The 58,070-nt window shown below is 37.6% G+C and overlaps 1 protein-coding gene across 2 annotated transcripts; it reads right to left on the bottom strand.

Moving 5' to 3' along the window:
• Positions 1 to 7,449: 7,449 nt before the first annotated feature.
• On the bottom strand, positions 7,450 to 54,310 carry TES (testin LIM domain protein). 2 transcript variants are annotated; one of them, XM_019814600.3, is made up of 8 exons: positions 54,110 to 54,252; positions 53,623 to 53,815; positions 29,391 to 29,476; positions 17,496 to 17,748; positions 16,274 to 16,609; positions 14,797 to 15,012; positions 14,220 to 14,378; positions 7,450 to 8,741 (listed from the first exon to the last, which is right to left on the bottom strand). In XM_019814600.3, exons 3-8 carry the CDS (start codon positions 29,474 to 29,476, stop codon positions 8,553 to 8,555), a joined length of 1,239 nt encoding a protein of 412 aa, XP_019670159.1. In that variant the 5' UTR covers positions 53,623 to 53,815; positions 54,110 to 54,252; the 3' UTR covers positions 7,450 to 8,552.
• Positions 54,311 to 58,070: the final 3,760 nt, after the last annotated feature.

Genomic DNA, 58,070 nt, shown 5'->3' with positions numbered 1-58,070 from the left:
CCTTAGGCTGACAACTTCCTGCCTGTACCCTTATAATGAATAATCCTTTGGAAAAATTTGGAAAAGCCAAAAAAATATGCTAATCAGAAAGACACTTTCTGCAAAGAATTTGAAGCAGGTCAAAAGGAGAACTCATATAATTAAGTTCTCTGGAAAAATCACAGAGGTATTTAAGTCTCTGTGTAGGGTCATATTTTGCTCAAAATATCCTGGAAGTCAAAATAAATAGAAGAGATAGTTATTTATGTCACTCTCAATTTCAGAAATGAGGAAACGCATACCTGTCTTTGGATAGTAACGCTCTGGTAGCACTGTTAGGAAGAAAATTTCCTCTACTTTACTGTGTTCTTTGGCTGATAAGTTGAATTAAGACAGATTAACAGGAGAAAAACATATTTAATTACAAATGTGTGGGAGCCCCATAAGAATAGGAGACCCCACAGGCAGCCAGGCAATTGAGCCTCATATACCATCCAGAGCTAAGGAGAAGGGGGTAGGGAGTCTGAGACTTCCAAGAGGAGGAAGACAATTTACAGGAAGATGGGAAAAACAAGTATTTGGTAAACAAATGTTTGCCATACCATACAAAGACAATGGGACACAGAGAGGAATTTGATCTCCAGACCAGGCTGAGCTTCCCCCAGCTTAACCACACCTAGCACATATTCTTTGTAGTTATCTCTGGTGATAGTCTTTCCCTGGACCAGGCACTCTGTCTAAATTCTTTTAGGCAGATAAGGGAAAAGGAAAGCTTTTCCCAAGTCTTTGGACCTTGATTAACTTCAGCTCAAAATAATCCACATGCCAAATTGGCAAACTCATTCTGAAGCCCTTCAGCACTAAGCTTTAATAGTAATTTCTTAGGCAGTGGGGTATAAATGATTCATGTGGGAGAGTCCACAGCCTTCTCTCAATCCACTGAGACTATCAAAGAGGATCCCAGTTCTCAGATATTAAGATAAAGGCAAATATTTGGATTCTTAGAACAATTGTGATTTCACTATAGCTACTATGCATGCCCTTATTGTCTAATATTTTTAATGGCTTTGACCTATTTGTATATTTTCTGATCTTGAATCTATTTTCCCCCATTTGGCCACATTTAATTTTATGTATTAGAATTCTTTACTTCCATTCTCTCTAGAACATAAAGCACCATGAGAACAGGGACTTTGTCTTGTTCACTACTTTGTTCCCAGTGCCTGCAGGCATTCCAGGCCTATAACAGATATTCAATAAATATTTATTGACTGTGTGAGTAGTGAGTGAATGAATGAGTGATTCAATGGAGACAAGTGGAGATGGAAGAGTGCAAGAGAAAAGAAGTTGGGTAAGACTGAAGTTTGGTGGCCTTGTGAAGAGAACAGCTAGAGGTGTGATGAAACAGTTTGGAGAGAAGAGGGAATTTTAATAAGTATTGCTGAAGGTAATGTGTTTTGATCTTTGTATCATTATTTTTTAAAAGCTAAAGTAACTATTTTTTCCACTTCCCTTCCCCCATGGTCTTCTCAAGTTCTACATATGAAACCATATGATATCTGTCTTTCTCTGACTATCTTATTCCACTTAGCATAATAGACTCCAATTCCATCCATGTTGCTGCAAAAGAGTTGAGGGGGTGGTGAAGGGGGAAGAGAAAAAGGGTGATGGGCATTGACGAGGGCACTTGTTGGGATGAGCACTGAGTGTTGTATGTAAGCAATGAATCATGGGAATTGACTCCCAAAACCAAGAGCACACTGTATACATGTATACATTGTTTTTTATCCAACTTGACAATAAATTATATTTAAAAAATAAATAAATAAAGTTGAGCTCATATGGACATGCATATACATAAAAAATAAATGAAAACTAAAGTAAAAAAATTTTTTTAACTTACTGAGATATACTTCTTCTACTGATCTATTTAAAAACAAAAATTTGACTGGAGCACCTGGGTAGCTCAGTCAGTTAAGTGTCTGACTCTTGGTTTCAGCTCAGATCATGATCTTGCATTTTGTCAATTCAAACTGTGCATTGGGCTCTGGACTGACAGTGCAGAACCTCCTTGGGATTCTTCTCTCTCTCCCCCTCTCTCTGCTCCTTCCCCACTCACTCTCTCAGTCTCTCTCGAAATGAATAAGCTTAAAAAAATTTTTTTTAAATAAAAAAATTGATCAGATGAATTCCATCTCAACTAGTAAAACTCTTGCCTGGTTTTCCTGGCTTTTTCAGATGTCAATTCATTTTGTTATTCACCATTTTGGAAGCATATATCATGTGTTGAGTGTTCTATTGGATTCCAGGGAAACAACATAAATAATATATTCCTACACTCAATTAGGGCAATGATATAAGTAATCTAGTAGTATAGATCAAAACCTTTGTGGCAGCAGGGGATGGGTCTCAAACTTAGTAGGATGTGAAAGTGTCATGGATCAGCTTCTTAGAGGTAGCTGCCTTTGCAGTCTTGGATGTATGAAAGAAGTTGCTAACTTCAAAAAGCTGTAAGCATCTGGGTATGACTAGATAACAATGAATATGTATGAATAGTTGGAAAAAGAGGCTGGATCACTGTTAGATTTTTAAGTAAGAGAATAGAAATTCCATCTTTGTATTGCACTGGGGCAGAGTAATAGAGAACAGATCAGGACAGTGTTTCTCAAATTGTGGACCCAGATATCAGCATCAGCATCACTTGGGAATTTTTTAGGAATGCAGAAATCAGACCCCACTCAAGACCTACTGAATCAGAAACTCTGGGGAGTGGTGTCTGGTAGTCTGTATTGAACAAGTCCTTCAGGTTATTTTGCTGCATACTAAAGTTTGAGAAGCACTCAGTGAGCATGAGGTTGAGAGGGTGAGACTATAGGCAGAAAGGCCTAATAGGAACTTAGAATATCCCTGGTGAGGAACAGTGAGGTCATCAACCATAGTGTTGGGTATGGTATTGGAGAGGCAGGCGTAGACAGATTCAAACATATGTTTCAGATGGTCAGATAAGTCAGCATTGTAGGGAGATCAAGGAATAAGATATAGATTGAGAGACAGACTTTAATGGAGGAAGTAACAATGACCTGTGACTTGAAATGGATCAGAAAGATAGAATGAGATGGAGAGGGGAACAAGTCAAGCAAGATCTAGTAACCAGTCACTTCAATGACTGCACAGTGTCTCTTGTTGTGACTCCACATCACCTCTGTCCATTTAAGTGGCATCCTGCCTAAGAAAGATATCCCCAAATGATGCACTTGTCTCATCTCACAAGCCAACAGAAACCCCAAGCCTCAGAACTAAACAGCTTCCCAGCAACCCCATACCCTACAGCTAAAGAATCTGAACTCTAAATAATAATTTGCCACAATGTTGAGTTGCTTGCCAACACAATAGCCATTACCCTTCTTCCTATATCAGCAAATTAATATTGTTCTGGGTGGTCATATTCTCAGCCCTTAGGGTATGAATTATAATTGACAAGTCAACCATAACGATGGCTTTCCTTTTTCTCTGAGGTGACCTTGTTCTAGCCAATGAAATGGGAGGGTAGCTAAGTCTGCTGGGGGCTCCTGGGAAAGACTTTACTCCCTGTTAAGACAGTAAAATACCCTTTTGCCCCTCCTCTGCTTTGTACTTTGGGTACTGTTGTGTGAGGGAGAGGTGCTTGAATGAAAGGACAAACGAGAGTGTAAGGCAACACATACAGGATGGCAGAGCAGAGAGATTAGCGAGAGCTTGTTCTGAGCCAAATTTGGACTAGCCTATGTTTTGTCTTTAAGCCACTCTTAGCTGTGTTTTTAGTTACTTACAGCCAAATGCATTCCTAATTGATGACTCATTCTTCACTAGCAAACTACCGGAACTAACCTCGGTATGCCTCTCAGCTCTGTTTACCCCAGACATCTAGATTTTTTGGCCTCATTTGGAAATCTGATATCCATTCTGCCTTTTAAATTTTAATCTGGCCCTATCCCTTCTCACTCTCTAACTTTACCTCTGTGTCTTCCGCATGCAGCTTCTGTGAACTGCAGACTCTCTGCACCCTCAACTGCTTCATCTCCTTATTCCAACAGATAGCCAATTATCCCTAAGGTCTCTGTTTCTTCCATAGTATTCTCTAGTAGAGGCCAATTATTTTTGCTCTCATATAGGCATTCCACAGTGCTTGCAGTGTCCATGTCTTCCTCATTCTCCATTGGCATTGCCACTAATTCCTTTTTTTTTCCTAAAAAAATCACAGCTCTTTAAAGTATATGTAGTAGATGGCTTTGGACTTTACCACCTATTTCTACCCTCAGTTGTCATCTTCTATCAAATTCCAGGATACCTCTAATATTTTTTGATAACTGTGGCCTCTGGCTCATTCTTCTCTCAACCATTTTCCCTATTGTTATTTTTGGTAACTTCAGCATATTGATATGTGGGCTTATTATTTCCTAGACTCCTCGAATTCAATGATTTGTCCTCTATCCTACTCAGCTATAACTATGAGGAGGAGAGGGACAATCAATGGGACTTGGCCAGAAGTTCTCTAGACTCCTAAACCCAGCCCTCCTTTGAACTATATCATGATGCCTTCACAGTCAGTCAGTATTTATGGGGGCATAAACTCTGACATCTCTGCATTCAGTAATGGCTAACTCCAAGAAAGATAACTGGGTGTAAGTTGTTTTGTTATTGTCTGAAGGTCAAGATATTCTGGGGGGAAGTATCATTGAAGAAAAATCAATAGCAGCCTTCATAAATGTCAGAATAAAATGCCATTCAAAACTTGTATAAAAGGTTAATGATATCTTATTTTGAGTGTTTCAAAATACATGATCAGATTAAATAGAAGCTACAATGTCATGTTTTTCCCCATGAAAAGACAAAGTAATTAGCTAAAGCTATTTAAATATCCTGATAAATATATGAAAAAGTTGTCATTGAACATTTAAATCAGGAGAGGTCAGGAAAGGGCAGAGTAAGAATCTGTGGTAAAATGCTATTTTATGGAGACATTGAGGGAGTCGTAAGTTTTCAGAGGAATTAAGCGAATACCCAGGAGACAAGTTCAGATATGCCAGGGCATCTTGAGACAAAGGCTTAATACCGATCTTGGGTTATGGTGTCTCTTTGGTAACCATGGTGAAGCTGGATGAGCTTAAATACTGTGTGTTGGAAATTCCTCGAGAATGAGTCAATAGTGAATCTCTTGTGGGTAAAATTGGGCTGAAATATTTCAAAGTCAGATTTGGAAATCTATGCTCAAAGACTTCAGAAATATCAGCTAGAGTTGGTTAAAGGACAAACCTCACAGGCCCTTATTAAAAAAAAAAAAGATATTCTACAACAAATAGGCTAGTGTGTCTCTTGAGCAACTTGTATTTCTTAATGGGATCAAATAACTGAAATCCACTGATTTCTCAAAATTATCACTGAATCCATGTGTTATAAGCACATTTCTGCTTAGAGATGAACAGGATATGTGCAGATTCTGTGAATGAGTTCATGATTAATCATTCTAAAGAGTCATATTCTTCCAATAAGGGTGATAAATGTATTGCCTCAGTTTTCTTCAGCAACTGATGTATCATAATCTTCTGAACTTCCTGGGTCAGGAAAGAAACTCTTCTGTTCTCAAGTACTCACTGCTGAGTAGGGAATAAGAGAATCAGAAGTCACCATTTTACCTTTTAATATCCAAGATGGTGGCTTCAGCAGATGGGAAAAAAACATTTCTCTTACTCTCTGTGGTGCCTTCATCATGGTTCATATTCTGGTGCCTTCTCTTTCCCAGTCTAGTCCTTCCAGGGTGTCTGTCTGCTGCTGTGTAGACATAGTTGTTAAATGCCTGCTATACTGAGTACAAAATGATAAGATAGATCTCTATTAGAACTTAAATGGAATTTGGATGATAAAGATTTCCATTTATTGACCCATGAGAAATTAGTAGATCCAAAGCTTATTCTTCAATATCTACTTTTTAAGAAAAACAATGCAGGGATCCAGATAAAAACATTTATTACTTCCCTATCTTTTTTCTATTGCAAGGGGAGGATTTAACTTTGGTCCCTATACCAAGTAAACCATTGTTTAGAATTGAAGAAAATGCAAAATATAAAATGATGGTAGTGAGGGAGGGATCTCACTTTAAATGCTAAAGGAAATACTAGAAGAAAAATAAATCTTAGAAAATCTAGTAACAATCTTAGTCTTTTGTTAAGTATTTATACCACAAAGTATTGAAGAGACTTTGTTTTTCCAAAAAAAAAAAAAAAAAAAAGCAAAACCCAAACTGATTAACAATTAAAAATGGCACTCATTCTCTTGTATTACATTTCATTATAGTTCATTCTCTTGTATTACAAGACCAAACTAAAAATTAAGTCAGGGTAAAGAGTAAAAACCAGTGGCTCTGTATTTCTCAGGTAAAGAAGTTTATTCTTTTAGGTAATGCCTAATATACATGCACTAACCATACATGATTAGTGAATGATGGATTTGGTCAAATTTCTTGTATGGAAATTTCTTTTAGGCTATGGGCAGACATGTAAAGTGTAGCCATGTTAATATGCAGGGGAGTTGCTTCAATTTATTCCCATATAGCCATGCCTGGGAAAGTTAACTTATTCAACTTTGTGACAAAAAAATGGTATGGAAAATGTATTTTTTTCATTTGAGATAAAGGTAAAAAGAGCAAGCATAAAGTGATATTTATAGACAATGATGGACATTTGTGATACAACCATTTAAAATTGTATGTAGGATTAGATTATTCCTTTAGATAAGGTGAAATGTGTTCAAGCCCCAAAAGATACTTTTTCATGACTGGGGAAGGCATAGTGCAGAATAATGTATAAATGTATATATCTGTATATTAGTGATAGTGTGTGAGTGGTGGGACGGGGTATGGAATTTAAGAAAAGCGCCATCAGCCAGACAATCATGAGATGGGAAAAAAAAAATCCAAAGCGAATTATTTTGAGTATGTGCCAGAGAAAACCACTACTCCCACTATGATAGAAATACTTTAGACTGGAAAAAAAAAATCTCATGATCCACTAATACCAGAAAGAATTAATCCCCCACTATTCCACACTTGCTTCCTTTTTCACATTAGGTTGCCATAAAGAATTGTTAGAAAACCAAAAAACAATTCAAGTATAAGACTAATATTTATGGGATTCATCTTCAAAGAAGACAGCTTAACTTCAGTGAAACTTCAGTGAAAATGACTTTCCTTTTCTGAAACAGAAAACTCTTGCATGAATTGAAAACCAACTTAAATGCCTTGATTTATTTAAAACTTTCCCTTCTCCATCATGAAAAGCCTAGTTTCTGTCTTGTCAGAAACAGCCTTTATTTTTCTATGAGGTTTTATCCATGGAGACAACGCCCCCTGCTGTGACAAGTGCTTAATTGCAAAAGTATTTTCCTTTTTTTTTTTTTTTGCTCTCAGAAAGGCTATTAAGACTAAAGGTACCATTGTTGAAGTGAAAATGACTTTATTTTGAATATACATATCATTCATTCAGTTTCATTTTTATATTGCATAGCCTTGTATGGAAGTATATAGGGAAAAATAAACAGAAATATCTAGGCATGGAAGTATACAGTCAAAGAAGACATTCAATACATATCCTTGAACAGGCTTAGTAGCGTTGTAGGACAGTATCCATTAGAAAAGAATGGGTTCATGCAAAAAATCTATCCAAACAATGGTAGGCAAGTGCAATCAGTACAAGTTATAGTTTTTTGGGTACAAAAAGTATACATGTTCTTTGGATTGAAAACATAATATAAATGAATGGCTTGGCTTTTATGTCTAAGCCAAAAATCATCTATAGAAGATGTGTGGATGTCACATGTGACAATATTGTGCTTAAGGCCACAGACAGAGGTCACCAGCTGACAAAGAGAATGCTGAGAGGTAGGGCAAGTAAAAAAAGAAGAAAAAAAAAGAAAAGAAAAGAAAGAAAAATAAAAAGGAAAATAAATGCAATAAAACCACCTCTGCCTAAATTAGAAAATAGCAAAGGCATTAAAATGATAACAGCTCTCCATACTATGCTGCATTTCTATTTTCTGTCAAAACAATTCACTGTGAATCACTACAAAGTTCAGTGAATAAGATAAGGCAACAAATGTAAAGCCTTGGCATTAGGGCAAGTTTAATTTCCTTTCATTTTACACAGGAGGGGGGAAAAGAATACAGAACTAGAAAATGCGCATCTTTCCATTCAACAACACTATTTTTTAAATGTTCATATATACTGTGTTTGGCACAAGAGGGATAGGCACATGAAGATTAATTAAATCTCAAGCTTCCACCTCCAAGATTTTACATATGGAAAGCTAAGCAAAGATAACAGTTCTTTACTGTCTTAAAAATCAAATGCTTAAGCAGGTTTTAAAAATTGAGATGAAAAATATGATAAGGAAAAACAGCAAAGAAAGATACTGAACAAAATCTCCTGGTTTCCTTTACAGTTCCTTTTTTTTTTCCGTTTATTTTTTCCAAATTGCATTTTACAGCAGAAATGCAGACCACTTAGGATAGCTATGGCTCAATATTGCTTGGTTCTTTCCTCTTAAGACATCATCTTCTTACACTCCACTGAACAGAAAACCATCCCTTCTACTGGCATGAACTTCTGCCCAATGAGACACTTGCTGCAGCAGGAACACAAAAAGCACTCTGTGGACGCATGCCAGCTGAAGTTGTTATAGGTCACTCGCTGCACTTCAGGATCAATGGCATTGTGGCATCCTTGACAAACCTGTTAAGTCAATTACACAAATAAGAGAAGAGGATGAGAGATCAAACTGTGATGGTAACATTGTCATGTAGGAACAAACAACACATTTCTTTCAGATGGTAAATTTAACTGAGAATGGCCACCTCAAGAATATACAGCTGAGAGTGACATTCTGGTTAACCTTTTTAGCCAACTTAATTGGGGTCTAAATGTAGAGCACTGTGAGGAATAACAGGTGAAGGCCAAAAGGTGATTTGATGCTTGTAAGATATCCCATGATGTTTGAAGCAGAAAGTCTCGATGGCAAGTTTCAAAGCAGTTTCCTTTCAGCGTATTCTACTAGACTGCATCTTAGTAATTATAAAAAAAAGTCTTACGATTTTTCCTATAATACCAAATGCTGGTGAAGATGTGGAACAACAGGAACTCTCATTCATTACTGGTGGGAATGCGAAATGTATAGCTACTCTGGGAGATAGTTTAACAGTTTCTTAGAAAACTAAACCTACTTTTATCATAAAATCTAAAATTGTGCTCCTTGGTATTTACCTAAAGGAGTTGAAAACTTAGACCCACAAAAACCTGCACATGGATGTTTATAGGATCTTTGTTCATAATTGCCAAAATTTGAAGCAACCAAGATTTCTTTTGGTAGGTGAAGGGATAAATACACTGTGGTACATCCAGACAATGGACTATTAACCAGTGCTGAAAAGATATGAGGTATCAAACCATGAAAAACATGGAGGAATAAATGCATATTGCTGAGTGAAAGAAGCCAATCTAAAAAAGCAACATACTGTATGATTCCACCTGTATGACATTTGGCAAAGGTAAAACTATGGAGAAAATAAGAAGATTGTGGTTGCCAGGGGTGGGATAGGGAGGTGGGAGACAAGAACAGGTAGAGCACAGAGGACTTTTAGGTCAGTGAAAACATTCTCGATGATATTATAATGATGGATGTGTGTCATTCGCCTGTTCTACACATTTGTCCAAGCCCACAGAATATACAACACCAGGAATGAACCCTGAGGTAAACTACGGACTTTGGGTGATTATGATATGTAAATGTAGATTCATCCTTGGTAAAAAATGTAGCATTCAGGTGAGTGATGTTGATAATGACTGATGTTATATATGTTTGAGCACAGGGGTTACACAGGAAGTTGCTGGGTCTTCCTCTCACTTATGTTTTAAAACTAAAACTGCTCTTAAAAAAATAGTCTTAAAAAAGATTTTTCCTCACTCTTTAAAGCTTTGAAGTAGTAATTTCACTAGCTTTACCTCTGACACATGAGATTATTAACACCACTAATTTCTAGACAGTATGAAATGAAAATCACGTTCAAGGTAATTAAGGACTCAATTAAAAATACTGACAGTGTTTGAGAATAATTAGTTTGTACTAAAAATATAACTTGTAGTTAACTGGTTTCTGTTCTAAGTCATAATTTATGTATAATCTAATATTGTAAAACATTAATACTTACATTCTTTGTACCATTCAGTGTATGTGTTATGTACAAATAAATATATGGCATACATGCACATTCACACCCAGACACATACATAATTTTCTCCTTTAGCTGAGCATGTATATGAAGAAAATACATGAACAACCCTCAGTATTATAGGAGAAAACAAAACTACCCTATTAAGACCTCCAAAACACTAGACAGACCATAGGCCTTCTTGTTTATGCATGTTCTGAATGAATGTGACCATCTAAAGGTTTTGTTTTAAGTATTTTTATAACAAGTGAAGAAAGGAACGAATTGTCCTGCCTTACATAAAAATGTCTAATCTTCCACATCTTTGGTTTCTTAATGTCTGTCAGGAATCACTGAGAGCTGAAGGTAGGTCATTTAACCTGACCCTCCTTACTTAGGAGACCTTAAAATGTGGCTACTGTTCAGTAGGGAAACTGGTTTAGGGTATGATGTGAGACCTTGTTACAAATATCCACTTTGAACATGCAATATACTTTCCATACTTTATAGAGCTACACGGCTTCTAATTACAGAGACTATAGCTGCTTAATTCACAGGTTATGTCAACCTAGTGTTTCCTGAGAAGCGAGGGAGAGATTCTCTCTCCATGGTCAATACACTCTTCCTGAATACAACAAAAATGAGTGTTTTAATTACAAATGCACTCTTAATTTGTAGCTGTACCAGGCAAGCAGTTGCTTTTGCAAATATTCCTATCTTGTAGCTTTCTATTTAGAATGTAGTTCTATGTAGTTTTTATGTTTCATATTAATTTTTCAATATTTTAAACACGCTTGTATAAAACAGAAGCATGTCACACTAAATTTTTTTTAATCCCTTGCTTTTAGACCAAGACATACCTTTATTTCATTCCTCTAATAATACTTGTGGATCTTTTTATAATCTTTTAAAACTCATGTTGATTTTAGAATTTTTTTATATTTATTTATTTTGAAAGAGAGAGAGAGAGAGAGAGAGAGAGAGAGAGAGAGAGAGAGAGCGTGAGTCGGGAAGGGACAGAGAGAAAGGGAGAGAGAGAATCCCAAGAAGGCTTAGCATCATCAGAGCAGAACTTGATGTGGGGCTCGATCCCATGAACTGTGAGATCATGAACTGAGCTGAAACCAAGAGTTGGACGCTGAACCCAACTGAGCCACCCAGACGCCCCTTTCATTTGTGATTTTCAAAAAGAGATAACTACTATTCAATTATATGTAAAATTGACGCAATTGTTTAGATTAAAAAAAATGAACTATACACTGAATGGTATAAGAATTTAGGGTTAGTGGTTTCGTATAATTTAGTTTTGCTAATAATTTGTCATTCATCCCGAAGTCTGACATTTAGTCCCAGCTAAGGTCTACTGCTCCTAATTTTTCATAAATCTGAAAGTTGCCTAGGCCTCATTGAGGGTCTGGGGATTATGGAAACAATCAGGGGATAATGTGCTTTTCACTTTCTGCTTTGCATTTGATTTTTCTGGGTTCTTAAACCTCTGATATTTCAATTAGTTCTTATATCCTTAAATTTCTCCTACTTCTTTTAGTTTATTTATACACAATGTGAAAAAGCCAATGACACTGCTTGTAATGAGCTCTCTGGCGGGAGGTTCCTGTGAGATCTCAGAGATGTGAATTCAGGGGGTGGCCATTTGAGACCAGAATTCCAGAGACCATGCAGAGACAAACTAGGTGTATTTCCCATTACTCTCTTTCCAAGTTAATTTTTATCTCAGAAATGCCCTGTTTTGAGTTCAGCTCTTGCCTTCAGGTTTATACATAATTTGTTTGTTTGTTTGAAGATTAAAAGATCTTAGCAGACTGATGCTCTGAACTAGATAATCTTCAAAATTTTACACCATTTAGTATGTGGCATGGGTAGCTCTTTTTGCCATGTGCTGGCTTGTTCAGGCAATGGAGAGAAATGTTCATTTTACTTTTAGACAAAGGGCAGCAGTGCATCTTACTGAGAAAGTAAACTTTCTAAAAGAAATCACACCATATTGTAAAGCTAAATAATTTAGACTCTCTCTCTTTTAATAATATCTGTGGTTATTCCTCTCTGTTGGTTAGTCACAATATAATGAAGAGAAACTTCTAGCAGTTAAATAATGCAGCTTCATCTATTTAAAGCTTTATTCAGTAAATATTTATTGAGTATCTACTATGCTGTTCTAGTGTTGGAAGTACAAAACAAAGCAAACAAAATTTCTGCCCCCATGGGGTCTGCATCCTAGTCTTTGAGACCAAGGTCACACACCCCTACAATAAAATACATATTATGGTAACCCTTTCTTTTCCTTTAGAGAAACTGTAGGAACAAAATTCAGAGAAGCAGTTTTTAGCTAAATTATGTACCAGGCCACATGGTGATTCATTATCTTTTCCCCAAGTACAATGAGGGTCCCTGTTGATCCCAAAGATAATGAGAAATACTAGAACACAAATCAGTCACTCAAACATTTCCTAAGGGCAGACATTAAGGACATGGAAATAAACAGGCAAGCTCTATCCACCAGCTACTTATAGTCTAGGGGAGGAGACAGATGGGTGGTATTACTTACATACAGATGTGACTCATGGGAACACAGAGAGGCATTGTGGCCAGAGAAAAGGGGTGGAGCTTGGGGCAACAAATCAAGAAAGGTGTTCTAAAAAAAGTTAAGCCTACATCAATTCTGGGGGAATATACAAGCATGTCAGGTAAAATAGGGAATAGGAAGGAGGGTGGATCAGACAAAGGAATTAGTGTGAATAGAAGACCAAGAACAGTGTATAAACTAGAAAATGAGTAACTTTGTGTTAGATAACTAGTAGAAGAGGCTGGGCAGGCAAGAAAGGGCTAGATCTGTTAAGAAAAGGCTTGATGATTATGTTTGCATTTCAGAAAGATTATCTTCCATCATAACAGAAGGTGGCTTTGCACAAGGTGAAGAATGGAAGTGGGGAGACCAAATTTGAGGTCACTACAATAATCCGAATGACAAAAAATAAAGGTCTGATGTTGAGTAGTTGTAACTGTGAGGATCTGAGATTTACTGATAAGGCAGAATTGACAGAAAATGATGGACTATACTTGGGAATGTATAAAGGTTGAAAATTTTGGCACTGGCATCAAAACTAGTTACTTTATTTTCCGTAGTATCACACTCCTGGAATGATATAAATATTTCATTCTATTCTTTTATGCTTTACTTGATAGCTCATGGGAGTCTTTAGCTAGTACATATTTTCCTGCTTATAAAGAAGTAAATGTCTATCATTTTAATACCGCTGGATTAAAGGGTTTACCATATATGGTCAATTTTCTTTATATACTCTTTGTCTAAATTACTTATCTCTTGGCCATTATGCAATAGCAGCTCTGTGTAAGCAGGGTAGAGCTAAGAAAAAATATATATTTATTTTTTATGTATTTTTATATTATATTTTATAAATATATTTATATTTTAAGTCTATTTATCATTAAAAATTTGAATGTTTGGCTGATGCAAATAAATCTAAACATACAGGTCAAATTTTGTTATACTAAATCAATTTGCAATGAGGGTTTAAGAACTAGGCATTGTACAATCTCCAGGTTAAAAATAAAAAATGAAGCCTTAGTGGGGGGCTTTAGGAACATGAACAGAAATCATAAACACTCAAATACAGCTAAGGAATATGAACAGCCCCTAAAAATATTAATGTAAATGACTCTGATCTATATGATGAGAATCAATCAATCTCATTCCCATTAAAGAACTATTTTTTAGTGGGGATTTGATTACTAAGTAGTGCTTATAATCTACAGAATATACTGTACAGATAGAAATCTTGAGGTAGCTCACAGTGAATGTATGTATTGTTTTTGAATTACCTGAAATTTAACACCCTGTGGTAGGGATTACATGTTTCCTATTTAAGGGAATAACCGTCTGTTTCTCATTTGTGAGAGGGTCAAATAAAGGCATAATGTAAAGTCCTAAAGCAGGTCAAGGCGACCATATGCCTAGAATGCTCCTTACCACAGCATGATTCTTCACATAGCAGGGCTTACACACGGGCTTGTCATTGACCATCACGTATATTTCCCCAGCTAGGATGTTGTCACAGTCAAAGCAGCAGAAGTGTTTCAAATGCCAATTTTGGTTTTCTGCCTGGGTGTACTCATTGCTGAATATTAACTGAAAAGAGGGCAAAAATAAGATGAATCATATATTTTCCTTTTTGGTACAAACGACAATGCCAGGTTCTTTAGATCAATACAGGTTTTAGATCCACAGATAATATCAAACTACTTTCCTGGGCTCAAAGTCTAAAAATAACCTAAAGCTTACACTCGGCTTATTATTTAGTTTAGCACAAATCAATCTTTTTTGTTTCTAGACGGTCTTTCATTAGTCAACACAATTAACACGGTCACTCAGAATGACTGAAGTTAAAAGATTTTCTTTTCCACTCATCTCCTCTGCATGTAAATAAAGCAACTGATGCTTGGTTAGTTCATGTCACCTTTCTGCTAAGGATGGCCTTGTTAGATGGTAAGGGGACTCTATGGAGGTACAAGAAGTAGCCTGCCTGCGGTGGCCGCAGAGAACATACCTCATCACAGCCAGCACATCGTGGTTTCTCACTGTCACAGTAATGTCTGCCACAGTATAGCTTCCCATTCTTCCAGAAATAAATCATGTCGACCAGGAGTTCCTGGCAGGCACTGCAGACGAAACAAGCCGGGTGCCACAGTTTATCATAGCCGGCTCTTTCAGCGTAGATGGCTGGGTCACCCTCCTTCATACTCAGTTTGCAGCAGTAGCAGGACTGAAAGGGAAGCCATCCAAAACAATCTGGTCATCGTAACCTGGGCATTTCTCATCATCAGTTTACCAGGAATTCGGAGAAAAGCTTTACAAGAGAGATGATTTCTACTAACGTTAGTAATTTGTCCATGGAGACAACCAGGTGTTCTTACTTCCAGGAAGTGGGCTCCCTTGGCTTCCTCCAGTCCCTTCAAACCTAATTTTTGTGCCCTGCTGGTAACAGAGCACTGTTTCCTTAATTAAAGTCACTTACAGAAAAGGGCTAACAGTAATTTTCACCACAATTTTTAAGGGGTTCTCTCAAAATGATTACCTTAGAGCTTATTATTATCTTTTCTTGCTAAGCCTTATTGGTTGGATCTATGGGAAATATATTACAGTAAGTTTGGCTCTTACTCTTTGTTCATCTGTATCATAATTCTCTTCTACTTTCAAGGCATAAAAAAAAGACTTCAATTTCTCTAAGAGATTTTTTAAAAATATGATTGACTATATAGTTGACCCTTGGACAACACAGGGGTTAGGGGTGCTGACTCCCCAACGCAGTAAAAAAATCCATGAATAACTTTCTTTTCCACATATAAATTTTGACTTCCTCAAAACTTAACTACAAATAGTCTACTGTTGACTGGAAGCCTTACCAATAACATAAATGGTCCATTAACACATATTTTGTATGTTATATGTATTATGTAATGTATTCTTACAATAAACTAAACTCGAAAAAAGAAATTATTAAGAAAATCCTATGGAAGAGAAAATACATTTATAGTACTGTATTGTATTAATTAAAAAAATCTGTGATAAGTGGACATGCACAGTTCAAACCCATTTTTCAGGGTCAACTGTATACTCACATAAATTTAAATTTGAATTTTAGGCATGTTCTCACAAACAAAACTGAGTTAACCAAGGCATATATTATTCTTGTTTGTAGGAAGAGATAAACAATTAACACCAAAATTATGTTTAGAAATAGATTCTATATTAGTATGTCATATTCCAGGATGACACCAATGCTAACTACCATGTACACATACAACTCCCAATTATCCTTGGCAACAGATAATCAGAAAACCTCGCTTTAGACAGAGGTTTCCAACATGATGATTTGCTAAAATAAACCTAAACTGAATTTTAATTTATTTCCTTCACCTACCCTTTTGGAAAACAGAAGAATGGCTCCTCAAAAAAATGTTCAAAGAAAGGGAAATAACCAGTAAATACACCAATTGAGCCAATGGTGTGACCTCTCTACTTACATACTGAGTTCTTTTGTGTTCGGCCGATTTGCCCTCCATGGCCCCCACTGCTGCCGTGGTGCTTCTGTCCCCTCCAGGGAGGAGCATTCTGTTGGGGCCTTGCGTGTCCATCTCACGGGGAAGTTTGACATCTCCTACTCCCAGAGCCTCACTCTTATATTTCTTCACAAACTGTTCCATCTCCTTCACCTCTTTGGGAGACAACTCATGGCACTTTGAAGGGTCTTGATCGTGTGCAGGGAGCTGCTTTGCCAGCTGCTTCTTTCGGTACTGTGCCCCCTCTGAGCCTGCCACGGGCTGCTTCTCCTTCGGCAGCATCTGCATGTATTGCCTGGCCTGAGCCACAACGAGACCAGTGTTAACTGGGAGATGGTCTGGCCATTAGACAAGCAATATTTTATAATACACATCAGAAGCGAGTTATTTAAGAAAGAAAAGTGTTTTATCCATTTGTAACAGTCTTCGTAATATAAATATGTTGAGATGAAAACACATTCAAAAAAGGTACAGCAAATAGATTTAGTTCAGTAAAAATAAACACATTTTTCTCCATGATATGAAAGCTTTTTTTCAGCTTATAAAAGATTTTGCTTACTAATGTCTACTTGAGCTAAATATACAAATGTATATTTGCAAGAGAACATCAATTTTTAGAAGGCACGTTTAGATGTTTAGAGTGGCCTGTATAGATCAACAGTGTTTTCACCATTATAAAAAATATTATCACAAGGTTCACTTGAATGATTTTAACTAATCTTCTTAAAAGACTTCCAAATGTCATATTTAGTTGTTATTAACAGTAAAGGGAGTTTGACACAAAATTGCCCTTTTCTGGCCTTACATAGGAAAATATACTGTTTAACATTGTTTCATTCTAAAAAAAATGACAGAAAATTCTATTCTTTACATATTCTTCGCTATCTTAAGAGAAATCTTCTCAAGAGTAAGCTAGAAGTTACTAGATTTATACAAAACATCTGTTTTCATCTAATTATTAAGAATGTCAGACCATTCGCTCAAAAAGATTAACATATCTAAGTAGTCAAGAAATTCTATGAAGTATCTAATCTTAGTTTTAAAAAACCAATAGCAGTTGGAAGTCAAAGTAACAAGAACTCCAGAAAAATAATGGACTTGGGGTTGATTAGCTCACTAAAGGACTGCCCTAAATAAGTAGCCTCAGAACTTTAACAAAGAGATGGCCCTTCCCCTTATTATTTACCAATGCCTGATTCTGGACGGGAGGAGCCCACTCGTAGGTAACTGTATTGATGGAGACGTTCTTCTTGGCAGCAACTGGATTGGTCAGTATCATAACATTGCGTTTATACATGGGAATTCCATCTGTTTTTAGCTTGGCAATCAGGGTGGTATATTTGGTGTCTTCAAAAAGTTTTCCCACTTTTCGATCCTCTTCATTGCTCAAGAGGACGTCATGCTCTTCTTGGCCACACTTGCAGTTACGACATATTTTTCTATAAGTTTGGAGATAAGTAAGCAATAACTAATTATACCTAATCAATAAGTAAATATACTCAAATATTTATAGTTTATAAAATACTTTTATATGCATTCCATATAATGGTACAGAAAGGCAAGCCACTGGGTGGGGATTCTAAGTACCTATCCATAAATTTAAGCAAGGAAACATAAAAATGTACCTTCACTTTATAAAACCTTAAAAAGTTAGGTTTTGATTAAGTGTATGCTCAAGGGGGCATGTCTGAACATTCCTCATTTTCTTAAATAGATAAGTAAATAAAATCACCAAAACACTATCATAGAAAGAGGTTTCATATTTTATTGCATGGTAACATTTATTTCATAGTCATTACCCAAGTTTTTTGTTTTTTGTTTTTGTTTTTTTTTTTAAGTGAGAGGGAGGCTGATATAACTTTTCTGATTAAGGACTATTATCCTAGATTTAGCTTTAGCTTTCCTCATTTCCTTTCCTGTCCCCTTTCTATTTCCTTTCCTCTCCTTTTTCATTTCCTGTTTCCTTTTTCCTTTCTCTTTCTTTCCTTTCCTTTCTTTTACTTCTTCAAACACTCAGTGACCACTTACTATGTGCTTTCTTATGTATAAAAAAAAGATAAATGAAAGTCTCTGGACTTTTCAAGAAATGAAATGAAAGATACCACTAAATGAAAGACACCGCTCCCCTTCCCCAATTGGTCTAGCAGGTAATCATTCTTTAATGCAACATATATGAGTGTCCATGTGCTAAACAATGTACTTTATTGATATGCCCTATTACTGCATTTGTGATAGGAAAGAAAAGTATAAGGCACTTTGAGAGGGTATAATTTTGACTTGGAACTGGTGAGAAAAGGACTCCATAAAAACAATATTCCATAAGAAAGTAATATATTTAGGTTGAGGTCTGAAGGATGTATAAAACAAGCATGAAATATGTTTGTGTGTGTGTGTGTGTGTGTGTGTGTGTGTGTGTGTGTGTGTGTGTATTTGAGATGGGGTAAAGAAAGAAGAAGAAAAGCCTCCATATATTGAGTAGAAAGAGTATTTGTGGTGGTCCTGAATTAGGAAAGAGCTTGTGCCCTTAGGTCCCATGGTCTGAGAGGGCTGGTATGATTGCAGTGAGGTAAATAAATGGGGAGTGACAAGGTTGGAGAGGTAGGCAGGCATGAGATCATGCAGGGACTTGTAGGATACATTAAAGAATTTGGCTTTCACTATAAGAATAAGCAGGAGGCACTGAAGGCTTTTAGGTAATGGATAACACAATTAGATCTATCATTTTCAAAAACTGTAATACTTATAATATGGAGAATGGATTAGGGGTAGACATAATTGGAAGTAGGGAAACCAATTAACATGTCAGTGGTGCATCCGGTTTGCAATGGCATGGTTCTAAGTAACAGGGACTACTTCACAAGTGGAATTTATATCTTGGATGGTTATTGTTGTAGTCTACATAAGATGTGTTATAGCTTGGACTAGAGTATTTAACAGTGCAGATTAAAAAAAAAAGTAACAGATTTAAGATCTCCTTGAATGTAAAACTGACTAAACTTTGTGGTTCATTTGGATGTAGTGATGGCAAAGGGAAGGCCCAGTCTGTCAAAAAATGAACCCAGGTTTCCAAGATGAGTAAGCTGGTAGAATAAATGTAACTTATTTAAGACAATAAATGTAAAAGAAGAATAGATCTTAGGTATTAGGGGAAGGTTGATGAAAGTCCTCCAAAATTCAACTACTGAAAAGTTTGAAATGCCTATGAAACAGTATAAAGGTATCAAGTAGATTGTAGGATATAGAGATCTAGTGTTAAAAACTGTAGCCTGGTAGAAAATATAAATTTGGGAGTCAGGGTATGACACATTTGCATATTAGTTGAATAGATCACTTTCATCTCCTGGGCAAGAATAGAGGGAAAAGGTAGAGGACTGGAGGAAGGAAGGAGTCTGGCAAAGAAGCAGAAGCTGGAGAAGGTGACAGAGGAAAACAGTGAAGTAGAGAGACTTTGTGGTGTTAAAAACCTAAGCTGGAAGTAAATATAGGGCAAAAAGAATATATAAATCAGAGGGAGGAGGTGAGAGTTTTAAAAGCCATTCAAATATTCTTACATTGTTCAGGAAGATATTGAAGATGTAGATTAACATGAGATGTTGTTAAAGCATGTGTTTTAAACTATCTAGAAAACTAAAGAAGGAGGGGCGCCTGGGTGGCTCAGTCGGTTAAGCGTCCGACTTCGGCTCAGGTCATGATCTCGCGGTCCATGAGTTCGAGCCCCGCGTCGGGCTCTGTGCTGACAGCTCAGAGCCTGGAGCCTGTTTCAGATTCTGTGTCTCCCTCTTTCTCTGACCCTCCCCCGTTCATGCTCTGTCTCTCTCTGTCTCAAAAATAAATAAACGTTAAAAAAAATTAAAAAAAAGAAAACTAAAGAAGGAAATACTACATATAATTTCAAACATATAGAGAAAATGGAATGACAATATAAAACTCAATTAAACAGAAGGCAGTAAGAGAGGAGGAAAAAAGAAACTTAGGACATTAGGACATTTAGAAAGCACAAATTAAGATGGTTGATATAATCCAAATATACCAAAAGTCACAATAAACAGACTCAATTCTCCAGTTAAAAGACAAAGGATTTCAGTCTGGATAATACAACAAAATCAAACTATACACAACTCGGAAGAAACACTTAAAATTTAAGGACACAGAAAGGATGAAAGTGTAAAGACGTAAAAAGATACATCAGGCAAATACCAACAAAAAGTAAGTTAAGCACCTATATTAAAATCATGCACTTTGGACTTTAATGCTTTCATTTAATCTGTAGTAAAGAGTGTGCCTACATAGTGACAGAAGTTTAAAATCACCTCTATGATGTAACGATTCTAAAATTAATATAGTCTAATAACCTAAATTCAAATTATATAAGCAAGACACCAAAACTTTAAGAAATAGACAAACTTATTATAGTAATGCTAAAAAATTAGAAATAAGCCTGATCAAGCAGACACATAAAAAATATCTTATCCAGTGACTGGGGAACACATTCTTTTGGGGAACATTTGAAACACTTCAGAAAGCTGAACACATACTGTGCCATAGACAAAGTCTCAAATGCCCAGGAGGGGGCGCCTGCGTGGCTCAGTCAGTTGAGTTTCTGACGTCAGCTCAGGTCATGATGTCATGGTTCATGAGTTCAAGCCCCATATCAGACTCTGTGCTGAGAGCTCAGAGCCTGAAGCCTGCTTCAGATTCTGCGTCTCCCTCTCTCTCTGCCCCTCCCCCAATCACGCTCTGTTTCTCTCTCAAAAATAAACATTTAAAAAATAAAAAAATAAAAAAAATAAATGCCCAAGGAATCACCATCAACCACATTATCTGAACAGAATATAATTATGCTAGACATCAACAGCAAAAAAGTAACTAGAAAGTAATTTTGGGGTGCCTGGGTGGCTCAGTTAAGCATCCGACTTCAGCTCAGGACACGATCTTATGGTTCGTGGGTTTGACCCCCACATTAGGCTCTGTGCTGACAGCATGGGGCCTGCTTGGGATTCTCTGTCTCCCTCCCTCTCTGCCCCTCCCCTGATCTCTCTCTCTTTCTCTTTTTGTCTCTCTCTCAAAATAAACTTAAAAAAAAGAAAATACTTTTAAAAGACTCCTAAAAAATTTAATATTGAAAGAATCACACACAATAGAAATGAAAAGAAATAGCATTTTTGGGAAAAAAGAAAACAAAACTATTACTTCTTGAAATGTAGAACACAACTAAAGGGGTGCTTAGGAGAAAAGGGACAGCTAACATACTCAAGTTAGAAAGAAGAGAGAATAAAATTAATTAACTCAGGAAGTTAAAAAAAAATTAGAAAAAATAAGCCTAAAGTACATGGAAGGAAAATAAAGATAACAGCAGAAACTAATAAAGCAAATGTTTGCTTCTTGTAAGATGCAGGAAAAAAAACATTCAATACATTTCAACATCCCTTCTGATTATATTTTGTTTATTCATTTTAGCTATAGAAGGAAACTAGACAGGATTTTAGAAAGGGTTTCTGGAAAAAAGCTCAAACTCAGCACACATCATTAGTGCATTCATTTTAGGATGTGAAGCGAGGAAGCAACCTTGCCATCACTTCATTCACATAGTCCTGTGGGTACTAATCACAGAAGTAAGAAAAATCAAAGAAATAGAAGTTATAAGGATTCATCAGAAAGGAAAAGTTAAACTGTTGTTAATCACAGATGCAATGATTGATCATACAAATGTATTAACATCAGTAAGAGTTTAAGAAGCATTCTGGATTTAAAATAAATAAAATTGGATTTCTCTACACCAAAAAAACTAGGAAAAACAACTAAATATTTATTAGATTGATCTCTTTACTAGATAACAAATTATTAAATAATTACAGATTTTTGTGTCCTGTTTTCCTAAGGTGAGGTGTCCAAACCAAAAATATCAGATCTGACATGTGCAGTCCCAGAAAGAGATTGAGACAGAGAGGGACAGAGTCAGAGATATGAAGGCTAGGGGGGCAAACTAATTTCCTTGTGCACAAATCGGTCAGAAATCTTTATTTGGTAAGCATCTGAAGAGCCTGCAGATTCTAGTTCAGCTATAAAAGACTCTTATATCTGGTTATCTCATACTCCCACCCAGTGGAAAGGAGTATATTGTTCTATTACAGTATATTCTTCATTCTTGTTCATCAGTTAACAAAAATGATATAATTATTTATAAAACCATCACATTACTTTTGGATCAAGTTTAAAATCATACTTTACTGAGGGGAAAATGGCAGGGTGGGAATTTAGTTCCTAATATAGATAAATAGATCCTTATATGGCTGTGAACTATAGCATGCATCCTAATAATTAGTAAAGTGACTGACTATGGGAGGAAGTAATAATGTTACAAGGATATGTGATGAAAGGTATGGGTTTCCTCTGGAAATGTTTATTATCCAGTTCTATTCCAGAACAACATGTACACCAGAAAATAAGGGGAACTAGATTTTAGAATTTGAAAGACAAAAAAGCACCTGAAAAAAAAGCCTTCTGGTTTTCAATTCACAAGCTATGACAAACTGTAACATGAGTAAATAAATTATATTTACTATGAAAATGTTATACATAAAAAGGTATATTAACCAATGATATAAGAGCCATCTCTATACTTTTTCTTATTACTTATATCAGCTATTTTTGGGAGATTTACATTCTGAGAATATATATATTTTCCCCATCCACCCCTCACCAACCCAACATACCTTATTAAGCAAGTAAAATCGGTTAAAGCAATATACCAATAGCAGCAGGAAAAAGAAGTTTTCAGCTTTCAAAGTGGGGAAAACCTGATTGATTCATGATAGCTTTTAAAATCACAAATACATTATAAACCCCATCTGCATCCTTGCCACAACATGGTGGTCTGTGGTAAAGAGCACTTGGCAGGAATGTGACTCAGCAGGGGTGGGATGGTTTTTCAGTTAGAGTTGTCATCATGACAACAGCTGGAGTGACCACAACCCTTCCAGACCCCTTACCCTGGAGCTCCATTTTTACAACAAAAAGGGATAGCCACAAACCACAATTCAAGAAAGAAACCTATAAAATCTGGGCCAGGTGCCAGGAACTATCCATTACAGAAACATATGCTATTTAATACTTAAATCTATGCTATTTACTAGTTAAAAAAATTTTTTTAAATTAATTTTGGGGGTTTTTAGTCTACAGTGTTTTACATTTGAATCACCCATATTTAAATTGGAAAACTTTATTTTTACAAATATCTTTTAAGAACTTTTAAACTCATTAGGAAGACATCCTGTAAGTTAATGGAGAGGAAAATTCTGTTGAGGAATTGGGGGATTTTCTTGGTATCCAAGAAAAAGCATAAGAATGAGTAGGATATTTATCACATAATTAATTTCAACCTGAAATAACACAGATTCCATCCTTAAGAAAATGAAGAACTTTAAAAAACTGGTTTTATGCCAACTTATAACAAGACAACAATGGCATGGGTGAGCACAGTACTCACGTTGCTGGGGTGTGTACAAACATGTATGGTTTGTTTAGTATCTTTCCTCAGATGCTCCACCAGTAATTTTTGATGATATATGCAGACAGATAGCCTGTTTACTACATTTATTTGATAGCAGTTTTGGGGGGAGTTGTAAGTCAGTTACCATACTTAGCACAGTTGCCAAATCTCTAAATCTTCTAAACTGTCCTAGAGCACTTGTCCCCAAATTCTCCATAGGATGTTAATAAAAGTTATGTGGGGGAAGAATGAAGGGAGGCGAATTCAGAATTAAGTTTATTTAAAATGATCTTTTTTATGACTTCTTAAAAAGATGCAAATGTAGTCTGAGAGAGTGAGAAGGGGAGGAGGATTATTTGTATGAAAAAGTTCTTTGTAAAAAAAAAGTTGAGGGGCGCCTGGGTGGCGCAGTCGGTTAAGCGTCCGACTTCAGCCAGGTCACGATCTCGCGGTCCGTGAGTTCGAGCCCCGCGTCGGGCTCTGGGCTGATGGCTCAGAGCCTGGAGCCTGTTTCCGATTCTGTGTCTCCCTCTCTCTCTGCCCCTCCCCTGTTCATGCTCTGTCTCTCTCTGTCCCAAAAAAAATAAATAAACGTTGAAAAAAAAAATTAAAAAAAAAAAAAGTTGAGCATGTTAACACATACACACGCAAAGGTTAATATGAATGACAAATCAGGACTGTAAACTCAAATTTTTACATTACAACTTCAGATTTCTTGAGTTAAATCCAGGAGAGGGAATGCCAAACTGTACCAAAGGTACTGCCTCAGAAAAATACATAGATTTACAGTTTCAAGCTGAAAGCAGGCAAGAAACTATCCTCCATCCCCAACCCCAAAGAGAAATTATTTTTGTATCACTATTTGTAAAATATATATATATATATTTTTGTTTTTACAAGGCAAGTAGTAGCAACTGGAGTGCTCTGACATGCTGCCAGCACTCACAGTGATTTAAAGGTATGGTCATGGCACTACTACAAACCATATTTTAAAAGGGCTGGAAGCTGCCCGTTTATAAGAGGGATATACTTATATGGACTTAAGCATGGGCCTCTTGTTACAGAATTCAACACAAGGATTAATCCATTTATGGTGTGGAATTTTTAGTTTTCAGCCAGCCCTAAGCCAATCGGAAATTCTCTGAACAGATGTATGCTATATTCAAGTAACATTTTTCTTTTAAGATGCTACTGTTTTATTAGATGGATTTATGGAAGATAAGACAAAAGAATAATTTTATTGCTTACGTAATAAATGATCTATTATTCCAAATAATATTACTATACTTTCATATGAAATAATTGATTATAAACTTGAAATCTTGGGTTTGCATCTTAACATTTCATAAATATTTGTTAGCTCTAAATATTACTTTTACTTGACAGTGTGTCCAGAAGATAGTATAGCTCTTATTTGGTAAGTATCAGGCATCCTCAACCTTTTATTTTCTCCTAGTCTTGTAATTATTGATGGAGTGAAGAAAGAGAGTGCTCACAGATAAAGCATCGTTGTCCAAAAAAGACATATGTCACAAAAGCACCACACTATAGAGAGCCTGGTGCAGTCCAAAGTTCACTGGTCATGAGCGTGTAAACATGGGTTCTAGTTTCTGTTCTGCTGTCTAGAGAGATGGTTGAGGAGGAAGGTTTTGGCAAGCTTTGAGTCCAAATTCTAGCTCTGCCACCTATAAGCCTTGCCTTTGGTAAGTCATTTAACTTCCCTCAGTGTTTGATTTCTCATATATAAAATGGGAATACTATCACTTATCCCAAAGGATAGTATGAAGATTAGTAACAACCAAGTATGTAAAGTGCTATGATAAGCAGAAGTTTAAGACAGCCCCTATGACCTGCATTCTCTGGTGTTAATCTTATGATTATGTTACAATGGTATGGCAAAGAGAAATTACCTAGGTGTGCCAAATCTCATCACATGAGCCCTTAAAAAACATAAGTTTTCTCTGGCTGGGAGCAGAAGAGGAAGTCGGAGAGATTTAAGGCATAGAAAGGATTCCAAGCACGTTATTGACTTTGAAGACAGAGATGGCCATGTGCCAAGGAATGTGAGTGGCTTCTAGAAGCTGGGAACAGCCCCTGACTGACAGCCAGCAAATAAACAGGGACCTCATGCCTGCAACCACAGGAAATGAAGGAAGTGAATTCTACCAACATTACAAATGAATCTGGAAGCAGATTCTTCTCCCAATTTCCAGATTAGACCTCAATCTGGCCAAAACCTTGATTTCAAGCCTTTTGAAATCCTAAGCAGAGCATCCAGTTAAGCCTGCCTTGACTTCTGACCTAATGCATAAATGGATGTTTAGTCAATTAATAGGTGTTGTTTTAACCTGCTAATTTGGAGTAATTTGTTGTGCAGCATAGAAAATCATTACAAGTGCTTATTAGCATAGGACATTTTTATAAATTATATTTCTTATTAATAATTAATAGGCTCAAATAAGTCATTTTAACTTCCTTGGGTTTTAGGTCGTTGATCTATAAAATGAGGTTTGGCTAACTGAGTTCCAAGTTTTACTCTAAACTTCCATAAGTCTAAGAATTTATTTTTAGTTTTTTATAACTGTTGTGACACACCTTGACAGGCAGTCATGCCTACTGAATCTCTTCCATTCACTCTCTACATTCATTCCGCACCCTTCTGCATGGTACCCTGGGCCATGCTATAGGAGGCTGACCCCTAAGGACTGCAGCAGTGGGCTACCTTGTCCTCAGCAATGGAAGATGCCAACAGGAAATCTGAATGATGAAGATAGTAAGGTCTTATTTATTTGCTGGCTCCTACAAATATATAAGGTGCCAAGGCCAAAAATGACCCTTTACTTGGGGGTATGCAGAAGTAGGAAGAGGGTGGTAAGGACTGAATTGTGTTCCCCCAAATTCATATGTTGTAGCTCTAACCCTCCATGTGACTGTATTTGTAGATAGAGCTTTTAGAAGATAAAGTTAAATGAGGTCATAAGAGTAGGGTCCTAATCTGATAGGACTGGTGGCCTCAAGAAGAAGAGAGAAGATATCTTTCTCTCTCCATATGCATGCACAGAGAAAAGGACATGTGAGGACACAGAGAGAAGCTGGCCACCTGCAAACCAGGAAGAGGTTTCTTACCAGAACCCAACCATGCCGATACTGAACTTCTTGAACTTCTGGCCTCCAGAACTAGAAGACAATAAATATCTGTTGTTTAACCCACCCAGTCTATGGTATTTTGCTATGGAAGCCTGAGCTAATACAGGGATCAAGGAAGAGTTCTCAGAGGTAATGCTTGACAGAGACTTGAAGAATAGGAAGGACTTTTGTTTCATCATAGTGAAATGTAGGGTTTTTCCAGCTGAATGAAACATACCAAAAAACACACAAGTTCCAGGGAGCAGCATATATCTCAGCAGTTAAAACAGAGGCTACTTGGAAGAGAAGTGGGAGAGGAGACTGGACAAGCAAGCAGGAGTAGAAAGCAGTGAGGGTTCTTAAGCTATTGGGAAGTACACAACAGTATCCATTTTCAAGACCATTCTTGTGGCTGAATAGAAGTCAGGCTGGTAAAGTGTGGAGAGTAATTTAACTCTGATTTTCACAATGTGCCCCATGAAGCCCTTAGAGTCCTGGAAGTCAAGGGTTACCATGAAGATAGAGGAGGAAGCTAAGTGGACAGGATCCTGGGACTCCATGTCCACTGCAGTCACAGCAGTCTGTGGCCTTGGACCAGACCTGGGATCTTCATTACACTCAAGACAACCAGACTTTTGCTTCAAAGACTGTACTGAAAATGGCTATCTGGAGGTCAAAAGCACCTGCCCTCCAGCCTTCCAGCTATGGTGAAAAATTCAGAGAATTACCAAGAATTCTGAGGGAGAGATGTGTCCAGATTCATGCCAGGAAGAAGACGGATTTACTAAGTAATACCACCTGGATGAAGCATATAAACTCAAGCTAGGTTGGAGGCTGTGGCAAAACCATAGTCTTTTATGGCTCTTAACAGATTCTCAGAGTCTATCAAGGTAAGTAAATGAAAAAAATTAAAATTAAAAAGTGATTTTCATGCCACAGAAATATGCTCTTCTCTGACATTTTTTTAAATCTGAAAATCTCAGATTATAGTGATCTGTAATAAAAAAAAATATAGCACAAACAATAATTACTCTAAACCAACCTTCTGCTTTAGAGAAAAGATGCTATCACTTAGGAATGAGCTTTAAAAATCTCATTAGCAGTTTTTGGCAACTGTATGGTCAAACTAAAAAGGTTTTTAAAGATTTTTTAAGATTTTTAAAGATTGTACAGTTAGAACCATGCCCAGCAGAGGGCACTGCAACTCTCTCCACAGCCCACTGTAAGCACCACTGAATGGTGTGCACATCAGGAGCTGAAATATTCGAGTCCATGAAAACTATTTTCTGTCTAGTGACTTAATGTTTCAGAACCACAACAGACATGTTGCCTAACTTCTATGTCCCTTAAAAAGGTGGCACAGGGAAGATCCATGAAAGTCTTGTAATTAAAAAACTCCCTGAAAAATTTTAGCTCCTTACAAATAAAGAACTGTACCATCATTTCTGCATGGGCTGAGGTTTCCACTACCTTCATTATTTAAAACAACTGCCGTTGTTTCCTAAAACTTGCTAAATAAACTAGCTTTTAAAAGAACCTAATATCTCAAATTTTAATTGTTTATATTCTCCTATAACTTACATTGTACACAATCTCAATAGCTGATGAAATTTTTTATTCTAGGGAGTTTTCCATGGAAATATGCAGCACAGAAATTGTTCTCGAGTGAGATTTATTCTAACCAGGCATCTGACATCCTAATAATGTATAGTTGATCACTTTAACATTTTTCTTCTAACAATGATGTGCTGATTCTAATTTGAACAGACTTAGATCAACTACCATTATAGTCTTGACAGCCATTGATGAACAAAATTTACATTCTTCATAAGAACAGGTTTAAAATACCAATTTTTAGGTTTATATAACATACACTATTACTTTAAAATATGTAAATAAGATCTACACAAAATTCACATTTTGATCCACCAACATTTGTCCTCCATATATTTGAACTTGATACAAGCCAATGATGGCAATGAATTATTTTTTTAATTCAAGTGTTAAAGCTAAAAATTTCGAAGAGTCCTTAGATACCAGTCTATGTCCTGACAACCAGCACATGAGTGCTTAATCATATTTATTGTTTATTGCAAATATATAGGTAAAATGTGCAAAGTTATCAATTTTTAAGAAAAGAATTATAATTAATAAACAGTCCTAGAAGATTACCATAAACTTATCTGCCACTCAGGAAAGAGACATAAATTCAGTATTCTAGACTCATAGGAAATCTGAAGGACAGCAAATACACAATTTCAAATATAGTTACGATGGTCCAATTAGCTCAGTCACACTTAATGGTAGGAAAACAGAATAGCTTTAGCCTTTATTTTTTAGAAAAGAATATGACAGATCTACAACTTAACAGCCATGCTAGAGAATTTATAAGAGATCCCCGCTGTCTGAGGAAGCAGTGCCAAAGAGCAGAAATTACTAATGTGGCTGTCATTTTCAAAACATTACCTCCAGAAGTGTAGTTCGAATCCTTCACATTTTTCTTTGCATTTTAAACAGGGAGCTCCAAATCCTTGCTCATGACCTAAGCCCATCTGTTAAGTAGAAAACAATGTGTGTTATAACATTTTTTAAAAATCTAAAAAATTCAATAAACTGTCCTTCTAATTCTACTAACCACTCCTGTTTTTTTTTTTTTAAATTAAAAATTTTTAAGATTTCTTAAAATTTAAATCCAAGTTAACTAACACATAGCGTAATAATGACTTCAGGAATAGAATTTACTGATTCATCACTTACATATAACACCCAGTGCTCATCCCAACAAGTGTCCTCCTTAATGCCCATTACCCATTCAGCCCCTTCCCCCCACCCAATACTGCTCCAGCAACCCTCAGTTTGTTCTCTGCATTTAAGAGTCTCTTATGGTTTGTCTCCCTCTCTGTATTTATCTTAATTTTGCTTCTCTTCCCCTATGTTTATCTGTTTTGATTCTTAAATTCCACATATGACCACTCCTGTTGATAGAAGTTGCAAACAAATCTTTTATGAGTATCACATTGTTTGGTCAATGAGGACACTTAGGTATGGATATGGGGACTCCAAATACCTACTCAACATACCTTGTATTCTTACTGATTTTTTCATGAAAGGAAAAGCATCAGAATACAACTGTTTAGAGGACTACAAATACTGCAAGTTGCAAAAAGTCATGAATTTATTTCTTTGGTCACTAAATGCCCTGTATGCAATAGGAACAGGGAGTTAAAGAGCCAGAGCTTGGGAAGCAAGCCTGTCCCCAAATGACATATTTTTTTTAGCAAACAAGGAATATAAAAAAGATTTTAGGAATTATGATTCAAGTAATTTTATTTCATTTATTATTTATTATTCATTTATTTTATTAACATATGGTCAATTTTGTTCATTATTTCTATATTTATTATATTCAAAATGTTATTATTTATAAGTATAATAGCAATAACATATGTTGAATGCAAGGAATAGAGGTAAGCACTTATCAAAACCTTATAAAATCTCAAAAGCAATATTATTCTCTATTTTAGAGATGAGAACTGAAATTCAGGAAGGTTACAGAACTTGCTTAAGACCAACATGTAAATAAATGGTAGAGAAGTGATCTGAGTCCAGGTCTTTCTGACACCAAAGCCTGTGCTTTTACGCCTGGGGTGGGAATAGAGGGGGTGTACTACTGCCCTAATTATAACAATCTATTTTTTAATCACAATAAACAACAATCCTTGGGAACTTACTGAGACATGACTTAATAAACAAAAGAGGAAAGAGTGCAGATGAGGGAAGGACCCAAGAAGGCAATGTAAGCTCTTTTACCCAACTATTGATATTAAAGATCAGCCCACTTTATATCATCCCATCGGCAAATCACCAGCGACCAGGCTACTCTGTTTTAAATATCACATCAGTGACTCCCGACAAATTCCTTAGCAGCTAGTGCCTGGGGTAAGAGTTCAAGCTGGACAAACAATAGATTTTCTACCATGGCACCCTTTTGTAACTTTGCCAAGTTGTGTTTTTGCTACGTAATCTAAACCACACTGTAATTTGTTCCTTGAAAGCTCAGTCTGACCATGCCCTGAAGTTTAGATGAAGCCCTTCCTTTTTTTCTCTGAAGAAAATGACCACATCCTCTTACCGTAACGAAGATCTACCCAGCTGCTCAGGGGAACCCACATTATTTTTAAGTCAGACCATCTCAAACTGTCCAGTATTAACTAAATTTCATCACCTTTGCCATGCCCCCATTACCAATTTTCAAAAGATGTTGAAATTATATACTTTAATACTAGATGACACTTTATTATTATTATTATTTTAAGGAATTGAATTGTTTCCTTGTCGCTAGTGATCACAGCTCATACTACGGAAGTAAAATGGGTTAAGCAAAAGAGAGAGAGGAACGGATTATTTGAATTTTCTGGTCTTTTGCAAGGAATGTAATTAAAGAATTTTCTCCATTACGATATCCAGACTAAAATGAACAGCAAATCTAAAAAAGTGTATTCTTTTTCAAGCTCTTTCAAGTTTTCCATTACAGGAGAGTTAAGAATCCCGAATCCACCTGGTGTATGGATTTCCTTCATACGGTGTTCCATTCATCTCCTGCCAAACTCTGCTCCCACATGAAAATTAAGATGACGTTATTAAGACTTAATCACATAGCTTAGCTCAAATCAGCTGCTTCTAAACTCTCCTGTGCATCATTCACAGTAAGAAATACATTTATCTCATGACAGATATATGCACACACATATGGAATTAAATTAATAATAAACAAATTCTTACCTGCCTTCAAATCTGAATCACCTGGTCTGAGCAACACTGGCCTTAATAAAATACAGCAAGCACAGTGGAAAAATACCATCTCGTTCTCGAATTCTGAATGAATTCTGGAAGCTTAGCTAATATAACCAGAACCCTACTTGGTCAGCAGAGATATGACAGTAAGGCCCAGCGTAGTTCATTGCCAACATAAAGTCAGCATTGGAAAGGGCCAAGTTGTTTCCTTCCTACCTGCTTTTTATTCCTCTTAAAATAGTTATCAGTTTATCTATTAGGATTATTAGAACTGGTGATGTTTCATGAACATGTCTTTTAAAGTGGCCCACATGCTCTTATTGCTGGACAGGCCTGGGCATCCCCCCTGGTGTAAGAGGCCGGGAAAGGAAAATCAAGAGAGCAGTTCTGCCCTGGCTGTGCAGCTAGTCAACAGCACGCTGATCTCACACCCCATGTGTGGCAGGCCCTCCACTCAGTGCCTTGGTGGAACTTCCCTGCGGCTTCCAAAGATTTCCTGGCCCATCTCTGTTTAAAGGGAAAGGGCTACAAATGCAGGTGGCCTGAGCGCTCTAGGTCGGGAAGATATGAATCTGTCAGGGAGGTTAGGAAGGCTGTTTTGAACAAATATTGCTTGAACTGCGCTGAAAGGATGAGCGGCTCCTAACTCAGTGGGGAGGGGGAGGGGGAGGAAGCACATTCAAGGTGAGGGGACAGTTATGCGAAGGTCTGTGGCAGAAGCGGGAATTGTTAGAGCAGGGACAGCTCAGAGCACTCAAAAGGTGGTGATAGGACCAGACTTGCCACAGGCAGAGTGGGGTTTTGTTTTCACCTTATCTTTTCCTTTTCCCAAGGAAAACATAATCTTCCAAGGATGAGACTGGTAAGGAAGAAGCACTAGAGAAAGGCACTGGGTGGGGAGTTGGGGAGCAAGAGCACCCACCCCTCAAGCTCTGCTGGCCAAGCCACAGAGGGGACCCCTCAGGGAGATTAGAACACCTGACTCTGAAAGAAGACGTAATCTGAGAAAATGGCTCTGCAGCTTGCCAGGAGGACTCAGGAAGCACTGCTCCCGTGTTCTTCCACCCACTCGGGCTTGCCTGGAAGGCCAGCTAAGTCTCCAGACAGGTTCCTCCTACCACGGTTTATGACCACCTGAAGAAAGTTTCCTTCCCACCTCTCCACACGCACACACTTTCATCTTCCCCGAACACTCAGACACAAGTTGTGAGGGGACTCTGAAAGTATCATAGAGAGGGAACAGGAGCATGAAGGAGTGGAATGAGATCATGGCAGTATGATACACTCTCCTGCCACAATTCAATGAAAGCAGTTCTAATTAAAAATAAACCCACAATAAAAAAGACACCTAGTTTTTAAAACCATTGTTCGCAGCTATCATGATTAGTAAGTTTCACACTGGGAATGAACTTGTTTTTCTAGAGGAATTTCATTAAAAGAAATTATTTTTATAGCTATAAATATATAGGTATAAAAAAACCTGCTTGATTCCCAGCAATGAAGATCTCTAACCCATGTCACTTACTGGGTGAGAACTTCTTCCATATTCTTCCCCTCTTTATAAACCTCTGTTAGGATAAAAAAGCATAGTGCCACTAATAACAAAGAAATGTGGTTCACACTCTAGTGTGTGGCTAGTTCCACATCTAGAATGCAATGTGTTCTCTAATCCTGTTAAATCCAATTTATATGATAAAATTGTACCAGAATAGACATATTTCTACTGGTATGAGGCAAATTTCTTCTGTTTCTGTTTCTGCCACAACTTAGGCATCTAGGCATCTGCTATCCTTCCCTTCCCAAGTCAAACATATCACGTGAAGGCAAGTGTACAAATTCCACTCTATAGTAAAATGAGTTTCAGAGCCAGAGCTGCCTCGAGCAGTTTCTCCCCTATTCCAGACCTTTTTGGTCAGAGGTCACAGAAGCTGAGATTCCCTGGCTCTTCCAGTGCAAGAGTATGGAACTCGATTTACCCTAAGGGCTCAGCCAATTTCTCTCCCTCCTTCACTTCTGTATTGAGGATTCCCTGAAGTGCAGGACCCAGGCCTCTTCTGCCTAGACTTCTTCCCTCCCCTTTATTCTTAGCACAGGCTGAACCCTCTGGTTAGCATCCTTCTTTCCTCAAGAGCCTTGGTGGTTACTCTCAGACATCCAGATCTTATAGGTTGTTCTCTGCCCAGGTGTCCGCGCTTGAGAATTCTTGGTGAGGGGTAAGAACAGACAAGGTGTTACATGATGACACCCAGAGTATGTGCAGGGGAGTGAGGGCCCAGAAAGTGCTGGCAACCTGGCTGTTTAGAAAGTGAAGTCCAGATCCCTGGACTAATGTAAACACCAAGATATGTGTGCTCATAGGTAATATGTTGTGAGAATTAGTCATCCCAGGTATTAAGGAAATGATCAAGAACGACTTGGCTAAACAGAGAACTGTGAAAATGTAGAAAGAGCACTCAAGGGAGTTGGAAAACTGTGGTCTGGTCCCCAGGTGTTACTGCTAGGCCTAGGGATTTCAGAAGTCATTTTCTTCTCTGGATTTCCTCAAGTGGATAATGAAATGAAGGGATTGAGTTAGATTAACTCTAACAAACTTTTTAATTCTAAAATTATGACTGTAAATCATGTTTCAGATTAACTTTACCTGAGTTTGTTATTCGGCATAGTCATCTGCTCAACATCTAAACACTAAATAGACAGTAGTCATTTGAGAAAGCTAATAGATTATTGCCTCTTATTGGTCAGAATCCTTTGGAATTCAGTGTGGAGGAGTTGTTTATATAGGAAACAAAAAAAATTAAGTTCTGAGAGCTGAGATACAGTTCTGTTACATGTAATCATTTTAGTAGCAAATGTGATATGGTATTCCCTGCAGAATCAACACTTGGTGCCTAAAAACGCATGTTTTTCATAAGCACACAGGTCCCAAAGCTCTCTACTTACTTCATATAATTTTAGTAACACATTCTGGCCAGCGTCAATACAAGGATATGACAGATTAATTTTTCTTCTTCAGTGTCCAAAAAAACAGATCCTTTGGATTGACTATATTTGGAAAAGCTATGGTCAGGCTTTAGGAATACCTATCAAAGTCAACTGAAAAAATAAAAATGACTATAGTATTTATCCTGAAATGCTAGTCCTAGACAAGTAAGATTTTTAAAATATCCTTAACTATAGGCTCCAGAACTTACATTACCATGATCTGTGCCTCCAAACACCCCTTGTCCCCTGCTTAGTATTCTAGGATAAGAAATGGGATCAATTTCTCTGTATTCATAATTTCAGGTAACCAGATAGGTTGGCAACATTTCAAGTGACCCTTCTGACCCAGGAAAGGCTATTGCATGTCAGATACTTTAAGAAAAAAGGAAAGAAGGTTACGGAACATCTGGTATTTTAAACATGGTCTGAGTTGATTTGGAGATAATTTGAATCTGGAAGATATTATGCAGCATTCAGGGTGAGATCATCTGATTCATGCTGTTTTCATAACCAAATTTCCCTCCGGAGCAAAGAATCATATGTGGTTACTAAACAAGCAAGTGTTACTAAGACTTCTTTAATCATTTTGGAATGAAGCAGACCAAGGTAGATTATATGAAATATACATAAATTCTCTCTCTCTGTACATGTACATGCCTATTTACCTACCTATCACATATGTATATATACATATATTCATATTATATTCTTAAAGAGCATTTTAGATCTTGTTTATATAAATGAATATTCTGAACAAAGGAACTACATTTCCAAAAAATGATCTCTCTCAGCACATAGCTCTTTTTGAAAACTGATCTGTGATCTGTGAAGTTCTCCCCACCTGAATCAATTCATTTTGATTAATTTGTGACACAAAAACTTAAAATGTTTTCCATTTTTTGTTCTTTGGCTGCTTTCCAAGCTCTGTCAACAATGGCAATACCCACCTCCACCCCCCGAAAAAGGCTAGGTTACACAGAAAACCAGACTTAAATATAAAAATAGAGGTATCCTTCAGCTTTTATAGTTTGGCAAATTTCTTAGATGAGAATACAAAGAGATAATTTATCATGATTAAGAGCTACTATTAATCATTTCTAATAAAATTGCTCCATCTTTTTCTTTGCTTATAAGAACAAAAACTGTGCATCTCTCACTAAAGTTTGAAATACATAAGAGGAAGAACGAAGAAAGAGACATCACCACTCACCTAGTCACACAAACTGGGGCCCAGAGTCCTCCTTATCTCTGTCTAGCCATGCTTACTATGCTCCAAGTCTTGCTGGTCTGTCCTCTAAGAACTACATGGTTTGTTTCCTCACCTCCACTCCACTGCTCAATGTTCAAACTTCTATCAGGTCAGCCTGGGACCACACTTTCCTAGCTGACCACTCCATTTGAAAGCATCCTATTGCCACTCTCAAAATTATTTTAATAAAACCTAAAGATGATCACCACATTCCACTTGTTAGATGAGTTCAATGAATTCAATGAGTTCAATGAATTCGACATGCCTTAGCATTGCAGAGAAGTTGGTTTTCAACCCACACCTCCCTTGCAAACCTCTGCTTCCAGAAAAGCTTTTCCCTTTGCTGGATCTCATTCCATTTCCCCTCCATCTGGCAAAATCCTACTTTCTATAGACCTAATCCAAACATCAGTTACTGCGTGATGCCCTTCTTGGACTATTCTCAGCCAAGTTCTAAATTCCTATCACTCTATTATTTAGTCCCTTTCCACACGCTATGATTACTTACACATCAGTTTACCCCATTAGACTACAAGTTTCTTGCTCATATTTGAACTCCTGATGCTTGTCATAGAGGCTGAGCTTGACAGAAATGCCAGCAAGTTTTATTTATTTATTTATTTATTTATTTATTTATTTATTTATTTAATACTGGTCTTAATTATTTAATGACCTTTTAACATGATACTTTTACTCCAGGAACTCCCATTGCTTTTCAAAAAAATAAAAATTAAAATAATAAAAAATTTTTTAAAAAGAAGAAAAAGAAGAAAGCTGTGGTAGGGGTGGTTTTTGCCAGGCATGGTTCTAAGATTTTTACACGGATCATCTCATTTTATCCTCACAGCAAACCTATGAAAGTCTGAAGTACTATTAATTACTATGTGCATTTTCATACAGATGAAAAGCTGGAGCAGAGAATTGTTAACTGCCTCAGGTCAGCTGTATTGCAGAAGGCCCATTCTTAACCACTAATGCCTAAATGTAGGTCATGAACATGGAAAGATCTTGGATTAGATAAAGAGTAAATTAGTTTTTTGAAAATAGAAATCAATATAATTTTTAACTTGACACCAAGGATTATAGCTCAAGAATAGAATAATCAATTAACAGTCTTCAGCTGTCAATAGCACTTACAAATGGGAATAAACCTCTTCACTGTAGATTCCACAATTCATTTCCACATTCCTTCAGTTTTTCAGTGCCATAACTTTCAAAGCCAGAGCCCTACATGAATCTGTATCATAAAATCCACTGTGAGCCAAATGGAGTGACATCTTTTTGTTCGCACACAGTAGTAAACCATCACACAGATTATTGTATTAGGAAAAAAGGAAACAAGTGATCTTTCAGCCTAAATAGTTTATAATAAATTCTATTCTGGAGGTACTGTGTCAGTCTTCCTGGAACTTTAATAAATTAAATAGATGACTCCCACTCAATCTGTCCCTACATTTCTTAAGGCAGTACCAGTATCAAGTAAGTGACACAGGGACTGTCGCCAAGGCAATTTGTCTATTTTCAGTCTGAGATGCAGCAGATTACCTAAGACATCTATACAACTTCAGTAATCATGGTAAATTTTTGACAAGATCAGAAGTAGATCCTGCTGCTTTCTTCTACAAATCAATAATGAATTTTAGTTCTGGCATGATATCTTGAAACATTTCTAATTATATATTTTTTTATACTTAATGACAGTGGTATTTATACCTCCACCACCACCAATTGTTAAGATGTTACTACTGCCAGGCACAATACAGACACCATTTCATTTAATTCACAAGACAACCTATGGGAAAGGTTAATCTTCCCAATTTCACACACGAGGAAACTGGGACTTGGACAGATTGAGTAATTTGTCTAAGACTGCCCCGCTAGCAAGTGGCAGAAGTGAGATTTGAATCTTAGCAATTATAACTCCAAATCCTGAGCTCTTAACTACAAACTCATCATTTTTTCTTCTTCAAAATGAGAGTTTGAAGACAAATAATAATTTAAATGAGTAATATTCCTCATCTGTAACTCCTCTGGAACAATAGGTTTTGATCTCAAAGACTGCCTATTCGTCACTAGCCGGAGCTCCTCCTTCTTAGACAAATGTGAGACTGATGACAAGGAACCTGAATGTCTGGACACCAGCTGCACTAACGCTAAAGGCCCCGAGGTGATTATTCACACATGCAAGAGGACCCTCAAAAGAATAGGGTGTGGGTCAAGGAAAATCTCCAGGATCCTGATGCAAAATAGGATTCTTCCAATGGTATAACAAGAGAGAAAATGTTTTAAAAGAAACAATGAATCCAAAGTATTTTTATATCATCCCCTGGAAAAAATAAAAGTGAAAAATAAAAACAAAAAGAAACAGTGAAATACAAATGAAAAAGTTAAATCTCAAACTTGAAAGATCTTTATTCAAAATATGTAGACTTATCATTAATACTAAAAATTATTTGCTATGTTACGTATTTATACATCATATAAAAGATTCCATATAATGCCCAGGGGTGATATAATGAGGCAAAAACTGAAGTAATACTTGTCATGTTTTTCAAATCACGAAATTTCTACATTTATAATGGAAAATCTCTGTATTGGTTATAAATTACCCCCAAAAGTTAGGGGCTGAAAATAAACATTTATGATCTCACAGTCAGCCAGCTGGGAGTGGCTTAATGAGGTGGACTGGCTCAGGGCCTCTTCCTACATTGCAATCAAGCAAGGGTCAGCCAGGGATGCAGGCATCACAAAGCTTGACTGGGGCCAAGACACACTTTTAAGCTGTCTCACAGGGGTGCCTCATGACATGGCAGCTGGTTTTTCCCAGGGCAAATGATCCCAGAGAGAGTGAGAGCACCCAAGATGGAAGCTGTGGCCTTTAATCTCGGAAGGGACATACCACCACTTCTGCCATGTCACACTCTTTGGCAGCAACTGACCAGGTCCAGCCCACTCAAGGGGAGGGGAATAGACAAAAGTATGAATTCTAGGAGTTGGGAATCAATGGTGGCCATCTTAGAAGCTTCCTTCCACAACCTCTTTTCTGTTTTGATTTTAAATCCAAAGACTAAGTGATCTGTGATGAGACAGACATATTACAAAGTGAAGGGGTATAGGGTGTGCTTATCTACCACTCTTGTCTTTATTTTTTTCCATTTCAAATATTTAAGTGTCTCTTCAATCAAACGGGCATAGTAACACAGAGCTTTGCTCCTTACATATAAATATTCTTATTCCTCTCAGTCTGTTAGCTATTTACTCAGTCAGGCCCAGGGAACAGTCTTCCGGAAGACAGGGTAGAATATGATTTTTAGTCTCTCAGTCTTATTTTCCATCAATCTCAGCACATATACACACTTGTGTAGTACATATATACACACATATTTCTTGTGTTTTAGAACACAATCATAAAATAGAATACAGAATATCAGGTTTGATTAGAAAGAAATTTTCAAAAATATGTTTAAGACAAAAAATTCACTATTTTTATAATATGCCATAGTCCTCCTCCACATTAAAAATGGAAAAAGATTTATATAAACTTTGTTCTATTACATAAATCTATCTGGTGATGGAATTAAGTAAAAGAAAAAAATACATAGCCCTTCTTTGTGATGTCAGGATGCAAATTACTTAATTCCAATTAGGTAATATTTATAGTCAGCAATTCCTAACTATTTTTCTAGTACTGCTTACCTATTGAAACCCAATGTATCCTCACAGTTTTACTATGGAAAAAATACTTTAGGTTTTTAAAAAAATCTACACTCATTTTAGGTAAGCAAATGATTTAAAAATGTATTGTCTGTTCAGTTTATGCTGGTTCCTTATAAACATGTTTCGAGCTGACTACTATCAAGTTATTTCTATTCTATTGCTTAAAGGAAGTTGCTTGAAATATTCACCAATAGAATACCTCCTTTGTAGACTCTACTCAAAAAAGGCCTTCTCTCAATCCGTTACTTTGAGAAAGACAATGCAGGCTATAAAAATGTCACAATTAATAGGTTATGATTGCGGCTGAAATAGTTTTTTAATAGGATTGGCTGAGCTCCGGCTCCCTGGAAGGACTCTGCAATGGCATGTGCTTTTATACACAGCCCTCAAAGCTTCCCAATTATTAGCTATAAAAGGGATTTTAAAAATCTGAGTCCAAAAGGCGTCTGTAGTAGTCCCTTGAAAGAATTTAGATCAAACAAACAATCCTAATTTGGTCTTGTGTCACTATCTCAACAGCTGACTGTAAAGAGTGTATCCCACACATAGCTGTATATTGAGAGGCCTTTATTAAGACTCTGTATATCCTAAAACTTGAACATTGGCATCATTTTTGCCAGACCTAAAGGCTAGAGTATCATTCCTTTAGGAGTAACCTGTTATAACAGATGAGTGAGGGCGTGGGGAAGATGACTATGCCCTTGTGTTATTTATTGCCACTAGCTGCTTATCTAATCAGAGCACAGGCAGGGAGAGAGCAGTGCAGGTGTGTCCTCACAGAGCAGAGAAGGGGAGGCTTGTGGCACTGGCTGAGAGCGCCATTCCAGGAGGCTGCCCAGGAAAGCCAGAGGATCCAAGGGAACATAGAAAGTAAAGGCCAATGGAGAGAAGGCATAGGAATGGCAACGAGGAGTGGGGGAGGATAAAAAGTACAAAATGACAGGATTTGCATTTTCTACTTTTGCCCAGGATTGGCGTCAGGGGCCTTTAGAACAAAAACAAAGTCTAACAGCACAGATTGGGGGTCTCGGAACCTGGGAAAGGCAGGGAGAGATGTAGGAAACCCTAATTCCAGATGCTGCATGCATATTTACTTATTGTCTATAGTTTTTTCACACCATCCCTTACTCTGGAAAAACAAGAGAATTATGTTCATGTGGTGTTCTGTGTAAACATAAGAGCCTTAACTAATTTTTGACCCATTTTTTTCTTTTCTTTTTTAAAAATGTTTATGTATTTTGAAAGAGAGAGTGAGAGTGAGTGAGCACGTGCAGGGGAGGGGTGGAGACAGGGGGAGAGAGAATCCCAAGCAGGCTCCTCATTGTCAGCACAGAGGGGCTCGATCCCACAAACCATGAGATTATGACCTGAGCAGAAATTAAGAATCAGTTGCTTAACTGACTGACCCACCCAGGTGCCCCTGACTTGGTTTTTGATGTTTGATCCATTAGAGAAATGGGATGGATTCACATGCTTTTTATTTTATAGTTAGACCACAGTCCAAAGATTTCTGCGCTACAAAAGGTACACAGACATCATTTTAAATTTGTCTAGGGTTCAGGGGAAAAAGACCACTTTCAAAACATGCATATACCACCTTTTTACAACTAGGATCAAATGTCAGTTGCAGATGAATTTAAGTTTCCTTTATCTTGATAAACAGAACAATTAGTAAAGAAATAAAACGTAGATCTGATATATTAGAAACAGCCTATTCTGAAGTGACCAGTGATGTCAGGGAAGCTACAGTGTCCTGATTCTTTTTTTTTTTTTTTTCCCCACACATACAGAGGGCTATGAAGATAACTCAGAGTGAGAAAAGCCTTTTCTAAGACCCTTCCTGTAGCTTTCAGTGTGGGAGGCTGAGAAGACTTACATTCTAACAATAGAGGGTGTGTAAATTATGATTGACTGCCTAGCAGTACTTAAATATACTGGCTTAAAATAACCATTCGTTCTGAAGTTTATGATCATAATATTCTGCTCATGGCTTTTCCAGTTTGGCACTTTGGACTGGGTTTAGCTGGATGGTTTTTCTAGTCTCAGCTAGGTTCACCGCATCTGCCGTCACTTTTCAGGTCAACTAGGGACAGCTGGCCTAGAGGAGCCTCAGCTGATATATTTCATCTGTTACATGTGGTCTTTGATCCCCCAGCAGGCTGGGGTAGGCTAGCTCCATAGTAGCAGCAAGGTTCCATGAAAGTAGAAGGAGACAAGGCCTGTTGACATCCAAGCTTGGAGCACACACATCACTGCTACCATACTTTTTTGGCGGCCCAGAGTCAAAGGTAGGAAAATAGATTCCATTTTTTAATGGGAAGTGTTGCAAAATATTGTGGCTATTTTTGCAATTTATCACAAAATCTCTGAGGAAGATTCTGTTTAGGAAAACATAATACCTAGTCATGTTAAATCAAATGCCCCCTCCTGAGAGCCTCATTGATATAGCTTTGAATCTTTCCTATAGTGACTAGCGCATGGTGCCTGCTCAAACAAGTACTAGGAACGATTACTTAAAAAATCTTTACTTTTGGGGTGCCTAGGTGGCTCAGTCAGTTAAGTGCCCAACTTCAGCTCAGGTCATGATCTCACCATTTGTGGGTTCGAGCCGTATCAGGCTCTATGCTGACAGCTCTGAGCCTGGAGCCTGCTTCAGATTCTGTATCTCCCTCTCTGCCCCTCCCCCACTCGTATTCTGTCATTCTCTCTCTCAAAAATAAATAAACATGAATAAATTTTTAAAAAAATTTTACTTTTAGGGGCACCTGGGTGGCTCAGTTGGTTAGGCGTCCGACTTTGGCTCAGGTCATGATCTCGCGGTCCATGAGTTCGAGCCCCGCGTCGGGCTCTGTGCTGACAGCTCAGAGCCTGGAGCCTGTTTCGGATTCTGTGTCTCCCTCTCTCTCTGACCCTCCCCCATTCATGCTCTGTCTCTCTCTGTCTCAAAAATAAATAAATAAATAAATAAATAAATAAATAAATAAATAAAACGTTAAAAAAATTTTACTTTTATTATAAAAATTAAAATCAAAATTTAAAAATTACAAAAAGGAAACAAACTAAATGAATAATATACTACATCCCAATTGTTGAACTTTAGATATTTTTTTTGTGTCCAACATAGCACCAAGTATCAATTTTATCCTGAGAGCGTGCTGTCATAAAATTCTTGATGATATATTCAGGTGCTTATTAAATGGTTTGAAGATCTATGCAGGATTTTCTTCCTTCTAGATTGTATTTATTGATAATAATCATGATACATCTATTTATTGTTCAGGCACCATACTTTGTGCTTTAAAATGTTCATTTCAATCATCCTTACACCCCTGTGAGACAGATAGTTGTAACCCATTTTCCGATCCAGATCCCAAGGTTTAGAATGTTAAGTAGCTTTGCCAAATTCACACAGCTTGTAAGTGCCAGGGCAAAGAACTGAATCCAGGATTGTAAAGCTGATAACCACTGCAATTCGGTTCTCCCAACATTTACTCATTGATGCCAAAGTCTACTTAACTAAAACAAACAAACAAAAAAAACTGATCAGGGAACATTAACAACATTAATAATTAACACTGATTGGGGCACTGGGTGGCTCAGTTGGTTAAGCATCCAACTTCGGCTCAGGTCATGATTTAACATTTTGAGCCCCACATGCAGGTCTGTGCTAACAGCTCAGAGCTTGGAGCCTGCTTTGGTTTCTGTGTCTCCCTCTCTCTCTGCCCCTCTCTCGCTCATCCTGTCTCTCTCAAAAGCAAGTAAACACTAAAAAAAAAAAAATGTTTTTTTAATTAACACTGATAAAGCAATTGCTAACACCATTCTAAGTATTTACAAGATATGCTTTATTTAGTTACACAATAACCCAAAAAGGAAGTAATATCCATGTTTTATAGATAAGCTCTCCTGAAGCCAAGAAAACTAAGAAACTTGTCCAAATTTCTAGGGGACTATCAAATTGGGATTCAAACTTATGTCTGGAGACATCAAAGTCTGTTCTGCTCCCTCTAAAGTCCCTGTGTTCAGTGCAGTGAGCAACAGTGGCCCACAGGATGATCCCATCCTATGCCTTGACTTCATCTTGATCCAGGAAAAAAGTACTAACAAACAACATCTCTATTGTTTTTCCCTGGGACATCTTAAAAGCAATATGGATATTAAGCCATCAAAATCTGTTACCTCCCTCACCTTTCTTTAATTTCTGCCAATTTCTCTTCAGTTAATTTTCTATTCTGCCACCCCTGGCACAGTCTAACACAGAGCAACATTTGAACATTTGTGAACTCTATTTTCAATTTGTCGCAGTATTTCAAAGGTCAGGATTTGTAGCCACCCCCCCCCCTCCTTAAAAACCTTTGGCAACTTGCCATTTTCTAAAAAAAAATTAGTTCTATATTTCTTCACATGGAGACTGTATGACTTAGCTGGAGTGAATTTGGAGAGCTCTGAGTCTAAAAGCTAACAGAAGAATGACGAGGATAAAAACAAGGATGCTCAGGGTGCCTGGGTAACTAACTAGGTTAAGTGTTTGACTTCAGCTCAGGTCATGATCTCACAGTTTGTGAGTCTGCGCCCCACATCGGACTCTGTGGTTACAGCTCAGAGCCTGGAGCCTGCTTCAGGTTCTGTGTCTCCCTCTCACTCTGCCCCTCCTCTGCTCACGCTCTGACTCTCTCTCTCAAAAATAAATGAACGTTAAAAAAAAAGCTCTAAAAATAAAATAAGGGATACTGCAAGGTTACTTTTCCTTTATAATTTTTCAGAAGAGCCTCTGAGCCTCTGAAAAATCAGTAGTCTGTGATACTGTGTAGACTGCTGATACATGAGGTATCTTCAGAAAAGTATACTTCAGCCTGTAATATTCAACATTCCCACTGTGGTATGTGTGGCGGACTGAAGTAATAATCCCAATTCTTCATTTCCAGGTATTAAACATTCACACCCCTGCCATAGCCTCATAGTCACTAGTAGACTGGACTTCTCTCCTTGATGTCACATATGACTGCTGTGGCACAAGCAGATGCTTAAAATGGGTTCCTACAGTTGGGCGTGCCCGCTACAGTTCCAGCCTTTTGCTTAAGATATTCAATGATCTAAGGAGGATGAAAGGTCTGTGGAGTCAATGTAGTCCCAACCCACAACTTGGAGCCAAATCCAGACTACACAAAATAGACTCCGGTGTGAAATTTCCTCCTGGACTTCAAGAGATGACATAGTGTAATAAATAAGAATCAGGGTTAGGATAGAGAAATAGATCCTTAGCAGTAGGCGTCTGTACTAGCTCAGTGACACAATTCCCCGATTCAAACCTGTAACCTAGGAGAATTAGAAACCACTGTAGATCATGTACCTTGGCTTTATTTTAGAAGAGTCAAACTGAAAATGTTAATGGTATGACTATCAAAGGCTTACTGACTTTTCACAGCTGTGTTCCTTTGGTTCATGCTATTTATTCTTCCTGCAGGGCCTTCTTTGCCTAATGGAACCTTATTTATCCTATAGGAGTTAGTTTGGATGTTGTTTCCTCCATAAAATGCTCCCAAATCCACCCAATTCAAGTTAATTACTTCTGCTTCTGAGACTTCTTACTAGTCGTCTGTATTCCTATTATTGCAGTGCTACTCAAAAATGTGGCAATCTGCAAAGTCTTGGATATCAGTCTGTAAAGAGACATATAAAGAAACTGAAAGTAAGCTATGAGGAATTATGAGCAATTGGACAGAAATTTTATGTCAGATGCCCCTAATAATGTAAAAAAAAATTTTAAACGCTTATTTATTTTTGAGAGAGAAAGAGTGCAAGCAGGGGAGGGGCGGAAAGAGAGGGAGACACAGAATCCAAAGTAGGCTCCAGGCTAGGAGCTTTCAGCAGAGAGCCCGACATGAGGCTCGAACCCACAAACCATGAGATCATGACCTGAGCCAAAGGCAGATGCTTAACCAACTGAGCCACCCAGGTGCCCCTCCCCTTAATAATTTCTTAATTGGCCTTGTATTTGCCTTTTTTTTCTTTTAGTAATTCATTTTTATGGTGTTTTCTTAAAAGTATTGGTCCATGGGGCACATAGGTGGCTCAGCTGGTTAAGCATTCGACTCTTGATTTCATGGGTTTGTGAGATGGATCCCTGTGTCGGGCTCAGCACTGACAGCAGAGCCTACTTGGGATTCTCTCCCTCTCTCTCTCTGCCCCTCTCTAGCTCATGCTTGCATGCTCTCTCTCTCTCAAAATAAATAAACATTTAAATAATATTGGCCCATGACAGATTCTACAGTGACAGCTATTTTGAGCAACACTGTGTTACAGCACTTCTTTCCTTCTATCCAGTGTTGTAGTTAACTTACATATCTGTCTTACATATCAGTTTAGTTTGCCTGCCTGCCTTGTTTTATCTACCAAAGCTGCTATCACAGTGTTTTGTGGAATATAAAACTCAACAGGTGATATTGATAGAAATGGAATTTACTTTTTGTAATCTTACATTTAAATTGCCCTTTTAATATTCTCTATGAAAAACAAAGGGTAACTTTGTTTTGTTTAACTCCCAATTATTTTTATTGTAGGCCACTACCCCATGAAGGAAGAAACATTCTTTACCTTTACTTTGTGACTCATTCTATCAACACTTTCAGATATTATACTCAGAGAAACAAAAATCCACCTAACATATGCATGATCATTTTGCAATGAAACATGATATCACTTTATCTTCAGTCAAGGGAAGGGCAAATTCACTGTAGCTACACACTTACTAATGGAGTCAGCGCCAAGGCATGTGTGCTGAGCTTTCAGCCTCATTTTTTGCAAGGCTCACTGTTTAGATAAGAAACTATGCAAACGACAACCTGAAACCTCTTTTACAGTTTTGCATGGTGGTCAGAATGTCACAATAATAAGCACAGCTGAATCACTTGTAATCTGAGGACGATCCAGTATTTCAGAGATTTAACATATTTGTATAGCAGTAGTCTTGCTGTCATTTGGCAGATGAGATCTCAGCAGTCCTCGCTGCCTGGCTTTTCATACAGCTCCCCCTTCAAGCCTGGCCCAAACCCAAGCAGTCCTGCATTCTTGCAGAATACCTAAGGACCAGACAAATTGGAAATCTTAAACTATGCTCTTCTCCTTTTTAAAATATGACCAGAATGAAAGTCACAATACCTGGAACCAACCAATTTTTATACCTATGTACTCAGTGTGATAGGAACAAAGAACCTTCCATAGCATGTTCCCCAAATATACTGCATGGGTTTCTTGTGGTTCTTTTTTCAATCACCTTTTGTTCTTTCCTAATATTTTTGTCAGAGGCAATGAGTAGTGATTATAGTGGTTGATGAGAAGGAAGAAAGAGAAAAGCAATTAAGTCATTTTTGGGTCACAGCATGAACTTGCATTAGAAAATTATAATCATGCATACTCTTATCTCCCCGATTCCCTATTATTTAAGTAGGAAGTTGAGTAGATTGGGCACTTAAGAAAAAACAGGTGAAATAACTCTAAATATGACTACAGCTCTTTTACAGGAAAGTCTAAGACTAGAGCTGGATAACTGAAAAGCATAACCTTTACATTTAATCCCCTAATAACAATGCTCAAGGCCAATTTTAATACATGATATTTACTCAAAGAGCAGAGGTGAACTTATCAGTTCACCTTAAATCTTGAAAATGTATGAGGTTTTGAAACCTGTTTTCAATTGGTTAGTTTTTTCTGTTTTCATCTCCTTGAAAAAGTTGATTTCATAATTCACGATTTATATAATGTTCTCTGAATGTCACCACCCTGTAAAGAGCAAAATAATTTCCTACCATATATTAATGATCTAACGAGAGAGTTTTAAAAAAATCATAGTTTCATGGCAGTAGTTACCAAACAAAGACACAACCAGAAAACAGAACCCAGGAATGACTCTTGTAGGGCATTTGTAACCAGGAAGAACTTAGTTTGTGTAACTTCATAGGCATAAAATTGTAATTAATTATAGCATTGTCCATTCATGAGCTTTTTCACATTCTAACACATAAGAGCTGCTTTCTCATTTATTTTCCATTTGCCAATAAGATAAATATAGAAGAATTCCTAATTACAAAGTCTACAAGACCAGGAACCGATACTAAGAATTACCACTAAAACTGCACATTCTCTATGTCAGAAATCTAGTGTACTGCTGACCTGTAAGGAGTTCACTAAGGGGTATAATCCCAGTTGTGCTTTTTATCATTTATTTTGTCATTTACTTTGCTCTATAATTCCTTTTAGCAGTGTAAATTCTGTGATACAAGATACCGTATCTTTTCTGTTCATGCTACACCCACAGAGTCTAGAGCAGTGCTTGACACATAAAATACTAATAATTTTGAAATAAATCATCTTATTTTAGGAGAGAGAACTTTTAAAGACAATAAAAAATCCATTATTTTTCACTTACCTGTAATTAAATACCAAGGAAAGTGATATATCACATCTAGAATTATTTGATCTATGGTAAAGGAGCAGTTTATTATGCATTTGAAGCTTCCTATTACACATTTAAATTAGTCAAACGTAATGTATTCAAATATCTCACAAATATTAAAAAGGCAAATTAAGTAAAAACAAGTTGAAAAATAGCTAAGATTTAAAAAAAAAATTGTTTAATGTATAGGTTTCCTCATGGAATTCACAGAACTACCTAAACATTATACACTGTACTATTTTATTAAGATCACACATATTTATATATTCTTGGCTTGTGTGATTTTTAGGCACCATGGAACTTTGTCTACTTGGTAGGCTACTGCTAATATTTATCACAGTTAAAAAGAATCACAGTTCCCCTATTAATTTTTATAGATATGGAAACTGAGATCCAAAGTGGCCAACATCACAAAACCTAGAGTGGACCAAGATCTACTAACTCAGCTCAGAGTGATTTTATCAACATCACACTGATAAGCAGAAGTGAGAAAGCTGATATACTATATTTCTTTCTATACCCTATAGGTCTTTACATTTACTGGGACTTACTGACCTTTTCTATTTTCTGAATACACTGTAGTAATAGGTTTGAAAAAAATTTATATTCAAATTAGCATGGGGCCAAACTGTATTCCTACTTATAATTCTCAGAAAAAAAGAACATAGGAAGGAGTCCTCTTTTGCCAATTTATCATTCTCTTTCTACTAAGTAGGGCCCTCACAGTAACCCTTGTTGTTTTCTGATGGTCCATGGAGTCAATGCCATGCTCACAATGCTGGTATAATCAATCCTATAGCTCAGGGAGAGCCTCATGAAATCACTGATCATTTTGGTGTTTCCCATTGCTTCTTAAAAGATCTCCTTGAATCAAGAATGGGAAATTTAAAACAATGACAACAACAACAACAACAACAACAACAACAACATTCTTAGCTCTCTGGTCTGCTGTGCCAGTGGCCCTCTGAGCACTTTGCTACTGGGGGATAGAAAGGTTTAGCCTACCATACTATAAGTAAGGCTTTCTGTCACCTCAGGGATTCAGCAGGGAGAACGGACTCTTCTACAGCCCATCCCATGAGCGCTTCTATACAGTTCCAGATGTCACTGAAATCCCAAAGCAGAGAGCCAAACGCAGGGTTACTGTTGTTCAAGGACCATATTAAGCTACTAGGAGAAGTTGGAAGAATCCTAGAGGATACAGTCCAGAATATGATTGGCACTTGTAAAATTTCTTAGTTTGTAAAAGTCTCCAAGAAGTCCCTTTTTACAATACTTTTACTTTATTTGGGCTTTGTCTTTGTCCAAAGAAGGTCTATGACAAACTACACAAAAGGGCAAACATATAACACGGATAAAGTATAAATAAAATATAGAAAACTAGTAGGGTGGTAATTTTATTGGAATAGAAACCACTTCTTCCAAATAATTACTTTAAACAAAAATGTTGAAATGTGTTTTAGGTTATTCCTCTTTTTATATAAGGGTAATTCATTCAGCATATATTTAGCAAACAAGGCAAGTATATAAGAGGACTCAAGGGCTAGAGGGCATGATGCAGGAGCATGGGTTCTGAAGACTATAGTTCAAGATCATACTTAGGTTCATCTGAAACTGCCAGAACCTATCCACACCTGTTTCTTTATCCTTAAAATGAGGCTAAGGTCTACTTCATAAGATTGCTTTAAACAACAAACAAAACTACTCAAGTGTAAATAGAATAAGAATTCATTGCCCAAGCTTGAAATTTAGGAAAGAAGAAAATCATAATCTAGAAGAAGAAACGAATGAGTGTACTAAGAGTTACAGAGAACAAGCTTTGGGAATTCAGAAGAAAGATTTTGCATCTAGCTAGAACAAGAAGAAAGATTTTCTGGAGGATAGCATGTGGGGTGGGGGGAGAAGGGGAGTGTCTTGAAGGATGAGTAATATTTAGTATTGTAGATGAGAAAGCGAAGTCAAGGAGTAAGGTGATGTGACATGGTAACAGCCAGCAGAGATATAAATCCCCAATTCTACTTCATAGGATAGCACAAAGGAAGAAAATCAATAGAAAGCCTACTACAGTTCTATTCAAACCAATATTCAGGGCAAGTTAGAGAAAGTGACTTTTCATATCCAATTAATGTAATGAATTACACCATGGGTTAGAAGAGATAAAAGCCCAGCTGAGGACCACTTCACTTTCTTCTATACTTGTTCTGAGGGACAGAGTAACTGCCTCTAAGGCAAAGCCCTGGCAGTACCTTGCCCTCCCATTACCCCCAGCTTTGCCAATGATTCTCGCAGTAAGAATGGCTTCAAGCCGAGAATCCAACTGTAGATTTGAACATCCAGGTCACCGTTTACTTACCTTTTCTACTTCAATCAAGGGCCACCTATGAGAAAAGTCTCATTCTAATTCCTAATGGAAATAATCTTTGTGGTTCAGTAGTCTTGCTAACTGCCATCGCGTGGTTTTACTGTTTTTCTTTGGCTAATGACAGAAGCTTTTAAAACAAGTTTGGATGCTGAGAAAGGGGATTTTTGTGACCTGTAATTGTTAAAGTGCATCTCATCTTTTTTTTTTAAATAAAATTAAAGAAACAAAGAAGAGAGTCCTAGGAAAAATAGGTATGGTGTTAGGAAGGATCAAAAGACAAAGGTTAGAAAAGGAGGTGAAAACTAAGATGTAAAATTAAAAGCCCTGCAGCAATTCCAGGCAGCATAAGGGAAATTATTGGAGTTCTCTTTCTCTCTGGTATGTTTTTAAAGGGAAAAAAGTGATTCTCATGGGAGAGTAACATAGCAAAGAAAGAGGAAAACAGCTGGCTCTGGGCCATGATTTACCATTCACCACAAAATGAGACTCTGTTTCTGCTTCTCAAAGGCCATTGTTTTTTCCAAGCAGACACGGGCTCTACTTACACGAAGTCAATTATAATGAAGAGACATAAGACATAAGGAAGAGATCTAGCTAGACAAATAACTTAGAAGCAGGGCACAGACATAAGAAAGTCAAATTCTACTCTAAAATATTATTAAAACAAAAACTCTGTACAACCAAACTAGCTCTACATCCTAGCAACAGCTCGCCTGCTTCAAACAAAACAAAATATAGCAAAATCTAATTATAAAAATCCTTTGTCTTTGTGATGGTGGGACTAGTAATTAATCCAAATCTGGGCAAATGATGTGGACACCAAGTTCTTCTTTTATAAACCAAGAATCCTGTAATAGTATCATCTGCCTAAGTTTTTGTGGAATCAAGACAACCCTTTTTAATTTTTTTTATACAAAATGTTAATGGGAAAAAAAGGTAACATTTTTCATATGCCTGGGGAAAATTCCTTATGAAATCAACAGTATAAGGGTTTTAGAGAGAAAAAAATACCACGTATCTTAAAACAGATGTCAAGTTTAGTTTTATTTAAGTGGTTGTGTCTTTGTTTCAACTTCCAACCTGACTTTTTTAAAAGTCTGTTCAAACTATTACTTTATTTTGTACACCCAAGCCAAAAAGAAGGGAGACTTGAAAACTAGGTGGCAAAACAGGGTGAGAAGGCTCTGCTAGTAGATCAGAGATAATCTTGTAATGTTTCCTTCCAGAATGTTAGAGAACAATTTCTAAAGGCAATGCAAGTCTCTTTTTGAGATTATGGCTACAGCTATGAATTGTATTCCTAGGATCGCCAAACTCTGTACTGGGAAACTTTTGTCGAATCCACAGGATATCAAGTCTGTCAAGGGTCCTACAAAGGCACAGAGAGGGTAGGGCCGGTGGTCAAATTGGACATTTTGGGGTCTTTTAATAGTTTCCAATTTATGGGTTGAGGACTCTTCCCTGAGAATCAGCAGTGATGACAAGGTAGTGAAACAAGGATTTGTTACCATCATGGCATTGTAAGAGCTTTAAATTTATAGAATCTTTTTTGCTTCGGGGTGGAGAAAGGAGAAGAGGAGGATTAGAGAAAAGGATAGGGTTATTGGTTGAAAAGGTTACACCACATATCAAAGGGCATTTTTTATCATAATCCACATTTTGAAACTAAGGAAATTGTTTCCAAATAATGTCTGGATGTTTTCCTTGTAAGGACACTAATTCTTAACTTTGGACTTTCTCCCTCAGAATTACTTCCTCTTTGTCCCAAATAATTTCAAAATCACTTTTAAATGTTGACTCCCCCTCCCCGTTTTAAGTACATATCCTTTTCCAGAGCACAAGGTATGGAGTTCCCATATACCTCCCTATACCTACCCACCCCCCCAAATCCTCCTGCTGTACCAATATCCCACACAAAAGTGGTACCTTTGTTACAAACCAATGAACCTACATTGACACATCATTATCCCCCAAAGTTCAGAGTTTATATTAGGGTTCATGCTTGGTGTTGTTCATTCTATGCATTTTTACAAATATATAATGACATGTATCAACCATGGAGGTGGTGTACAGAATAGTCTCATTACCCTAAAAAGCATCCTCTGTGCTTCACCTATTCAGCCCTCCCTCCCAAAAGGATGCCAAATTTTAAAAAAGTAGTTTTTGTATCAATGTTTACAAGCACAGTCAAGACCCCACCTCAAATTTTAGACATGAGTAGTTCTTACCCACTTGAAAAAATAAGCAGTGTTCATCAACAGAACGCTAACTAAGCAGCAAACAAAATGCTTTTCTAGTGGCAAGCAAGATTAACAAAAAATATTAGTGTCATTTAAAAGTGAAGAATAAGACACCAAACAGGAAGAGAATAGAATGCAGTCACATTAATAATTTACATTATGTTTTCCTGTCCTTATATTCCTTTTTGAGGGCTGGTTCTAGTCCTAAGTGATGAACTGTTTTTCTATTGCAAGTTTTCATTTTGCAACATCTTCCTAACCTAATATTTTGCATTTGCCTACATTTTCAAAAATCCATTTCTGAGAATGAAACAGAATTAATGCTCAAGTCAGGAACTTTGTTTTTAGAAGATGAAATAATGCAATATTGACAACCACAGTGGGCAAGAGAAGCAAATTCAGTTCTCCCCCCCCCCCCCCCTTTCTCTCACTCTGCAGAACTTCCTTCCCTATTTGATAAAGGGCAGCTAGCTTAAATTTACCGCAAAGTAAACAGGACCAATTCTCTGGAACCAGACCTTTCACAAAGAATGTTACACTGGAATGTGACATCAGCATTCCTTCTGAGTCACAGTTTGGTGCCCACCCTTTTCTCCCAGGAGACATGAAGCTCCCATACCAGGGAGCAGCTCAGGTAGGGCTGTGGATCATGAAGTCCCAGGGGCGGCAGAAGGGGCGCGGTGGACAGCCTTGCGGAAACGTCTCCTTATGCTAAACCACTAGTGACAATCTCTCCTTAGGGGCCAGCTGCCAAAATGGAAGAACATTTTCTTTGAGAGATAAAACACTAAGAGGGAAGCAGTGCTTTAGAAGTCAATAATGAACAAAAAAAGAAAAAAAAAATCACTTGTCACGTTATTACTAGCCTCGACTAGGAAGAAATGCATGAAATCAGCACTCACTTTTGAGAGACACGCTCCGCCAAGATGGGAGGGAAGGAGGTCTGAACTGTCAAAGTCACATCAGTGCTCCTAAACCACAAAGGCTTAATAAAGTTGAACTTCCTGAGACAGGAAGAAGTGTCATATCTCGCCCGAACTTGCCCTGCCCTCATCCTTTTTTTTTTTAGGTAGGCACAGGCGCAGCTGAAACAGACTAAAGGAAAGTTTCAAACACCTTCAACCGTTGGACTTGGTTAGACTGGAAGAAATGTCCCGCGCCCGGTCTAGCTCTCGCGCCGGACTCTCTGTCGCTCCCGGATTTCAGGAGTTAGGGGGGCTGCCAGGCACCCCCGCTGCCTGCGGGAGAGACCGGCACCTGGGCCAGCGCACAGGGGACCCGGAGCCAGCTCGCGCCAGGCAGCCCGTGCACCCCACCCGCTGCCCGCAGCCAGGGGGCGGCACCCTGCGCAGGTGAAGCGGCTGCTGCCCGCCGTCCGCGCCCCCCTACCTTCTTCACTTTGGCCTCCAGATCCATGTTTGTGTGTCAAAGGAGGTCCTCCTCCTGTCCGGGATCTCACTCGCAGGATCGCCTGGCCTCTGGCTCCGCTGCGGGTACTGGGGGAGGATCTGCAGACACTCCAGTTACCGGAGCCGCTCCACCGGCTCCGTCAAACTTCCGCTGCCCAGTCCTCCGCAGCCTTCCTGCTGCGGGACCCGGGAACAAAGAGGCCCAGGCAGCCAATGGCAGCCGGGCACTGCCGGGCGGCCGCCAATCACCGAGCGCCGCACGCACCTTCGCAGCCAAGCTGGTCGCAGGCAAGGTGAGGGGCGGGGCCGAGTTCGGGAAACTCAGACCTGGTCTCTGTGGGTGCCCTGAGCTTCTGCAGATTCTCTCGCAGAGGAATTGGGGGCCACCCAGCCTCTAGCTGAAGATGAGGAAGACCCCTTTCCATTCTGGCAGCTTGTACCTGTGTTTGCCTGAGACCTTAGATATGTGTCCTGGGGAGTACTTATCTCACTGTTAGCTTCTTGGTTTATTTTTGGGAGCAAAGAGAAAGACAAGAGATAGTGGAGACTTTTAGGGATTTCTGTGATGGGCGTTGCACCCTAATTTCGCTGTTGAGTTGTAGAGGTGACCATGTCTCAAATGCTTTTGTCCATAACCCCAAGCACTGGCAAAGAACTTCATCTCACAGCCCTGATCTATAAACAGAATTGTATATATGTTTTCCTAGCATTCAGTTGTTCAAAAACAGGGATGATGTGAATCACTTCAGAGACAGGTTGTGCCATTCCTTTGGAAGTAGAGGTTTGCCCTTTGTCCCTGCTACCTGAAATGGTGTGAGGCTGCTCATGTTCTCAGGCCTTGATGAAGTTTCATAGGCAGAGCAAGCAGCACTAGAGCAGCAGAGCTATTTCTTGGCCTCATGCCAGAGTGATCACAATGAATACCACCGGATTGGTGGGTCTGGAAAGGAGCCTAGGGATTACTGAGTATAGCTTTCTAAATTTTCTGGGAACTGAGGACCACAGAGGCGTAAGGATCTGCCCAAGTTCTTAGTGTGCTGGAGGCAGAGCTAGTGCTCATGAGTCTAAGCAATGCCTCCAGCATGTTTGGCAGCATAAACACAGGGTGCTAAGTAAAAGACAAGAGCCCATTTCTTTTTCAGTTTGTGGTAATGACAAAAAATTATAATGTGCAGACAAAAGGTGACCTAATCGAGCATCTATTTTTAAAAAGAAAAAATTCCCCCAAATGTAGATATCTGGGTACACATGTCTCTTCCTTTGCTCTGAAAATTTGGTATGGAAAACACCCAAAACTCATTTTAGCCAACATTCTGAAACCTTTACTTACTTGGCTATTTGTTAACATTGTTCAACAGAACATTGATGTATAATGTGTATGTTTTCCTTACCCTATTAATAAACTAAAATGGAATGACCAAAATGATTTGTGAATATTTCATTCTAACTCAGTTCAAGTAAAACTTTTCCATCCTGCTTCCCAAACCATCCTAAAATATTTGGGCCTCTACAAAGTTTACTTGGTATAAGCTCCCTGAACATGAAGCTTAGCTATGACAAGGCAATTTGGTCTCTCTCTGGGAGCTTACCAGATGGAAAATGTCCAATAAAACAGTTTAAATAAGACATCAAACAAATGTCATGACATAAGCCCATTTGGGTCCTATTTGGTGAGATTTTGGAGATGACACTAAGGAAAGATCTGAAGACTTTTTTTTTTTTTTTTTTTTCTAACCATCGAATTCTGCCTTCTCTCTGTCTTTCTTCCCATCCCTCCAAGGTCATTTTGTGTTTGTATTATTAGCAAGGATGGAAGTTGATTTCCATCTGGAATCTACTGTGCCAATATTATAGAAGATAAAATTGAAGTGGATAGGCATTAATTTAGGAGGATTATATTGTGAGTCCTTATTTAGCAATTCAAGTGTTAAGCTAGAGAAGGAGTTAGAACTGGCACTGTTTACTAGACATAATTGATGACAGAGAAATGAGCAGAGAACAGCACACATGTTTCTGGTTTGATCACCTATGTAGATGTTTCAGGAAAAGGTAAAATATAGGATGAAGGGCAGGATTTTGTTTAGTTGTACTTTCCTTTGGGGATGGTGGAGCTAAGTTCCATTCTGAATATGTTGGGTTTGAGGTTGGGATATTGAAGTGAAGTATCCAAAGAGAAATATTGGAGATAAGAGCTGGACTGAAATGGTGATTTAGAACTCAGCATCCTACGCAGTTAAATGATCTGAAAGCCATGGATAGAGTAAGATCAGCATAGGAGATTGCAAAATAAAAGACAGTATCAACGAATACAATTGAGCAAAGCTGAGCAAGGAATCATAGAAAGGAGATGAGAGCCAGTTAGAGTGTAAGAAGAAAAGATTTTCAAGTAGAGTTCCAGCAACCAAGATGGGAAATTCAAGAAGGAATTAGTCAACAATGTCAAATTGTAGAGAAGGGTTGAATCCCCATTGGATTTAACAAAAAGGAAATCATTGGTAAACTTGGGAAATGCTAGCTATATCCCACTTGAAATAGGATGAGGGCCAAAATAAGGCAGTAGCAATGGTTATGGAGAATTGGAAGGAATAATCAATGATACTAAGGAGGTTGAAAATATTGGAATTGATTGGTTTGAAAAGAGGGAAGATAAGAATTCCAGAATGACTCTTAGGAATGTATTTTAGGTGAATGGTATGGTAGATATAACTCACTCCATAAGGTAAGAAACAGAAGAGAAGGAAGATTAAGAAAGATAATGGGTTTAGTTTTGAAGTGTTGATTTTTTGAGGGCAGTTGGATTGAGTCTGGTGGTCCAAAAAAAGATGTGGGCTACAGATCCAGATGGCTGATCATAAATACACAGGTACACGCACATACATATACACATATACATATATGCCTATAAATAAGCACACACAGTAAACATTCTAGAAACACTAGGGAAAGGAAAGTTTTCTACATAGGTGAGGTAAAATTTCTAGATACAGTTGAATATACCTATCTCCTCATTTATTAATGTTGTCCCAGAAGTCCTCTTTAGAAATGTTAATCGTCTATTAACATGTGTTAGAGGAACTCCTGTGCTCCTGAGATACCTATTATTGCTCATTAGCAGCTTGTACAGGATTACACATTGTTCTGTAGGGATATACCAACATCTCTCAGAACAAACTATTCCCTGTAGAATTTTTTTTACATTGACCAAACATTGGGCATTGGCTAAGTTAGTAATGGATGATCCATATGATAGATTTATTATAGGTTCTACATGATAATACTTAAGAATTTTTGTAATAATGAGCAATTATTATGAGAACCAAAAAAATAGGGTTATATGTACACTATACTCACAACTATGCAAAAATACCTTGAACAGAAAAGGAACATGAGGAAAATCCACTAAAATGTCAGTAGTGTTTGTCTTTGATTGGTGAATCCATGGGGATTCCTTTCTTCCTTAAAAAAAAAAATTCCATGATGAGCATGACATATTTCTTAATGGAAAAAACCTTATTTAAAAATACATTATTAAAAGCATTTTAGGAAGATGGAACAGTGGAAGCATAATTTTCAATCTCTCTGAAAACCCACATTAAAAAACAAAACAAAAAACCCAACTAGTTAGCAAAACCAAAAGCCTACAGACAACCTTTACAATAAAACTAGGTGATAAGGTATCAGCAAAATAAAGCAGTCAGGACAAACCACCAAGAGCCAGAAGACATGTATGTATAAACAGTTCTGTGGGGTGGAGGGAGGGAAGCAAGAGGGTAGTGTCTTATAGACAGAAGAATTCAAGATGTTCTCCCCCAGTTATTCATTTTAAAACATGGCAGGCCTATTATAACAGCAACTGACACAGTAAGAGTGATTAGAGGGGCTGATGCAGTCTCACCCTTGTAAGATTTCAAAACTGACCCTCCAAGGCTCCCTTGTAGAAA

The sequence above is a fragment of the Felis catus genome, chromosome A2 (genome assembly GCF_018350175.1).
Source record: "Felis catus isolate Fca126 chromosome A2, F.catus_Fca126_mat1.0, whole genome shotgun sequence".
In the NCBI taxonomy this organism is placed as follows: Eukaryota; Metazoa; Chordata; class Mammalia; order Carnivora; family Felidae; genus Felis; species Felis catus.
This window is presented reverse-complemented; position numbering and strand designations above follow the sequence as displayed.

Bases quoted from the DNA above. Each gene is read 5' to 3' on its own strand.
- TES (XM_019814600.3), bottom strand. From the start codon at position 29,476: ATGGGCTTAGGTCATGAGCAAGGATTTGGAGCTCCCTGTTTAAAATGC. The intron at 16,610-17,495 runs GTAAATAATAAG...GTTGTGGCTCAG, and splicing joins CCGTCCAGAATCAGGCATTG to GCCAGGCAATACATGCAGAT. The intron at 8,742-14,219 runs GTAAGGAGCATT...TTGACTTAACAG, and splicing joins ATGTGAAGAATCATGCTGTG to GTTTGTCAAGGATGCCACAA.